The 72,089-nt window shown below is 40.5% G+C and overlaps 1 long non-coding RNA gene across 1 annotated transcript; it reads right to left on the bottom strand.

Annotated features, from left to right (window-relative positions):
- Window positions 1-33,555: 33,555 nt before the first annotated feature.
- On the bottom strand, window positions 33,556-55,459 carry LOC137182278 (uncharacterized). Its single transcript, XR_010928294.1, has 3 exons — window positions 55,145-55,459; window positions 34,211-36,617; window positions 33,556-33,668 (listed from the first exon to the last, which is right to left on the bottom strand). It is a non-coding gene; the product is annotated as an uncharacterized lncRNA (long non-coding RNA).
- Between the last annotated feature and the right edge of the window lie 16,630 nt (window positions 55,460-72,089).

The following is a 72,089-nucleotide window of genomic DNA, read 5'->3' as shown; positions in this document are numbered from 1 at the left end:
TCCAACAGTTATGATGAGACCTCCAACTCATGCAAATGTGTGAGCTGCTCTTCATCTCTTTGTCTGGTTCTGCAGAACCAATAGTAAACACATTTACAGATGGCGACAAGTTCGCACACAAACACGCACATACACATATGCACACACATGCAAGGCCAGTGCAGACCGCGGACTTCACACAGAATGGGGCCTTGGCAAGCACAGAGAAAAACATGCACAACAATAAGTCTTCAGCCTGAAAAAATATGGAAAGATATTTTATCGGCGATAAGGTGAGAGAGGCAGAGGTAGCTAGTGGCACAGGTGAAAAAAAAAGGACATATTTGAGGGAACAAAACATACAAAATAACAACGGACAATATATACTCAGTACAGGAAAGAGAAGTGAACACAGTGGAGACTAAATGAAAATCAGAATTTACAAGACAAAGATAAATGACGTTCACATGTGTTTAGCCTAGATTGCAGCCTGTTTTCAGAAACTTGCTGCACCTGAATAAAGGCCTGCAGGGTTTACCTGGTTCTCCCACAAAACCACAAGCACATGCTTATGAAACAAATTGTAGAGTGTCTGAATAGACCGCCACATTGGCAGTGGTTTATATGTGAGTCTGCGTTTGTGTTTGTGTGTGTGTGTGTGTGTGTGTGTGTGTGTGTGTGTGTGTGTGTGCGTGTGCGTGTGTGTATAGAGGAAGTGTGTCTGCCATAACAAGGTTGAGTAATCAGTCATATGCTGGGCCAGATAAGGCCCCCGATAGACACTTTGTAACATAGGGTAAAAGCCTGTGGAATGGAGGCTGTGTGTTTGTGTGTGTGTGTGTGTGTGCGCGTACTTGCGTATGTGTTTCTGTGTGAGGAAAGTATATTTAAAGATAAGGTGAAAACAAAAGTTGAAAGAAATTAATTGGTCCAGTAAGAATTCATCTTGTTTTCTCAAGCTCTGACTTTCCTACTTCCTCTCTCACCGTCTCTCCTCACCTCCTTCTGTCGTCCCATAACAAAACCTCGCTTTTACCCTCACTCGCCCCCACTTTTCTTTCATCCCCAACTGTCTTCCCTCTCTCTCTCTCTCTCTCTCTTTCTCTGCCCACTGCTGAGTGTGCCCCTTAAATCACACAGTCCCTAAACTGCCCCATAAAAGATGGCAGGTTCTCCCCTGCCTCCCTGCTCCTCTCCCCCTCTCTTCCCCTCTGTCTCCACACATTACTGCTTTAATTAAGGTAATTACTTTCAGAGTAGTACTAATCGGATCCTCTTCTCTCCTGGCGCACGTGCACGCTCATGCACACACACAAGCGAGCACACTATTTACTCATGCACACTTTCCTCTCTTGGCTTTTGTATACACTTCCATAGCTGGCGATGCCTGTGTAAACTGATCCCTGACCTAGTTTTAAAATCCAGAGCTGGACCATAACTAACTAGAGGAGATGCATGCCTCTACACCTGTGATGAGCAGACACAGAGACACACATCAATCATATTAGACTGATGTACCATTGTAGATGAAAACCAGCAGATATGCATCACATCTGCTGACAAACTACACTCTTTCTTAACTATGAATGGCAGAGTGGTCATCGGAAGATGTTTCCCAGTGGGTCACTACACAAACTGGGCTAATAGCTCAGTGAAGGAAAAAGAAATGACCAGAGAGAGAGAGAGAGAGAGCTGTGTTGTGCTGTGGTGATTGGTTTTACAGCATAAGTGGTACTGCAGACAGAAGACATCAGTCTGGGTTTAGTTAAGAAGGATAACATTATTTAGCTTTGTTTTCTGATTTGGTTTTATTAGAAATTCTAATATGTTATAAATACTTGTTGTGTCTGTGTGATGAGCTCAGACCATACAGAACACAGAAGAATGTTTCAATGAAGGAGGAAAAGCGACTAAAATTAAAACATGTACAGGTATGATGGTGTATTTACTTACTTGTATTTGGTATACAGTAGAGGGAGGGGAACGTGAAAAATAAAACATGCACAATGGAATACAGTGCAAACAGAACTGTAATAAATACCATCTTACTTATCAAAGTTCACTTTTTGTTGGTACTATTTGAATTTCATTGTATAATGACAATTAAAAGGAACCTTGAACTTCGTGTGTCAGTTATACTTTACAGTATATGGTAGTTTTTGAGTACGTACTTTGTTGTTGTATTTTTAGTGGTATGTCTGACATTACAAAATCATAAAAATATATTGTAATTATAATTATATAACACTGCAGAGGGGTTTCTAGTGTGACATGATGTGTCTCCAGGTGGGTTTTAATGGGCCGGTCCAAGTCAAAAGTCCCAGGTTGATTTTTAGTCCCACTCCACCCCTGTTAAATAATATCAATTATTAAACTAAACCTATTAGCTGCTTCATACTGTATGTATAATTACACATATCCTACTAGACCATTCCTTTAACATAAGATAATATGACTTGTGCTTTAAGAGCTCTTGTTTCCTGCTCTGTCTCTTTTCAACCATCAAACACTGTCACTGCAACAGTACAGTCTTGTCTTGTAATTTGTGTCTTGTGAGGTTTACAACAGATTTTTATTTGAATTATTATAAACTTCAACATTTGGAACAAGCTGAAATCTGGTAATGTAATCATGCAGAACAAAAACACTGAATCAAAAAGCTGCTCATTCTGACAAAAAAAAAAAAAACATTCAAAGGGAAATTTGAGAAACAGTGACTGTGTCAGCAGACCTTGTTTGATAACTGGTGTTTTGACAGCTTTATAAAGCTTTAAAAGAGAGAATGAAAAGATGGGTCTGTAGCCGTTTGCAGTTTAGATTATTTGTGTTTATCGCTATGTCAACAACAGGCATGAAAAATGATTTCTCAGGATACTGAGGTTTCATTCATGATCAGGCTGTTGCAAAATGAGCAGTGTAAGCTGAAGGGAAGTAGCTGTTGTCCAGGATTGGCAAAGAGGAACTGAGATTAATGAATTTTCTAATGATTGCACAATTCAAGGGATTATAATGCACTTGATCTAACTGGTCACATTTAGGATGGGGCGAATGGCTGATAGGAGAGGATGGCCACTACATTAGCATTGTACATGCACAGATTCATAGATCCATGTTTTGCTCCAGGCATTGTTTTTTCACTGATGGAAGGGGTGAATTAGTTGCTGCTAAGTTTAATTCAGTCAGATCTGTGGATGTACAACTGGCCTGTCACAGGAAACTCTGAAGTCCTCTCTTTCTGTCACCATCCCCCTCTCTGTTTTCCCCCAAAGGCACCTTGACTGATAATGAGAGAGAGAATGCAGGTACGGCTCAGACTCAGGGGGGTTTCAATTAACGCCCTGCAGATTAATAAAGAGTAATAAGGTGCACTGCGTTTATGTGTGCGTGTGCGCATGTGTTTTTCGCATGTGTTCATGTGTATGTGTGTCCACGTGTGCTGAAAAGACCCCTGTCGCTCAGCGTGATGGAGAGAACAGAAAGGAAAGGGGCTGTGAAAAAGCAGTGGCGGACTGTAGAGTGGAAGACCCTCAGAGCACAGCTGTGATTGGGTATTTGCCCCAGGATTTTTAATTGGTCATCTGCTTCGTGTCACCACAGTATGATTAACAGCAGGAGATCTTGGGGTCATTTTAACTCTGTGCACAAAGACACATGCAGATCCATACCTAAAACAGAAGCCAAACAGAACTGAAATTTTCAGAAATTGTAGAAAAACAAATCTAATTGTATATATATTAAAGTTAAAGTCCTTGAATTGTTCAGGAAATCAAACTCAATTTTTGATACAATTCATAGTCAGCATTTTTCAGCAATAGCCATTGAACGTAATCACACTCTGCAATTACTTCTCTATATAGTCGATTTCATTGTTATTGGCCATTCCCGCGCTGGATTCAGATTGCTTACCTATGTATGTACAAGGGGTTCACAGGAAACGATGCATGTAATCCAGCATTACTGTTTTTAATTTTATCTCATTTCAGCCTGCGTGTTTACTGTTCACTCTTCCATAGCCATATCAGAGCTGTACTGGGTTACTGCTAATGCAAACCGAACATTTCCTACTGCCGCTGCTTCACATTAAACGCATTCTACTGGCAAAATACAAGGAGGCTTGTCTTGTGAGGCACTTTCTTCTGCTGTACATCTGACAAAGTAGCTGCTCCCCAAATGTTTGCTGCCCAGGATTCTGGGATCTGTAGTATTAAGCCATGCTCGCTATTAACATACAGACATCCAAATCACACCATATGTGTATGTACACAGTTTTGGTTCATTTCCTAAAATTCCAAGATCTCTACCACTGAGACCTCTGTCACCACCCCAGTTCAATTATGCTGAATAAAATTTTGTTTGTGTTGCTCAAAGTATTTAAACATTACATTAGGGAAACTCAACAGCAACGAGGAAAACCCACAAACCTCACTGTAAACAGGTAGGAACAATTGAGAACCAAATTCTTCCAAAAACACACAAAACTGTTCCCATCAGGGTCTGTGTAATCTATCCAGTAATGGACAATAGTTGTTTTGGGAAAGTCTCAGTGCTGCTGACATTTTCAAATCGTACAATGCATTGAGCACCACAAATGAAATCCCAGTCATCTCCATTGTATTGGGGTAGCAGGTAGCAGGTATTTCAAAACTACAGCAAATAAAAGCAAGATTACCTGCATGAATCAACACTATTAATGCAAAGCAGGAAAGTATGTTTTGTTTTATCTTATAATTAGAGCAAACTGACCCTTTAAATAGAGTGCTGTATGAGAGCTTGGTTACTATGTGTTTTGTCTGGTGACTCCCTGTTGCATTTCCCATGGTGCCTCATGGAACCTAAATAAACAGACACACAAACAGACCCACACACACCTTGGTGCCTGTCACTAAACAATGTTTGTTTTACAGAGTTGATTTATCTGCGCAGTTTCACACTGGCCCCAGCCTCTCCTTACCTTGTTCTCTCTCTCTCTCTCTCTCTCTCTCTCTCTCTCTCTCTCTCTCTCATTGCAATACAGTAAAGGAATGCACCTACAGCTATCTCCATCTAAATTAACCTTTCCATCTTGGATACATGACTTACAAAGGGTGAAAGTTAAGACACATTTTCAGCATTTTCGTAATCCCAGATTGCGTTCATGCTTTTTGCAACGGACAAGTTTCATTCATTCAACCTAGATTAAATATGCACTGTCAAACCTGGAAGCTTTTGTCTGAACCACGTAGCTTGCCCTACATATCTCAAGCATGCAGGATAAATATTTACATTAGCAAGGACTGGATGTGAGGTTTGTTGTTATTGGTAGATGAGAAAGCATTTATTGTATTTTCTGTGTGTGTCTGGGTGTGAGCGTTTTTCTGTGAATGTCTGTGTGTGTGTGTGTGTGTAGTTCAGAGAAACTATACACAATGTACAGTCCTGCAGATCTGAAACGCAGATAAAACCTGACATGTGTGGCGTGTGCGTGAGAAGGGCCTGCCTGCGTATGACTTTGGCGTGTTCTAACCTTGATTTATGGTGTAGTGTGTTTTTTGCACTGCTGTACGTCTGTGAGCGGGTGTTTAGGGGTGAAAAGGACGCTCTCAGGTACCCTGCGGCTTGTACATGTATGTGAAAGCAAAGTCCCGGGCCCCTGGGACAAGCAGCTGCAAGAATGATTGAGTGACATATGGCTCCACCCTGCTGCATTTCACACTGGCACATATAGGAATAAGGAATGTATCCAGGACTGTTTAAATGTCAACAAATGCCATAAAGCCTTTGAACAAGAAAAGCTAGGATGATGATTAAAACAACAACACATGGTGTGGTGCAGTAGAGCAAGGGCGTAAGTTTGGTTTTAACTTTGGTAGGGACATTTTTTGTCAGGCGGCCAAAATAGTTGTGTATGTGTACTTGCTCTCTATCACACTTTTCTTCTTCCTCTTCTTTCATAAACATATTCATGCTCACACATACACACGTACAGTGCAAAATGTTTACTGAATTTGTTGACTTGCCTGAAACTGGACTTGTATCATTTTTTCTCAGATTTTTACATTTTATTTTATTTTATTGATTACTTAGACTACTTAACTATAAATCTGAGATCAAAATTAATATTTAAAAGTAACTCATAGACTGTCATAATAAATATTAGAATAAAATAAATGTATAGAAACCTGTAGGTAATGTGCTGCTCTGTAACTCACTGCTGGAAGGTTTTCAACCCTCACCTGAGATTCTGTCCTTCTTTCAGTTTGGGCGACAGAACTCAAGAGTTTCATGACAGAGTCACAGTGATGCTCAAACTTATCTTTAAATCATCTCAAAAACCTCTATTTGTGTTATTTTTCATTCAACTCCTGAACTTATGGCTGGATCTTTCACTGTGACATCAGAGCTCACCTGAGAGGCTGCAGCTCACCTGTTCCTGTGTATTTTACAGTACTGATTGCTTGGAGGAAAGAAAACAGTAGTTTGCATTGCATTTTGGGAACACAAACAACAGTAGAGAGTTAGCACATGTCTGCCTGGACAGTGGAGGATGATTGTTCACTCTTTTTGCTTTGCTTGGTATCACAGGCAAAATACATTAGCTACATGTCCAATCAGTTTGAATTGTACTATATATTCTTACTACTGTCATGATAATGATTTGGTACTTTACCATCTGATTACAACATACAACAAAATTGGCATTAAAGAACAATGTTTGAGGATAATGTTATCAAAGAATCAAAAATGTAATTTGTCCATACTATTTTACTGGTATATATTATATATTTGTCAATACTATTTTACTAGTATATGTTTTTTTCGTTAAGCCTGAGATCTATTCTTTGACTTATTAACTGACCTTGATATTTTGGAGTTTTTGCTCAAATTGTTTTCTTGAAGTGAATTTTATTCCGAATTTTATTCCGGTCCAGCACTGGACTTGAATTCACTTTTGAAATCAGAGTCTTGCTAACGAGCTACATCTGTACTGCTGCTAAATTATCTCTTGCTTAAGTGGCAGGTCAACATTTCAGAGAGTGGAGCTGGACTTGTGATTCTGATGCTCCAAATTACACAGTGAGTGAGAATTCACTTTGTTTTATAATATATATACTTTTATTTAGATAATGCATTGCTGCCTGTTTAGTAGTGTGTACCACTTAACTGATGAAATTGTTTTCTTTCATGCCTCAGTACTAGTGGATTTAGTACTATAGAGGCCTATATGAAACACATCAGCAATATACAGCATCCCTGGATTGAAACTACATTGAAGGACAATAACAACTATGATCATTTTTTACACCCTCTCTGATCACACTTTTTTGTTTTTCAGGCGGTTCGGGATTAAACTCTGAGAGGGGCACCCCGGCAGGACGGGACTAAGTCCTGTCACAGACGACAGAGAAAGTCACCCAGAAAAAGATGACATCATTCAACCCTTGTGTATCGAGTCTACTAAAGAAACTAATGAACCTTTGAGTGGGACTTCGTGTAAGTCAGTGAACCCACTCACCCACCCACACAATCAGTCTCTTAGTCACACTTTTCATTTACTTACTGAGTCATTCTCACTCACTGATATTCACTAACCAACTCACTCAGTCATGCACTCATAATGACTGTCATTCACTCAGTCACTTTCTCACTCACTCACTCACTCTTGGCTATAAATACACACTCAACTTGGACAGTTACAGCTTACATCAGAGGAGCATGTACATATAATGTTTTATGTCTTTATCTGTGTACAATGTTCAGACAGACTGCACTACTTGTTTAAGCAAAGACCTTTTTTGATGGAAAAATCTTTTAGACAGACAGGTGCATACAGAGACATTCAAACAGAGGCCAGATTACTGAAAGCATGAGACCTCGCCTCTGCTTTCATAACGTCTAGATCATCACGCTCACAAAAACAGAGGACGATACAATAAAGAAGAAAATAGAGACAGTCGTGAAGAGGAAAAAAAGATGAGCAATGCCAACAAAAGATGTGACAACAAGGAGGACAAAGCATGATAGGCCAGAGTGTGGAGGAGAGAGAATCAATCAGTCTTCAAGGGCCTGTTGATTAGACATTCTATAGCCTTCTCCATCTTCGTTAGGCTTTAATTAATTCATAATACTGAAACAAATTACCTTTGCATGGATGAAAATTACACCTAAATGTGGCGTGGCAGTTTGGCATTTGGTGATTAAATTATCTCTGGAGATTGTGGGAGTTTGATAGAGCAGCGTTGTCTTGATGGAGTCGTGTAACATTATTAAGTTTGAAATAACAATCCTCTCATTTCCTACGTGGGGCCATTTGTAACAGAGAGTGCAGAGGAGAGGAGAGGAGAGGAGAGGAGAGGAGAGGAGAGGAGAGGAGAGGAGAGGAGAGGAGAGGAGAGGAGTCTGTACACAGGCCTGCCCTTCAAAACAACACACAGAGAACGTATTGTGTCTATTGAGTTTTACCATAAGTCTGTTACATTTGAACTTGTTGGCTTTAGATAATAAGGAAAACCTTTTATGTTACTTTTTAAAGACTTTATGGTATTTGGCCTTTATTCTGCTGTCTGCAACTTCGTGAGACTGAATAGATTGTGGCATATACAGTTTCTTTAAATCCACTTTTGACTGAAGACTGACTTATCACACAGAAAGGGCAGATAGTGCCCCATAAAATTCAAAATGTGTCTTTATCAAACACACCTCATTGGCTTTGTTCAGCAGACCACCAGTGCAGGAGAATTCTCCACAGACAATGAAATATAATAATAAAAAAAATACATACAATAAGAATACTTCCTCGTCGACAATACAATAAAACAGACTTGGAGCAGGTGAGAAAGCAGGAGAGCTCAGCTTTGAAGAATGATAACAGAGTTAAGGCATAGAATGGCCAGGAGTCTTTTCTCTTCTTTTTATAGGTTATAGATTATGGTAAGCAGATAGCCGCACAGCTTTATCTTTGTCTGAGCTACTCTGTTGCTACTCGAGTTGGGAGCTTAAAAGAAGAAACGCAACAGCTCCTGTATAGTCTCATCCTGCCTTTGTCTAGGCCTGGATACTAAAAAGAAGGGAAAAAAAGCAAAGATACTTATTATGTGTAGATGCAGGCCAAGCAACGTTACAGCTCTGCTGTCAAGAAGCAGTGACCAAGGGTGACCTAGTGCACATTTGCTATGAATACAGTTTAGATATACATAAGAATGTACTGTTTGTGCAACAGTGGCATAATTAGTGCCAAGTGAATTTCTCATACACAAAGGTGTTTGCAATCTTCTCAGCTTCTATTTCATTTGTTTTGTTATCTTATATTATTTGGCTTTTCTTAACGTATCTTGTTTCTTGCCTCGCTCTTTTGTTTCTATGTCGCTGCTGTAACACTGCAATTTCCCATTAGAACTGAAAAAGTGTATGTTTAAAATCTATTATCTATCTAAATAATCAAGCAAGAAAGATCAAAATGTTTAAAAAAAAAAAAAAAAAGCTCACTAACTTGGATGTTTGGCATCAGTTTCATTTTCAAGGCGTAAAGCATTAAAGTAAAGCAACCAGTGTAAATCACACTATACAACACACAAACAGAACAGTAAGCTCTTTGCAAACATACTCTGTGCGCGCACATGAATGTACTGTACATGTGTTTGTGAGTGTGTGTGTGTGTGTGTGTGTGTGTGTGTGTGTGTGTACAATGTCTTGTTTGCGCTCTCACTAAAGGCACTGTAGAGAAAAACCTCCTCCGCAGGCAATAGGAGCCTCCGTGTCAATTATCCTGCCCTGAACCTGCGATCTCTTCTCTTTTCCCCCTCTCTCCTCCCTGCCTCCCATCATCCTCAGCTCCTCTAATAGGCCCTCTCTCAGGATGATGAGAGGACATGCTCTCCTCTGATGGCAGCGCAGCACAGCTCACAATGCTCTGTGTCAGGGCAAGATTAAGACAGGGCAGAGGGAAAAAACATTCCCATCAGATGTGGAGGGTTCTGTATGTGTGTGTGTGTGTGTGTGTGTGTGTACTGACAGGCATTAGAGTATCAGGTATTGTTGCCTCCTCAAAGGGAACATGCCAAACACGGGGGTGAGATACTAATAAACACAGACGTGAATACAAGCCTCTTTACTACAAAGTGAAAAAGGCACACACGGGAAGGATGAGCATAGGAAGCAAGGGAACGTAGGGGAGAGAGAGAGAGAGAGAGAGAGAGAGAGAGACATAGAAAAAAGGAAAGGGAAAGAAGGAGAGAGATGTATAAACTGTCAACACTGTCATGGAAAATGGCCCTCAAATTAAGCCGAGCGTATGGTTCTACAAGGGACTCTGGGAAATTGCCTTTTATCGCTTCCCAAACAATGGGCCGCCTGACAGCGTTGCGTATGATAACACACACACACACACACACACACACATACACACACGCATGCACACACGTCTGACAGTGTTATGCCCGATAACTCAGCCAGCCGCTATTTACATTATTCCTCCACCGAGCCTCCCTCTCTCGCACCCTCCCTCTGTCTTCTTCAGCGACTTTTACTGTCCTCGGCAGCGACACGCTTTCATGTGGTTAATATCATGCAAAATAACAGCTTCTTATTTTCCTGCTAACACCCACCCACCCACCCCTCCGCATCCCATCTTTAATGGGGGCTAAGCGCTGTAAGCTGGCTGAGCGCGAGGGCCTCTTATACACACACTACTGTGGTTATCTCTCCTCTCTGTTTATCATTGTTATTATTATTAATGCTCTGCTGTAACCGCAGAGCCCAAGACGAGAGCAGCAGAGAGGAGGGAAGGAGAGAGGGATGAAGGGAAGGAAGAAGAAGAGACGGGGCGGCGGAGGGTGAAAGCGCTCCTGTGATGATGCTTGTTAAATAAACTGCTATTTACCACCGTGACAGAGAGATTATTTACAAACACGCGCCATTACGCCACCCCCTCCTCCCCGTCCCGTGCTCCCTCATCTTCCTCTTCTCCTCTGTTTCCGAGTGATCTGTTTGATGCTCCATGGGGGCCATGCTGGTCGGAGGATTATGACTGGTGACAGTGTGATGAAATGCTCTTCTGCCGTACTGTATAAGGATGATAGAGGCCTGCAACATGTTGTTATCTGAAGGGATTTGTAATGCACTGAAGTTAGGGATAATGAGGGAAGTGCTCATCAGAGCCAAAAAGCCACTGTAAACTGTAATCTCATACATGCACCATTCCTATAAAGCAATTTCTTGATGCAGTCCTCTTGATTTCTCAATAAAATTGCTCACTTAGCCAGTTGGCCAGACATAAAGCCCAGTGAAGCCTGATCAGCTTTTCAAAGGACCCTGATTTTTTCTAATGACATATAAATAGATTTCTTTTCTATAAAAATATAAATGAACCACTGAATAATCTTAGACCGGTTTAATGGTTAAATGGGCAGCTTGACACAATAGTCAATTAGAGGGAATGAAAAGTAAAGTATATAAAGCAAAGCTCTAGCTTTTTGAGGAACAGCAGAACCAATGTATGGCAGCATATTGGTGCCACAACAGATGTGTTTGCAACCACCTTTTTTTATTCACATTTTCAATTTTGCAAAAAAGTTTTTACACTTTACAAAGAGGAAAAATTAGGTGCATCGATGAAAGCAAAATGCAACAAGTGCAATAGAGCCAGATTTAGCAATTAAATCATGATGTACATGAACATGTGACTTAAATGTCCACTTATGTTTCCGCTCCACCATAGAGACAGACAAATAGCAACGAGCAAATGCATCAGATCTGTGCAGAGTGATAAGACTGTAACGCTTCTCAGATTGGTACATGATGTCATGAAATGTCATATTTCCATTATGTTTTCTATGTTGTTTTTCCACTGTTTGAAGTTTGACTGGTGTTCTTTTAATTACGTCATCTTGTTGTTTCTGCTTCTTCTGAAACAGTTTAATGGCCCTGACTGGAAAAATTGCATCACTAGCTTTTTATCTTGATGAACCAACTCCAAATATTCACAGTGGATGGAAATATGCATAATTTGGATTTTCTTCTGCCAATATTCTGGAAATTCGGTTAAAATTCACATTCAATTTGGATAGAAACCAAAACAAAAACTAATTTGGGATTTTGGTTATCAAAAGAAAATGTATGAGTGAGTGCGTTTGGTTCAAAGTTGCTCTGTATTCTACTATTGATGTTTTTCAACTTTAACATCTGTTAATGGAATAAACAGAACAGTAAAAGGTTTTTTGGAGCCTTGGTGGGAGGCACATTGTAATGGATCGTATGATCACTGTTCAGAGTTACTCTGGAGTGAATTCTATTTCTATCACAATACTGAGATGTTTGAGAATGTCACTGTTGATATGGGCTTGAGTTGTGGAAAATGTTTGTTGTATTTATTCAACTGTATAACATTTTCAGTAAACAGTCAGGTTTCTCTAACCACCAGATCACTGTAGTTCATGACATAGAAGACTTGAAGGAGAAAATCCCATTGACTGTGTATGACAATTGCCAGGAAAACAGTAAAATTACAACATTTACATTACAAAGTAGTCTACCAGGAATGTGCACATTTTGCAACATTTTTAACCCTGTGTTTTTCTATCACAGCCCTCTGCATCTAAAATCCCCCAACTGGGGCAGCATAGTGGCTGCAATGAAATGAATGACGGGGATTTCACACAGTGCTGTTGTCTGAAAACAGCCTTAGCCTGCCAGCAGAAATAGAAAATAATTCAGAAAACAGTTCTATTGTTGTGCAGTTGTCTGACAAAACAAAACACAAGGACATGTCAATGGCAACACCTGTGCCATGTCATATGCTATATCGAAACACAAAATAAATGATCAGGGAGCCAGAGACGACAGCTAATCTATACACTGCAGGAGAACATCAGCTAGATGTGAGACAAAAAGGTGTGTTTTATAGAGACACCACACATTTTCTATCCGTTATCTGATATACATATTATCTAAGTCTTCTCTCCTCAGTTAAAAAATCCTTCTGAAACTTTTCTCTGCTTTAGTTTATCTGCATCTCAATTATTTTGAGCAGTATAGATTTATTAAGAGAGAGGCAAAGAGAGGCAAAGGCATACTGATGTTTATCTGGATTCACCTGTTCAATCTACTTTATAAAAGTGTCCCAAATATACTTATGTCTCCTCTGAAAACAATATAACTCCATGAACCCTGTGGTTGCCACACATATGCAAATACACACTTATATGTCATTGCCACATTTTGGCATGAAATGATGATTAAAAATGAAGTTCGTTGTTGTTTTGCCACAGCCATTATACAATTTGAGAGGACATTCTGTGATACTATTGCAATATAGACATTAGGGATGTGTAGAGGGCCCAGTATTTGTATTTGTATCTGTACTTGCAAAACAATTTGTATTTGTATTTACATTCGAATAAAAGTGGAAAGAGGCTTAAAAATCCTGTTTTTGTTTTTATTACGCTTTTAATTTTAGAAAATTAAAGTGTTACAATAAGTGTTCATAAATAAACAACCTTATGAAGAAGGTCCCCACACCAGGTCTTGAACTGGAGTCTCTCAGATCATAGACGACTGTGCTGACTGCTGAGCTAAAACTTTACTCATTGTCTCACTGTAGACAGACCTCTACCTATTTGTACACCCATAACAGAGAGACAGTACACCGCGTAACACGTAGGGAAGAACTTCAAAGGTGATTAGTGTCACCTTTGAGTCATTTATTGCCTATTTTTTATAACCTAACTTTGTGGAAAGTAGAAGGGAAACAACAGGTTATGAAGAGTCCCTTGGGAGCACTTTGTGTGTGTCAGTAGCTCAGCTTTATCTCTCGGGAACACCCCCACCTCCGAGAGTGATGTCCAAATTAGGAAATGTGCGTCATGAAGCAGGTGGATGAAACTCTCCTCGTTGAGACCTGCTGATAGACCTAACAGCGGAGCAGAGGAGAGAGACTGAGATAGCGATGTTACCGACCTGTGCGCTGGTATTTAACATGTTTTTTTTTCTTCCCGAAAACAAATCATTTTTAAAATATTTGTATGAAACAGATATTGGTAAAAGCCCCACTATTTGTGCTTTGCCAAATAACGTATTTGTATTTGGGCACACCCCTAATAGACATAAAGTAACTTGAATGAATACTCAAACACCCAGCATTACTTTCAAAACAGGATTAAAGAGAAGGGAATATTTGGATCAATATTCATGTGTGTAACATAAATTTTCGGAGGTTGTTGCTACAAGTTTGCAGTTAGTTTCTGTCATAATTCACTTCACACATCAAAATACATCAAAAATAACTACATTCAAATCTCATAAATAAAGTACTTAGTAGTTTTTCAAAACTAAATTAAAGTAAAAACATGATACTACTATATATTACTCATTTTTATCTTACAGGGATAATTTACTTGTCTTTCTCTCAGTATCTTGACAAGCAGTAGCTTACAAATGCCTTCGCCTGCCTCTGTGATCATGTGACCCTTGTCTTGCATGTCATAGTGATCCCTCAAGCCTCCTGGGGAAGAGGAAAGATGGGTGTCGGCCATTAGACCTCACTTAAAATTCATCACCCCCTTCACTCACACCCATCCGCCCATTCAGGAGACGGAAAGAGGTTCTATTGAGATGTTTCTGTTTGAAAACTCCACCCCTTACAATATGCCTCCCATCCCTTCCAACTGCTCTGATGGTCTTCTGCCTTTAGGGGTCCTTTAGAAAGGATGTGTGTGTGTGTGTCTGCGTGTGTGCATGTGTTTTACCTAGAGAGAGAGTGCAATACAGTCTCAAGGGCCTTTTCTTGACACTGGAGGGGATGAAATGAAGAGAATGAAAGAAAGAGAGTGGAAAGGAGTGAAGGGAGGGGGTAAAGGGCAGTATGAAAAAAACTGGGTGATTGGATGATGCTGACAGTTTTATGTGACCTCCTGGGTCTGTGTAGCGCACACACACACATGCACGCACGCTCACGCATACACACATATTATTACTATGATACACATAAAAGCATCAGATATGATCCAGAGCACTTGCTGCTCGGAAATCTTTTGTTTTTTCCCCCGAAAAAAGTCAAAAAGTGTGTGTATTTGTATCTGCGCTTGTGTGTATAATATGATTCCTGTGCTTAGAGGACTATTCATATGGCCAGTGGCTTGTAACCTACACCTTGTGTGTAACCTGACCTTCAAGGAGTAAGTTGAAAGAGGAGAAGTCTGATCTAAAAATCACTACACCCAGACTTTTGTAAAAGACACACACGCGTATACACACACACACACACAATGGCTCATTATCTTATACGTGTGTCACTGTGGTTTTATGAGCTCCATAGAGGTCGTATTCAGAGTACTGAAAGGAAAGCCTGAAGCAGACTGGTGTACAGTTCTTTACACTTCTTCTCTACCCTCCCTTCCTTCCCTCCCTCCCCTGCTGAGTCCATTAAAGACCTGCAAGTTTATCAGACCTAATGTAGCTTTAGCATATACAGCTTTTGCCTGTACCACACTCTATTCTCCCTATCTCTACCACTCACTGTGCATAAACCTCACTAATACTATCTCTGCCATTCACAGCGGATGGGCCCCGCTAACGATGCTAATTAGCAAGCGAACACAATGCACGCTTCATCTCCCCTCCCACCTGTCAGAAGTACATGCGGCACAGCCTCAAAAACCAGAGAAAATAACTTCCCTCTCTTCTCTCCTCCTCCTCCTCCTCCTTACCACCCTCACTCTTTTACGTTAGTGCCGTTTTATGTTTTGTTTGGTTTTGCTGTGAAAACTCCAGGAGAAACTTTGCTACCTGTGCTCGTGTGTGTGTGTGTGTGTGTATGTGTGTTCTCCCCTCAGTGCAATTTTGTTTGATAAGAAAATGGGGAGGGGGAGGAGGAGGGTAGAGGGGAGAAACAGGAGAGACCAAACAAAACAGGGACATGACAGACACGAGGAGAGGGGAAATGGAGAATATGAAAAGAGCCCCTACTGTTTACAGTTGTAACCTCTGTTCTCTGCCTGACAGAGGATGGAAACATTTACTGTAGAAAAGAGGAAAGAGAAATGGGGCGAGCGAGAAAGACAGCACCAAAGTGAGAATATGTTGGCCACCTAAACCCGACACCACACACCCCTGTAACCATCTTCATCCCTCGGTCCACACCTTGAGGGCATTCCTCAGTTCACCTCTCAGATGAAAAGAGTGAATGTAGCCTTTCTGATGCTAAATAGAGTGGTGTGTTTCTGCTCCCCAGAGGATGCAGAATCCTGTTTCATCAATTCAGCCAGCTGCCCACACACACAAGTGCTTGTTGAGTGTATGTGCGTGGGCTACTGTGTGTGTGTGTGTGTGTGTGTGTGTGTGTGAGCAGAACGTATTGTGTAAGTGGTAGTTAGAATGCGACAGCAAAAGCTGCTCTCTAAAATGGTACTCATATTCTGAAGGGCCTACAGGGTTTTAGTGGCGTTTGCTAACGAGGCATTCATACTGATCCATTACAGAGTACCACACGCACACACACACACAAACACACACACACACACACACACACAATATTAAACCCATCCATAAATGATGTTCTTACAGCAATACCAAGGCAAAAACTTAGTCTAATGTGCGGCAAATTTAAACAATGCCATATGCTGCCATAGCTGTCACTCTACACCATTCTACACCTACACCATAAAGCAATTTGAAACATTAATGTATAATAGATTTTAAAAATATATAACTGAAAATGAGAATTGAAAGCCACATACACAAAATATTAGCATAAATCTGCCATTTTTAGATGCAAAACACATTATCTGTCAAGCGAGTAAAAGGCTTAAAATCTTTTTTTTTTTTTTAAATTCACTCCTTCACTAACAGCCACTCTGCCCCTTGTGGCCAATAGGAGGCATTGTAATGTCTGCACACATCACACTGAATACCAAACATGTGCCTGTGTCTTCTCCGTAATACTGCTGAACTATGTTTGCTTCTTATTCTTGAATCAATAAAAGGAAAAACTCACAGGTTAGCATAGCAACTTCTGGTGACTTTACACCAATGTTCTTTCTCCAGTGAAATGCACTATTAAGCCAGGAGGTAAGTGGATTATTTAAAAAGTCATCAGTAGACTCAACAGGTAAAAGACGAAGGAAGCACTTTTTTCACATTTTGCTGCTGTACTGTACCACCATACTGGAGCTTAGTATTATAGCTCTTTATGCATCTCTCCTATTCTAAAGCTGTCAGTGCACATGTGACATTAGCAGCTGCCCTCACCAAGAATCTATCCTATAGGTGAATTTCTAAGAATGTTTTTAGAGTGAGAATCAAACCCTAAAATTACATCAAAGGTGACCACAAAGCATCTTATCTTTCAGAGAGCTTGTAAGTTGAAGAGCTGTTAAGAGTAAGAAGGAGGACCTTTATTTATTCTGTCTCTAAAGATGCAGATTAGTTTAGACTCAACTTGTTTGTGGATGATCTTGATCACAGAGATGTTTCTCACACAGTGAATTAATGCCATTTAATTGCCTCAGTTACTTTCAGTCGTCCTGAACCCCTCAAACAACAGCATTAATGGATGCAGCAGGCTGCCTGAGATGATCCACTGCCATTCTAACAGGTGTGTGTGTGTGTCCAATGGGTCAGTGCAAAAAACGTCTCCCTTGTGGCTCTTTAAACTTCTTTGTTATCTTTTGCGCCAGGTCTATTTTTGCCATAGTAGCTTGCATCTCTGAAGAGTGAAATTCACTTGTATTGTATATCTGTATTTATTGGCAATTGAATTGAAATTGATTTTTAATTATACATTACATTTGTTTGACTTGGTTTTCACACATACAGTACCCAGAAAAACTGTTTTTCTGTTGGTAGTTAGTGAGAGAGAGACACTGTAGTTGTTTTTATTTCAATATTTTTCTGTTTCTGTTGTTAGATAATGGAAACAATATGAAATTTGATTGCAACTCATAAATAACCTGTTGATCAGCAGTCCAACTGAGTACCAACTGAGCTGCAGATCAAATTATTAGGCCCATTTTATAATCACATCAACTGACAAAATAAACAAAAATATGGATTAATGATAGCAGCTATGCTGTGAGATTGGCTGTACTGATATTTACATTACATGAGTGCAGAGAAAGTTAGAAGCGACAAAGGGTTATTATATTCAGGTATAACAAGTTACCAAATCGAAATCAACTGGACTGACCAACCAGCCGACACTGCCATCCATTGGGGACAATGCGACCTGTCCATTTTTGAGTTTCTAGATGCAGCACTGCAAAATTGTTCAATTTCTTTCATCACAAGGTCAAGAACTTTAAATACAAACAATGGCTACAGCCTCACAGCAAACTCATAAAGTAGGGCTGTGCACAGATTCTCTCTCTTTGTACTTCGTTATGGCAGCATGTGTGTGAGACTGTGCTCTTTGTGTCTCTATATTCGTGTCTCCCTCTATCCTTTTACATTGATTTCTCCTTACGACGGACAGAAGGTTCTAAAAGGGGACAAAGATGGAGTGATGAATGGCTGCTGTCCTCAAGAGGGATGCTTGTTTTCTCGTCTCTCTTTGATGAGGTCACAGACAAGACACTGGGTCACAGGTCGTGGAGCCGTATAGATTGACATCAGAAAAACACAAAAAACTCACTTTACCTTGTTCAATAGGTCTTCAGCTGCAATTACCTATAAATTGTTGCCACCAACCATGTCAACCTTAACATAAACTCTAATTTACTCACATATGTGGTCGAACACACTTGCATACAGGCATCTATACAGAGACATGCAGACACTTACAGCACATACTGCTAGCATGTACACACACAGAAGTAGCTATAAGGAACAAAATGCTGGCATTGAGCCTAGTTTCACAGCACAATGTCCTGTCTGACAGTGCATAATGTTGTATACTGTATCTTAGAAATCCCCGCATATTAATGTCTGTGTGTATGTGTTTGTGTGCATGCATCTAGGGGTCAGAGGTCACTGAGCGAGGGGCTGGGGAGTGTTCATGGAGCACACAACCAAATTCCAGCTAAACAAAGTGCCATCTGTACATTCTGCAATACAAAGGCTTTGGGACACACTGAAAGGTGAAAACACTGGCCTCTGTCTATGTGACTGCATGTCGGATGCATGTTCCTCTCTCTCTCTTTCTCTTGACTTCTCTTTTCCTTTACAGTAAGAAATGTTTCTTGGCATACTGTTGTTCCAAAAACAGTTTTTTCCTCCCCTCTTTCACTGGAGAGATTTAACCTTCCACTTCAGTTCTCTGTCTGTGTACCTGCCTGTGGTAGGGTGTTTATGAGCTGGGATGCTGTTTGCGTATGTGTGCGTATGTGCATGCGTGCATCTGAATGCACACACATTTTTGCCTCTGCATGCACTCGTATGTATGGGTGTTTCTGTGTGTGTTTGGGTCCATGTGTGTGTGGCCTTACTGTGGTGCCGGGCTGTGGAACGCAGAGGTCAAGAGGAGCTGACCTCCCCTGAGGTCTGAATCTGGTGAGAAGGGGGAGAAGAGAGGTGAGATTCTTAGACACACATATAAACAAACACGCAAACACATACTCAAGTATTAGAGGGGTTTTGTTTTCTACAACTTGGATCTTATTTTTGTAGTTTAGACCATCATTACTACTGGTTATGACAACATTTTACTGAGATAATAAGTGAAGTTACAGGGAACAGCAACTCTTCTGGATGCTGACAGGCTCAAGTTTAACCAAGTTATCTATCCATTTATTTTCACTTCATAAAATCATCAGCCAAACTGTCCACTGTATATGTGTATTGACTGCATTTTGCAGAACTACATCCGTTTTCAACTGTGACCTACAGTGTCAGTACACATAATTTTACAATGTAACAGACAATTATAAAAAACATTTTGTGCATGATCATCTTTATTCTTCTTTATTTACAAGTATTGTATGTGCATACAGAGCCTGATGTATGTTATTGTAAGTTCATTGAGAAATTTACAATATAGTACAAAGTCAAGAGGTTGTGATATGTAGCACAACAAGCTAGCGAAGCTCTGTAAATGGAACTGCGTTTTCACGCATTAGCAGTGGTGTTTGCCGTACACGGAACTACTCTCCAGAGACTGAAAATGTGTTTGCATTATTAGTCTTTGGAGATGTTTCTAAACAAATTACCATGCCCAAACTCTTTGGGGCCAAGGAACATGTCGCCCAATGCAACGGCGTGGCTCACTGATGTGTTTTCAATTGTTCTTGGACAATAACTGAGGTCTTTAGCACAGAGGACTACAGTATATCAGGCTTTGGATACACAAACAATACTTGTAAGTAGGATTAATGTTAACGTTGGTTTGGCTCTGCACATGAGATTTGTTGAAAATAAGGAAAATATAGAAAATTGTCAGACTTATCCTTTAATTTCCAAATGAGTTTTTCAGTCAAAATAGGAAATTGTTTAAAATAGCTGACTGTCTGACCTGTCCCTTGCTCTAATGAAGTCATTTGTAAAAGTTATCACTGCATCTTCAGATCTTAGCAATGAAAAAGGGAAGTTATCATAACTGATAGGTGTGATGACCAGACTGCTCAAATAAGACAAAAACAACTCTCTAAACATACAGCCTTCACAGATAATGTATGTCATGCAGGCACAAACACACTCACACATATACATTCACACCTGCTCTCCCCCTTCCTCTCATCTATTATTAAACTGCTTTTATTCTCTTGGCCTTACATTTTTTCTGCCCCCTCTGCTCCCCTACACTCTTGTCTTTCAGACTAAACAAATGTAACTTGGCTGGGAAACAGCTCTGGATCCAGATGCTGTCTCTCTCTCACTCCCTCATCCTTCACTACCCGTCCCGCACACCCTTCTACCTCCCTCCTTTTCCTGACCTTTGCCCCGCCGCCCTCCCACCCTCTCTGTGTCTGGCAGACTAGGAGAGTAGCAGCACCTCTCCCCTCTCTCATTCAACAGCACTCATTCATCCCCCCATGGAAGTTGAGAGTTGCTCTTCTTCTCTGTTCAATACACTCTTCTCTTTAAGGGGCTGGTCATTGCTTAACCACTGCACAATTTTGATAACTCTGTTGTCACTCTGTTTTTACAAAACCTCTGTGAAAGAAAGCAGGACAATGAATTAGGGAGTAACTTAAGCTAAGAGGGACCCTGTCAGGCTGGCACACCTCTCCCATCCTTCTGCCTTTAATCACTTCAATGAAATGCTTTATGTCACTTGAGAATGCAAAGAAGCCTTTGTATGTTTTTAAAATATCTTCAGGAGTCAGACACTGATAACAAGACTCACATAAATATTACCTAAGTAATTTTGGATCACATACCGACAAATCATGCTAGACAGACATATTCTAGTATGAAAAGGCCACACATAAATACTGCACGCACACATGCAGGATTAGTGATGACAGGGCCCACCATGAGGGTAGATGTGAGGGATCTAACTTTCTTTTCGGACCAAGAACTGTGGCTTTTCAAACAGGAGTGGGGCCACCACAGGACAGAGAGAGAGAGAGACATACAGACAGACAGAGAGAGAGAGAACTTTTTAAGCCCTGTGGTTATATTTCCCTGGAGCCTACCCCAGCTTTACAACTCCATTAACTGCTCTAGTGCAGATTTTAGCCCGCTTCGGCCCGGATTTGTTCTGAAATAAATCAGAAATGGAGGAAAGGAAAGTCCAAAATGTGGGTCCCCGAGCACCTTTGGTATAATTCCTTCCACTGGCCGAGGGGAGGGAGCTAAATATTAGTACGACTGCATCCACAGCCCAAGCAGGGCCACCCCAAGACGCAGGGCTGCCCGACTGACCTTCTTCATTTAAGACCTTAACTTCTTCCTCATTTCAGCTGGTGTGTATGGTTTCTGTGTGTTCTGTGTGTGTGTGTGTGTGTGTGTGTGTGTGTGTGTGTGTGTAGGGGTCTCCAGTGATTCCCTGAACCCCACAGCCAGTCTCATTTCAGCGCTTTTCTAAACATCACCTCTCAAAGCTCATTCCCGAATAAAAGACAACATGGAAAGAAAAACAGGACAGCAGCAGAAAAAGGAGGAAATGTTATTTAAAAGGTACCAGACCGCAGCATTTTCCACTGATATTATATACTCCCTGCCCAATCCAAAATATATACGGGCCGCAGGCCAAGAATGTAAAAATAAAACACATAGACTCAACATCTGGAGCAAACTGAACAAAACCCTCATTTAATCTGCCCTGAATACTGCATTCTACCATTCTACCTCTGGCCTGTCTCACTCACTGACACACACATTCACTCAAATTCAAGCGCATTCACACACATTCTTTGTCATATAAGCACACCTACTGTATACAGAGCGGTAGACTGCAAATACATGCATGAATATGGAGTTTAAACTAGATCTCCTCCATGTCTGCACAGTTTTATAAAAGCACCCTAAGGGCAGCTGTGGCTCAGGAGGCAGAGCAGATCGTCGACTAATCAGAAGGTCGGTGGTCCGATCCTCGGCTCCTCCAGTCTGTAAGTCAAAGTGTCCTTGGGCAAGATATTGAACCCCAAATTGCTCCCAAAGGCTGTGCCATCGGTGAATGTGTGTGTGTGAATGAGCATTAGAACTCCTGATGAGCAAGTTGGCATGGCAGCCTCTGCCATCAGTGTGTGAATGTGTGTGTGAATGGGTGAATGTTGGCATGTACTGTAAAGCGCTTTGATTGGTCGGAAGACTAGAAAGGCGCTATTTAAATGCACCCATTTTACCATTTACCCTCTTTGATCATAATGCACTTGAATATTTAGAGTAAAAGACCTGAGGTATTTAGAAACAATATAGGGAGAGAGAGGGAAAGAAAAGTTAAAGTTTACATCCACCTGTTCAGACAAATATGTCAAAAATGTTTTTACACTTGGCTGAGGTGAAACAGTGGTGGATCCACAAAGAGAAGAAGAACATCTTTCAAATGAACAATATCTTCTTTACTTTCATCAGCAGCATCAGTGTATTGCTGCCACCCAACTTTATATTACTCTGCTCTAACAGAGAGCTCAAAAGATGAAAAATAGTGGCAGAGCAGACAAATTAATTCATGAAAATAACATAAATGGTGGAAAGCGGCAATGAAATGCCCTGACATACCAGAGGTACAGAAGAGCTTCTGGTGCTCTTTTAAGTATGTGCCCTTGTTATACCCTCTTGAGAATATTCAAATGGCACTAGTTGATAGACTTTTTGGAAATTCGTTCAAAATTTGCACATTTGGTTGGGAACATACCTATAAAGGAGAGAGGCCAGAGAGAAAAAGGAGAAACAGAGTGTATGTGTGCACGATGGTGCTTATTTTTCTTTACTTGAAAGTATCAAATGTCCTTACAGAGATTTTTTTTTTCCACATCTTATTAATGTAGGGTTAGGACTTTGGTTTAGAGTTAAGATAAAGATTAGTTTAGGTTTGGTTTATGAGGTGAATGCAATCATTAAAGGCATTCTTAAGTGTGTTTCTACATGTTTGTGTGTGGGTCATCATTCTCTGCTACTGTCGGCCAGGCTGGCAGTAGCTGTCTGAGCTGAAGAGCAGGCTAAGAGCTGTGTAAGTTGTGGGTTTGATTCATACCCAGGCCAGGTAGAGGGTGCCAGGCACAGCAAACCACTGGGTACTGCACTTCTGCCAAGACTGTGGACCATTCTCATAAAAACACATTAACCTCTTCAGCTCCACATGTCTTCCACTGGGTTCATCATTACAAATGCACGGTGTGCAGCCGAGCATTGTGTAAAACTATAGAACCTCATTATAAAATCTAGTCAAGATCCAAAAGTTTCTAAAGATACAGAGACACTGTCGGGGGTATAAAATGATGCAACAGGAAGAGAAAAGTTTATCATGCAGCTATAAAATCTGGCATATATATATATATATATACATATACACACACACACATATATATATGTATATATTATTTCAATGAAACAATTATAATATACAGTATATATGTGCATTGAACAGAGTGAAGCTGTATATTTATACAGTTTAGTGCTACATAAGAGGACAATTAAGAGTAACATCAGTGCGTGATGTGTTTACAGTAAAAGACGAAATCAGATATGTTCAAATGAGTAGAGGTCTGTGCAGTCACACCTTCTGATCTGTCTTTCAGTCAGACGTTATGCATCCTTTCCAGATCACAGGAGGCGGAGGAGAGAAAAATTAGCAAATAAATCGATCAAGAAGGCATCTGTAATGTGATATACCAGTACATACGGTTGCAACTTGATACAAAGTGGTTATAGTATAAGCAAATGGGACATCCATTAGAGTAAAATGAGGAGTAGGGAATGGGTTTGAGGTGAACAGGGTGCAGTCTTAAGACAGTTGTTAGATTAATGAAACATACATTTCCCCAAAAAATCGTGCTTGTATTTATTGCTAATTCTATGTTTAGAATAGCTTGGAAATGTAGCTAATAACATGAAACATAATTTTCAGTGTCATTGTTTCTTTGTCAGAAAAATCACATATTAAAAATTTCACATTTCCACTCTCCTTTAGGTGATAATGAATGAAACCTGTGAACCTTGAACTACACTTACATTCCATGACAGACCTGGAGGTGTGTTGTGGTTTTGTTTCTAATCCTTTTAACTTACACACTAATCATTTTCCCTCCTTTTTTGCCGCCTACAGGACTGTATGCAGTATAAAATAAAATGATGATCAATAAAGGCAAAAGTGATCATCTCAAGCTGCACAAATGCACACACAAATATTAAGGTACACAGGGAGAAAAAGAGAGAGAGAGAGAGAGAGATAGACAACAGAGAGTCTGCTTACACAGATAGGAACTGTCAAGCTTGGTCAGGTTTTCACTCACAAAAGAGATGTGTGTGTGTGTGTGTGTGTGTGTGTGTGTGTGTGTGTGTGTGTGTGTGTGTGTGTGTGTGTGTGTGTGTTTTGTCTCTGTGAGCATCTGATAACCTATAACCTGCAAACTCAATCCAGCTTTGTAGTGACAGTAGAACACAGAAGCACATCAAAACCAAAGCTCACTGACAGCTGTTTATATGCACCACAAGCCTCCAATCAGACACACACACACACACACACACACACACACACATGCACAGGATTAGAGAGAATATCAATAACCCTAACCAGAGGCCACACCATGAAGAACTAAAAGATGACATCTTGTATCAATGACTTACACTGAACCACTGCATTTATGTCAATAGAAGGTGATGCTTGGGGACATACATCAAATTATAGTCTTCAATTCAAATGTGCCTTCTGACTGTTTAAAGCTCGCCACTATAGTGGCAGATGTCAAGAAAAAACTCAACATCAATGACAAGAATGAAAATGAAACGCCAACGAACAGATTCGTTCTTAAGTGGCACGTACGAGTGATTTAAGGAAATTTGTGGCATTCTTCAATTTTCTCACGCTTCTCTTTCTTCATACTGAGAATTTTCTCTTAGTTATGAAAGAAATTTACAAATGGTCCAGACCGGTCACATAGATAGTCTGCTTTCCTTCTCATGGGGAAAAACTCTTGTTTGACTTCAGAATTATAATGTCTTAATCTGTATTGATTTTGAGTTTAAATGTGATACTTAAATCAACTAAAATAAAATATATAACCAATACAAACTTAATGCAAAATGTATATATTCTGTTCACAAAATTATCATCATCATGGTTTACCATTTTACTGAGAGGTGTTTTAGATTTTATTATTCTTATTGCTATATTTGCTGACAGCTGCCTAACTTCATATCAACCCATTCCCTCTTTATTTCTGTCTCAATATGATGATTTCCGAAAGCAGGGTTTGATTTTACGGTCGTCAATTATGCTAATTATCAAATCTCATGAACCTGCACCTCCTTAGGAACAGGTGGCGTTCATCAGGCTAAAACGAGCAATTTACACTGCACTCTCATGGGCAGATAAGAGAGTTGTAGTAATCCACGTAGGAACACTCGTTTAAACAAGCCTAACTGGAAAAAGAAAGAAGAGTTTAGGAAAAGAATATAAAAAAGTTTTTCAGATCATAAGATTAAGGAGCTTTAACCAGTCTGTGTGAATTTATTTAGACTTACTGATAAATGTGACTGTCCATAGAGTCACAAGTTCTACAAATCGTGTCACAATTTAATAAATGCGTCATTGCTTAACTTTGTATATTCAGCCTCTTTATGCAAGAAAAGTATTTGAACACGCACACACTGCAAAACTGTAAACAGTTTGCATAACAGTAGATTGTTAGACTGTGGGCTTAGGTTTTGAATTTGAGATCACTTTTTGTTCAATTGTAAGCATAGTTTAACAAACCTGAAAAAATAAATCTATCTACTGACTTTTACTTTTCCATTCAGTGGCCTTGAGGGGCTTTGTGGTAAATGTTTCTATGTGCACAATTTTAGTTACGCCACTTCCATCCTAGGTGAGCAGAGCACCATCTGTGAGTGGACAGCATGTACTGTATCACTGTATCCATTCCTTTGTCATTTAACACATTTTCACATGATTTGTATGAAAGTACCTACAAGCAATTAAGCAACAATGCCAGCGAGAAGAAGAAATCTTTTAATCCGTCATGGAGGAGTAGCAAATGTTTGCATTACCAATTAATATTTTTGTTTTCATTTTGTCAACCATTTATTAGCCATACGTATAAAATGACAAACATCCATTACACCTTACTGTGGTACCAAATGAAATCAATGGCCAGTCTGATCAGTCTGAGTCATTCAGTTTTATCAATAAATGAAACCAAAAAGCAAGTAAATATCAGCATTTATGAGGCTGCTATTTGAAATCATTGTATTTTGCATGGCTAAAACAATATCACTGATAATAAAAACAATTTTGTAATTAATGTAATCAAGTAACAGTTACTGTCATCAATGCAGGGGTTAGGTATACATCACATTAGTTCATACATTTAACTTGCAGCATGACTAACATATGCAATGGGGGAAGAAGAAAGGAGAGTCCTGCTGTTGGCAACAGTGTACTGATCTTTTCTTGTTGATATTTTTCATCTCTATCTGTTTTATCTCTTTGAAATTGTTGGCCCTGCTAACTCCTAACTTGAACAAATCTGTCCTATTTAGGTTTCCTTTTCATGATAGTGTCTGTTTCCCTTTAACCATAACAACAAATTGAATGAAAAAACACAATGATATAACTGCATTATTCACAAATAATCTCCCATGTGTTATAGCTAACTATAACCAACACTCTGCTTGGCCTTCACTTGTTTTAAAACACTGCCTATCTTACTGTTTTACACCCTGCTGCTTTACCTCTTCCTCTTCCTACATATTTATTTTAAGCTGAATCTTCACCATCTCTTTCTGTGTGTGTCTCTCGATCCTTCACTCTCTCTCCTGTTCACCCCTCCTCCTCCGGCTTCAGTTAATTCATGAACAGCATCATGATTGAATATTAATAATTCACATCAGCTCTCCCTGATGACTCATTACAACCCTTCAAATGGAGAAGGAGGGAGAGGGAGACAGGCATACACACAAGACAATATGAAAGCACACACACACTCACACACACACACACAAACACACATTCATGAAGGTATTATCCAGACAAAAGTTTTCTTTTTTTTAACTTCCATTTAAAAGTTTGATATTGAGCCACAGACAAACATGAACACACGTGTAAATTCACACATAATAATTACTTATTTGAACTAGTTAAGGTTGGGGTGTTGGTGTGAGGGCTGTGGCACAGTGAAATGGAGAGAAATTATAAATTGACTGGAGCAGAATTATTAAATGCCTTTGAAGGAATCTTTTCACAAAAGTGGAAGTAGAGTGCTTAAAATTTAACCTTCCCCTCTGGAGTGAAAACAAAAAAATAAGAAACTGACTTCATTGTATCAGTGAGAGCAGGTTTGTATGTGCGCATGTAATGTATGAGGGTGACATCTTGAGAGTGTCAAGGTAAACTCATTGAGTATTGGTTGTATATGTGTGCCTGTCCACACTGACGCACATCACCTAATGACAATGACAATAAGAACAAAACTAAAATGTTCCTTTATTTTCCTTTAATAAAGACGTTATTTTACTAGATCATGCTCCCTAAAAAGAAAAGCTATGCAGGGCAGGCCATGCTTTTTTGTTACATATGGGCATGTTATCGTGTACACTCTCCCCACTAAACTTTTGAAAGAGATAATGGATGCCATCACACCTCATCTGCTCACTATTATAAACAGTTCCCTTTCCTCTGGATGTGTGCCTGACCTCTTTAAGATGGCATGTGTTGAGCCGCTTCTGAAAGGGCCCATATTGGATACGGCTGACATGCAAAACTTTCGGACAATTTCTAAGTTTCCATTTATTTCAAAAACATAGGAGAAAGTAGCTTTGACACAACTTCTGGAGGCACTAAGGAACAATAAAAATAACATCTTTGAAAAGTTCCAGAGCGGTTTTCAGAAGCTACACAGTACGGAAACAGCTCTCCTTTGTGTGACAAATGACTGGCTGCAGACTCTGGACACTGCTCTGTCCTACTGCTGCTGGACCTAAGTGTAGCCTTTGACACCACAGAGTACATAATTCTTATTGAGAGACTGAGGAAATGGGCAGGAATCACTGGAGTGGTTCTCCTCTTACCTGGAAAACGGGAAGTTTTTTGTCTCCATCCAGAATTTTAAATCATCAACAGCTAACATCACCTGTGGACTGCCCCAAGGACCTATTCTGGGACCAATTTTATTTGCACTGTACATGTTACCCCTTGGACATATCATTCAACAACACATCTCTTTTCACTATTACGCTGATGATTATACCTCTCATTTAAACCGCATGAACTGAACAATCTAACCATACTGCATTCCTGTTTATCCAACGTCAAGGACTGGATGGCAGCTAACTTCCTATAATTTCATAGCAATAAAACAGAGGTTTTGATCTTCGATCCAGAACATCACAAACTACAGATACAGTCCTCCCTTGGTTCACTTACTACCAATGTTAAGCCCATGGCAAAGAACCTTGGGGTCACTTTTGATAGCCATTTATCCTTTAAGCAGCATATGTCATCCAAGCTGGTTTTTATCAATTAAGAAACATCTCCAAGATAATACACATGCTTAATTTTAATGCCAAAGAAAAAGTCATACATACTTTTATATCATCATGCCTGGACTACTGTAATTCTTTTTTTACCTGTTTAAACTCCCACTCAGTCTCACAACTGCAATTTATCCAGAACTCAGCTAACTTGAACTGAAGACACACTGAAATAGTGAAATAGCGAGTTCCCTGTGACGGCACCTGCCTGTCACTCAAAGCAACCTATGCCCTATGCATAACTTTAAGCCTTAATAGAATTTAAACAAGTGAGTTATATAAAAAGTTGTCATTAACAGGGAAATTAGCTATAGAGACCAAAACCTTTGTTTGTACTAGGATGTAAACATGTTTATTTCTGCTGTAAAGTTGGACATTTTAACATGGAGGTCTATAGGGACTGACCAAGCGGCAACCTCTGGGGCTGTAAAATGAAGCCAATGCGGGAGTGCCAAAAACTGCAGTTCCTTGAATGGCCACTTGAGGCTGGCCATTCAGTCAATCCCCATAGACCCCCATGTTAAAATGCCCAACTTTACAGCAGAAATAAACTAATTTCTCCTTTCATGACAGCTGTATGGGGGGGGGGGGGGGGGGGGGGGGGGGGGATGGGGTGAATTTTCACCTGTTTAAATTTTATTAAGCCGTAAAGTTATGCATAATGAAGGACATGGCTGCTTTGAGTGACAGGTCCGCCAGCCGCTAGGTGGCTTGTGGCAGCCATTCGGCCCACCTCTTTGCCCATTTTTGATTGGCTGGGAGCAGTGGTGGCTGGTGACTCAAAAAATTGGGGAGGACAGGGGGAAAACCAACATGGAATCTTACAACAAACCGCATAACTAATCGGAGGGGTGGGGGTAATGTTGTATGCCAATAAAACAATTTGCTTTTAAAAACAAAAACCCCTGAGTGGTGAGACAGCTGCTTCTTTAAATACATTCAGCATATACATATTGTTTCTAAACAAAGTGCTCATTTTAGCCGTGGAGTGGTTCAGGATGTGTGATTTTACCAACAAAGTGAAATTCAAATTTATAGTATTTTTCTATTGTGACAACAGATTTATGTTCACATCAAAAACAAACAAGATATCACATGATTTACACGTGTTTCCTATGTATTTTCTTAGTATACAGAAATATATAAAGTACCACAGAGCTTATAATCTGATACAGGTTCAGATCAGTGCTGAATACTAGAGAGACTGAACACTAAAAACATTCACAGATCTAAAAGTGTAGGTTCACATCAGAAAGTATTAATGCATGTATCAAATACATGACTTACACACTCTTATCTATATGCACCACATACAAAATATAGTCCACAAAGCTGACATGTTAATACCTGTTATTCTAGTTACTTTAAGCTATTACTCAATATATGATTCAGCTTAAAAACCAACTGAAGAAACTGTCACAAGCAAGCAGCCAGACCTCCTGCACTCATTCACTAATCGCACAACATCAACAGGTGACTGAACAACCACTCAATTAAAAACTGGATCAATAACAAATGAATGAATGAGTCCAGAAACCTCACTGTAACTTCAACAAGCAAACGACCCACAGCACATTATATGATCTCTGCTTCATTCTTGTTAAGGAGATAAATTCACACAACAACCACAGAGACATTTTAACCATCAGAGAAAAAATTAGCGACCAAAGAGACAGAGAGAGAAGCTGTATCTGACTCGCGTTATTTGACGTCTTCTTCTTTCTGTCATAGAGATGAAGTATTCATGTCATAACATCCATTTCTGGCTGTTGGTCATCTTGTTTGTTAGTTAACAGAACTTTGTGGCTGCTGGTTAAACAGTCTGATATCATTAGCAACAATGACAAACAAGCTAACTCTCCTGGTTGATTCTCCGGTTGCTTCTCTCTCCAGCCTCCCCGGCAACGTCCTGCTGTTGCTGCTGAACAGTCCAAATCTATTCTCCGGTTAGTTTAACAACAGTACTTAACAGTCCTTCCATGGATGTATAAAGAGTCCTTCAGGCTGCTACAACAAGGTAACTGTTGCATTGGCTAATGCAAGGAGCTATCTACTGCTCGTTATCTACTGCTGCTACTCTGCCTTACAGTGGAGAGAACTGAAGATGAAATCTGGAAACTATCATTGGACCAATGCAACGTCAATATTGCATTCTGGTTGTTGATTGGTTAGGGAGGACGTCCTCCCTTGGAGCGAAAACATTTTTTTTATAAATAATACTGAGATTTGGTAATGGTTTATTTCAACCAAATATTCTTTTTTATATTTTGATCTTCCTCTTGCCTCTCAAAAAATAGGGGAGGAGCAACTTCCTCTGCCTCTATGGACCAGCCTCCACTGGCTGGGAGTTAGGCAGCATCACGCACTGCCAAGATCTCGACGGCCGGAGCACCTTGCTTTGAGCTTTAATACCGCTCTTCACCCTTGGTTTTCAGTCTGGTCAGTAGAGTCTGCCGATCTCGGACTCCACTGCAGCTTTTAAGTGCCCCCTTAAAACTCACTTTTACAAGATGGCCTACACTTAATAATGTTTTCTTTTTCTATTATTGCATATCACATATTTCCTCTCTATATTACTATTTTATGGTGTTTTATTTAATTTATTTTTATTACTATTTTAACTGTGCTTGTTTTCATTATCATCATTTTAGTATTTTTATATGCACTTCCATATATTTTGCACTTTTATCTGTTTCATATTCAAGAGTTTGTTTTTTTATTGGCATTCTATCTGCTTTACAAGAGGTCATCACTTTTATTTACATACTTAGGTTTTGATCTTACTTATTTTATATATGTATGTGGTTATTTCTTTTACTTCAATTTCACTTGCTTTATATGAGCTCGTTTCTTTTATCTGTATTTTACTTATTTAAATATGAACTCATTTCTTTTATTTTGCACTTGTACTTTCATCTGTTTGTGTATAGGCTCAGTGCTGCTTGATATATGTGCTCTCATGTTCATGTTTATAATGAAATAATAACACACACAATAATAAATCACACACACACACACACACACACATACACCCACATTGTTTCAAAACCATTTAGCCCCATTAGTAGAAAGCAGAGTTGAACACCTTGCAGACTGCGAGGTGTGTGTCGATCGATGGAGGTTAAACCCAGGGTTCAAATATAAACAGCTGGATAAGTCACAATCAATAGCTCCTATCCCCTGGCAACTGGTCAATACCTCCACACCCCAACCCAGTCAAAGCAGAGAGAGAGGGAGACAGAGCCGGGTGGAGTTTCTCTGTGCCTGTTTTGCGATAAGGATGTTAATGAATATATACATAGTCACATACACACACACACTTTGCCCTGAGTTGATAACCTGTTAGCAGAGCTGTGGTAACTCAATAGAAAGCTGCTCTTATGAAAAAAACATGACCATTCCTATTGATTTTCCTGCCCTGCCAGAATACCTTCTGCTGCTAACATATTTTTACAAACTATTTTCACTCACACTACAAACAACACCGCATACACACGCATTAGCCTACGTCTAGGGTTACTCAATCAAGGCAATTCCTGCTTGTGAGATGAATTCCTGTAGTAAATACCTATAGTATTCCCTGTTTGTCATTTACATTTCTTGTATTTCTACCTATATATTGCACTGTTTTCTTGAAACAGGAACTTTTTTCTGTACCAAGCAAGAAACTTTACTTTTACAGTAGCACGCCTACTAGTGCTAGGAAGGAAATATTATTCCTTATGTGAGTGTGCACGTGTTGATGCTGTGTGTGTGTGTGTGTGTGTGTGTGTGTGTGTGTATGTTAGTCTCAGCGCTAAGCCATAGAGGAGATGGACTCCATATGCAGAGTGTTTTCACAGCCCTGAAGGAAATCATGACCATAGCAGAAAACCCACCAGATATTTCACTAAGGTCTCATTTGTCTGTGTCTTTGTGTGCGTGCATCTTGTGTGTGAGGGCATGATGTGTATGTGTGTGTGTGTGTGTGTGTGTGTGTGTGTGTGTGTGTGTGTGGGCATGTTATTTGTCTAAGCCTGTGTGTGTTCCTTGTGTAATTTTTGTTTCTATGTTGGCACGCACAGTGTATCACACCCACCTCTCTGTGACCAGCGCAAAATAAAAATATACCTTGCATGCCAGTCCAAGGGTTGGGATGTGTGTGCGTGTGCATATGTGTGTTTGTGCATGTGCTTCCATGGGTGATGAGTGGGCGCTGGCGGTGCGACATTGGTGTGTAACCGCTCAAAATGAGGGCTCTCCACTTCAGCAAAAGGCCATTGGGGGTGCTGTAGGATACAAATGTGTCCACAAATACAAGCACTGACACAAGGACAAACACACACACACATATTTTTAAGGGTAAATTATCAGTGATGGTGATTCTTAGAGTGAGTCTTAGATGACATTTATTTCAACCATTGGGCTATAAATCACTCATAAATCAGACTAAGAGGGAGAAGAAAACGTACAAGAGGGATTTTGATCACTTACTGATGAAGAATGTGTTTAATTTTGACCATCTAACCATACCAGACAGGCAGCATCTCTCACCTTCTCTCTCTTCTCCATCATTTTGTCCTGGTTATCGAAAGCCGGCATCGTGGGAGAGCATCCTCGTTCAGTTCTCAGTCTTGTCTCAGCGTAGAGAAGCCGTCTACCGCCGTTCCCACCTAGACACAAGACCAGAGGAGATTGGTTGATTGTTTCTCATGCAGGCTCTAGCAGGGCTTTATCACTGCGATAAAGTTGGGAGCCGGGAGCTATCAGTGATGGCAGGCCAGCTAATACAGCTCAGCCTGAGCCAGTCTAATCATTTACAGCAGCGGTCGAACCCGGACACACGGCTCTATTAGCCCACTAGCATCATAAGCCTGATTATGGAGCACTTCCTCGTTTGTCGCCTCTCTGTCTGTTTGCTTGTCTGTCTATCTGTGCACAATGAGGCTTTTGGAAGGAAGGCTTCTGAGGGATGCATAAAGGGGAAAGTGTGAGAAATCAGCAGCAGAAGCCAAGAATCAAGAGTGGATGAGGGATTGAGCGTGAGGAAGATGAGACATGAGGTAAAGAGGAGATGAGTCCGAGTGTCAGTGTTGAGTAAAAGTAAGCAAGTGTGCTGAGTTTGAAAAGTGCCATGGGATGGATGTAGAGGACAGGTGTAAGATATGAACTTGTCTGAGTGCCAGAAGGAAAAAAAAAAGGCATCAGTGATTACCTAAAGAGCCATGGACTCAGGAGACAGCCGGCCTTTATGAAGGGATCAATAACCATTCATGGTTGGCTGCTCTGGAACCAGCAGTTTTTCCTCTAACGCACACAGATCAATACAGGTGATTATCAGGGTTAACCCTTCAGTCTCCGACTCTGATCTTTTTTCTCCAGACAGCAAGACATTTAGCTCGATATCCTTAGATAACAAGCTGAAGATTAAAACACATACAGGTTAGCAAAAAGTATTGACATTACAGCTAAAAGATGTTGGTTTGATACTGTACTCATGAGGAGTGGAATGATGGAAACAAATTGAAAATACTTTTCCAACTGAGACAAAGTCCCACAATGACCCTCTCTGAAATTGATTTCAGTTCAGTGCTGCTGCACTTTTATGGTAAGAATCTGGCATAATGTCATTGTCAGCAGAGAAAGTAATGAAATAATGAGTTATTCCTCACCTTTTGGGCCCTCCTCCGCAACATTTGAGTGTGGTATTGTGTGTTTTGTATGATGATGCCCCTCTTGCCCCAGGTTGACTCTATGTCTAAGGTCAACCCCTCTCTCTCATTAGTTCTGACCCTCTGCAACCTCCTCTCATCTCCGGTGACACGTGGGTCAAACCAAACACACTAATTATGGGAATTCGAGGTGGAGAGTGTCAATGTTTATAAGCTAAAAAGAGGCAAATAATAATTAAAGCTGGGGTAAACAGTGGGTTATGACACTGTCTCATAATTCAGTTTTTCTCACCTACTCTTTACCATAATGTTGGATGCTATGAGAGACTCTATCAGGAAGTAAAGACACTCTGGATTATTTGGCTACCTGACAACAGGTAGCCAAAACTTTGATTGTCTTTATTCACATGAAGAACACCAAATGGACATTCATGGCACTCTTGTACACATCTGTACACACAGACACACACACACACATGCATGCACTGCCAAAATTCAAATTCCCCATGCAAACTGTTTGCCCTGTGTCAGCCTTATGGACATTTATATGGCCAGACTCACACAAAGAGTCCAACAGCGCACATCAGAAAACATCTGATTCTCTTTATCACCGCTGCTTCTATTTCACACTGATCCAAAATAGACATACTTGCAGACTCACACAGGCACACACACACGATCTACCTCTGATCCAAAATACCTCTAGAACAAATAGAAAACAATTCCAGGCATTTTTTTCTGTCAGCCGCCAGCCAGAAGCGCGTGGAGAAATGGTTTACATGCTAGCATGGAGAGAAAGTAACAGCAATAGGCCTAACGATTTATTACAACCACACTGAACACACACACAGAAGCACACGTACACCACTTACACACTGCATGTGCACACACAAATATGGACATTCATGCCTATTCAATAAGCTTCCTAAACCCCTGATGGCATACTATTGAGTGACATGCAGAGAAACAGAAATATGAGGGGAAAAAAAATAATCGAGAGTGACAGAAGTGTTTTGCAATTCAAAGTCACTCAAAAAAACAATGTATATTCCGAAACAGTATGGTGCCGCTAAACAAAAGCGTATGGTTGGCGGCAGAAAGAGAAAAAGAGGTAAAGAGAGAGAGAGGAAGACAGAGAGGGGCTAAGATAACGAACCATTAAACTTGGCACCGCTGTCCAAAATCCTGAGGAGAGAGAGATAGAGCATCTTTAAACACTGTCATTTGACTTTGAACAAAGTGACTTTTGAAGTGAAAGAAGCCGTTTCCCCCTTTTTCCTTTTTTCCCTTCCCTCCACATTTTAATGCTCCCTGCTCTATCATGTAAATCCCCATTCAAATTAGTTGGGCATTAGAGCCCTCAGCAGTAATGTCAGAGAGACTGAATGAGATGGGGGACTTAAGCACCTAACGAACAATGAAATTCCCAAGCCTTGGGACAGGACAATTAAGAAGCAGGCTTAGCCAATGATGAAAATTTATTGCTATCTAATACATATTTCTATTTTCTGAACACTAACCAATTTGAATGTGATTAAGGGGGGTGGGGCGCTTCATTAAAGAGACGCTGGCTCTCAGAGGTCGCTGGGAGAGAAGCCTTTTGATGTTAAATTACAAATACGGAGGAGAAAGGCACTGCCATTGTCTTTTTGGGGTCCAAGTATTGTTTTCTGCGGTTCCCCTTAAACGGGTTAGTTAACCCCTCACTGTCCAGGAGAGATGCTAATATGAAGGGGCCTGGGGGAGCGAGAGGGGAGGAGGGCAGGAATGGAGAGGGCTTTTTAGTGGGATAATAGACAAAATAAATGCCTTAGCGTTTATTCCTTTCATCAGAATGAAAGCATCCATCCATTCATTGTTTCCTCCTTTTTCCTTGTGCGTCAGTCTGTCTGTTGGCCCTGCTCTCAGTGGGTGTCTTTAGCGCTGTTGGAGCCAGTTGCACAGGAAGCTCTGGTGAAGGGAAAAAGCACAGAAGGAGTAAAGCTAACAAGCCTGTTTGAAAACAAGACAATTCGTAGCAGATTCACACTTCATGCTGCCAATACATTTTGCCAAAATGTGATTTTATTCCACAACCACAGTAAGATGCAGTGATATATAGTGATTTCTTTTTTTTTTTTTGCCCTAACTCATCATGTGAAGTCTAAACGACACATTTAGCAGTCCCATTGTTAGGTTAAGGTTTTGTATATTGGTACTACAGTTCTGACACCTGTCCATTCTCTGGTGATAAAATAGAAGAGGCTCTGGTCCGCACAGTGTTTTCTGTGCAAATCAGTGAAAGGAAGGCGCTGGTGGTCCGTGTATGGGCCAGCAGGAGTAAGAGGAGAACCCCAGGGCAGAAACCTCCAAGCTGAGAGCCAAGGCATCAGCGTCACGTTGTTTTCAGCCAGATATGAAGCTCTGGGAATGGCTTACCAGAATACTCAGAAAGAGGAGAACAACGCTTCTTTTGTTATTTAACTGTCCTGCTCTGAGAGAAGGACCATAATTCGGGTCGGAGAGGAGAGCAGCAAACTGTGCATATATCTTCTCCCCTGCAACACGCACCAGGGCCAGATTAATTTGCGTTAATAGATGCGTTCTCAGGCCTAGTTTGGAGGGGATAAAGGACATTTTCATTAACTTTCTTTATATTTAATGTTCAATTAGTTGCGGGTATAACCGGACCATAATCAGATGGAAATATGGGCAGGAATTAATGCCCCGGCAGGAAGAAAGAAAGACCAAGGGATTGGTATGCACCCAATGCAAGACGTGTAGATGTGTGTGTCTGCATGAGGTTATGTGTGTGTGCTTGTCTTCATGAGAGTGTAAAACCTGATGCTCAGCATGCATAATATTACAGTACAAAGGTATTAAATCTCATAAATATATTTATAGAGATTAGATGAGATATTTACATGAATACACAAATATGTGCTGTTGTGTCAGGAGCAATGCCGGTGGGGGAAAGAGAGAGAGAATGGAGGAAGTTTACGACAGCATAAAGAGAAAATGAATGACACGGAAAATAGAAAAATCAAACGCTTTATTGTGTGGGTGAGGCATGCTTTTATCATCCTGATAGGCAGTGTTTAGTGTCGTGTGTGTGTGTGTCTGTGACTGATGCGGCGTGTTGTGTTGCATGTCACGCCGAATGATAGGATTACTCATTTTCCCCTTAGCAGAACACAAATCACTCTTTTATCCGCCATCATTGAATCTTTCCAGGGTTAAGTGTTTATGTTCACAGCTTCTCACCACGCTCTGCATGTGTGCATGTGTGTCTCTTTTGTGCATTTTGTTTGTGTGTTCAGCAGAATATTCCTTCAACCTTCAACAGCAAAGTGAAATGGCAGAAACTAAATGACTGCTAAAAAAACAGTGACGTCTTGTCTCTCGTCTCTACAGAGCCCTGAAGTGTGTGTGAGTGCATGCATTTTAATGTGTCTTTCCATCGCACACTAAGCAGTTTACTGACTGAGATGTTGAAACAGAGGGCTTGAAGAAGAAATGAAAAGACACAAGTTTCACTAACCAGCAGAAAACTGACTTAAAATGAAGCATTGCTTATGTGTGTGGGTGGTGTCACTATTTGTGTGTGTGTGTGCGTGTGTGTGTGTGTTTGAGGGTTGGGGGGGTTAGATATGAGGTCACTGTCTGGGGATTCATGGCCCGCAGTCTTGCATAGCACACACAATGAAGACGATGACAACAACTCATTCTTTGCCTGAGAAGATCGTGTAAAGCATCATGCCACTTCCTGTGAAGCCCGCTGGTGGCGATATAGCAAAGTCTTAACAAGCAGATTTTCATTCCACCTTGTCCGCTCTAACACTCTAATTCCTTTCTAGAGGTGGTTTAAGTGGAGGTTAAGACGTCACCTTTCTGATACACCTCGTGTCCTGTGCTGCCCCTCTCAATCCGCTTTGCAGCTTTTTTGACATTCTCTGCCTCTGTTCCTCTCCTTCTTTCTATCACACTGACACAAATATAATCACGAACACAGAAAAGCTGCTGCAGTAGTTCTGCGTGGGTAAGTAAGTTATGAGGATGTCAAACTGAATAGTAAATTCAGACATTATGCATCACCACAGAATGTACAACACATGAGCATATCGTAGATTTGGGTATGGACGGTAGGGACATATCTCTACCAATATAAAGGTGTTGTCAGGTGATCTAAAACAATCTAGCCGCTTTAACTCCACGTAATGTTAATGCTAAGATCTCTGTGTGTTTTCTGCAAAAAATTTATGCTATTATGATAAAGAGTGAAAGAGCAGGATATGGGGGATACTCAACCTGATGATCTGGCAACCCTCAACTTCAAGCTGACTAGCAGCAGCTCGGCAGCAGCAGAAGTAGTAGTTGGTATTTATTAGCAGCAGTTACTATTTATAGTTTAAATGTTCCAAACGTCACAGAATTGAAAACGACTCCACTGACAAAACTCAGATCATTTGATAGTATATTTAATTTCAGGTATTAGGTGTTGTTAGCTAATTTGTGATTGTCACTCAGACATGCAGTTTAATTAAACAACTTTATTACTGTTGGTGAAAATTCCTCCCAAAAGCAAGTTAAGACATCTGGTCTGTTTTAAAGTGGAACCAAAATGTCAGTAACAGTTGAGCTTAGTTAATAAGAACGCTCTGTAATCAATCCAAACATTCATCTTTGAAATTAGTGGGAGAAATATTTACTATTCAATACTATATCTCTGCTTTTCTATGAGTGGATCAGGAACAGAGTTATTACTGCATATCAGTCATTAAGATATGAACATTATTTATATGCTAAATTAGCCACAGCTTGTCCAACTGTTTTGTTTGTGACAGTCAGGCTTTTTTTTTTTTATGATAATCCTGTCAGCAGCAGCCTGAGCAGCACACAGACACACAGACAGGTGAGCTGCAGCCTCTCAGGTGAACTCTGATGTCATAGTGAAAGATCCAGCCATGAGGTCAGGAGTTGAATGAAAAATAATACAAATAGAGGTTTTTGAGATGATTTAAAGGTAAGTTTGAGCATCACTGTGGCTCTGTCATGAAACTCTTGAGTTGTGTCGCCTAAATACACAAACTGAAAGAAGGACAGAATCTCACATGAGGTTTGAAAACCTTCCAGCAGTGAGTTACAGAGCAGCACATTATAGGTTTCTATGCATTTATTTTATTATGACAGTCTATGTTATTTTTGAATATCAATTTTGGTCTCAGATTTATAGTGAATTAGTTTATCAATAAAATAAAATATAAAAATCAGAGAAAAAAATCATGACACAAGTCCAGTTTCAGGCATGTCAGCAAATGCATATTCAGTAAACTATTTTGCAGAGTCAGGCTCTTTATGTGTGTATGCGTGTGCGCACATCTGTGCCTATGAAAGAGAAAAGAGTGGTAGAGAGCGAGTATACATACGCAATTATTTTAGCCGTGCAACAAAAACTGTCCTTACCAAAGTTAAAACCAAACCTACACCCTTGGTACGATAATTGTGAGCCTTCATACATAGTGAAGGAGGATGAAAAGAAAAAGTTAAATACTGTGTGTTCAGAAGGGTCACAAGGACAACGAGGGATCATCTGTCAAGGTTATGCTTCATCTTTTTTTCCTATTAGATCTAAGATATATAAATGTGTATTCTGTAATGAATAATAAAAGCCAAGATGAGAATCATTTGAGGACTCTGTCTGCCATGTTCTCAGAATTTCATATTCAAAAACACACTGCTTCAAGACATCAACCACACTCTATTAATTTATTTTCAAACCCCTTTCAGTGACTGGAATACTTTCTAGTTTGACAAGGACAGCTGTGGGATGACTTAACTTAGAGAAAGAGAGAGGAAGACACAGAGAATCTGCACCCGCAAAATGCTAACTGCTTGTATGCAATGTCCTCCACTTTTGAATTAATTTAATCAACATGCTATAATAAAAAAGTCTGATAACACTATGTGCATTTCATTAGTCCTTCATGTCTGTGCCATAATAAACTAGTGATAGATGAAAATAATCTTTAATCATAGTCAGTGAAATTTCTAGTCATTGGGAATGAATAGCAGATTTACAAATCCAATGTCCCCTCTGCTTGTATTGGCTTCAGTGTTTATGCACTCCATCCAAGTGAATTCCTTTCCTACTTTCAAACAATTTCATGCTCCAATTCCAAAGCCTACTGCTTCAAAGATAACAAGGAAACATGGAGGAAATTCTGATCATTTGGCTAAGATCCCCTCTGAGTTCATTAGCTGCCTGCATTAATTAAAAACAAACAGGATAAATTGACCACAAATGGAATTTTGGGTGAAATCTTGTCAGCAATCCAATAATGGTGTGAAAAAAATATCATTTCAATTACAGTGTAAGCTGTCTAAAGCTGGGGTCAGATCTGCTCCTCTCCATTGAACTTCAGGGCTTCCCAGGCTCTGTCTTGGTGAGAGTATCCAGGGACTTGAACACGGACGATTACTGAGGTAATTTGGCTGAAAGCCCACTTGAATTGGCCCAGACCCTCGATACTATCAGCTTCACAATTAACCAACAAAAACAGATAACCTCCAAATCTCTGCAAGCCGTTGCAGCTATAATAGCTCACCAGTCTTGCCCAACACACACACACACACACAAACACTGTACGTACACGCACACACATACTGTACATATACAGATACAGTACAGATGTACACACTTGCGAAATCACACACGAACGCTCGCACAAACCCAAATACACTGCAGGGATTTCAGTCCAATTAACATGCATGCAAAGCAATTTAGAACCCAACAAGATGTTTTTGTCTGACTGCTCCAGGGTAATTTAGCACTTCTGTTTCCACACAAGCCTGCCATGGAGGGAGGGGAGGAAGAAGCGAAGAGGGGTTAGAAAAGTGGAATGGATTTCTTGATTAAAACTGGCCTTTTTCCCCCTCTCTCTGCGTACAGAGGCGTGTGGCTGCGGCTACACACATGCAGCAAACATGCAGCGAATCCATATGCCCTAATACAGAGGCAGCATCATTGTTAATTTCCTTTGTTAGCTGTCTGCTCCCCTGGTCGATTTAATTTGTGGTGGTGTTTTAGTGAGCGGTGGTTAGGAATTGAATTAACAGACATTCGTTTGCTCGTGCATTCCTCTGTCTCCGTTCCGTTGTGTGTGTGTCAGGTCTACATACTCTTCAATAATTGGACTTAGATTACAGTTGATGTGAATGCATGATCACACTGATGCCTCTCTGCAACAGACGTCCGGAGATGGTTAGTTGCCTGACGTGATTTCTCTAACAGCTTGGCATTCATACCTAAATTATGACTGAGCAACAAGCAGAGAAACAGGACACTTGTAAATGTGCAAGGAATTTTTATGAAAACAAAGAGCACCTTTGGTTGATGCCTTGATCTTTTATTTGGCATCCCTGTGACTCAAACATCACTATCTGTCTCTCTATCTGACGCTCACATATCAGAGTTTTGTGTTGCTGACTTTTTCCACTGCGAGGTAATTGTTTGGCAGCGAAAGAGCGGTAAACAGATGGATGTGACAGGTGAGATGTGAAGATGCAAAGTAAGGAGACATTAAGGGGGAGACAGAAAAACACACCAGACAAATGCAGTGAAAAAGAACAACAGAGCACAAATCTGGGCCTCCCACCTTCGTAACTTCCTCCTCCTCATTCCTTCTTCACGTAATTAAACCTATAGTCACTTTCAATTAGCTAGCCTTTCTCCCCGTGCACGCCTTTATGCAAAAATTAATTAGTCAATTAGCCAATTAACATGTGAGCAGGTCTTTGTGTTAACGAGGCTTTTACAAGCTGTGGCAACCCTGCAGTAATGGCAGACAGGCAATAGATGCCATGGGACTAGTTTACACCACACATATTCTGCACAACCAGGCTGCTGGCACACCATCCTGGAACACAAGCACACACACAGACACACACACACACACACACTTTAAATTACTCTGCTGCAAACCCTTGACTCATACTCCACACAGCAGATGGACTTGCTTGCTTATTTTAGACCAGTGCAGTGATTAGATGTCTTTCATTAGGTGAATCAAGTATGTTGGGACTGGACTGGAGTGAAGCCAGCAGTCCCAGTAGACTCCTAATGTTGCCGCATTGAGGCCCACCGCTCTACACTGTTCCCGCTAAAAGTGCCGGCCCTTCCTCTATTAGGCCCAGACCACAAATCACAGCAGTTTATTTTTACTGTACATTGTACACAGACACACATCCCCCCCCCCCAGTCAAATTATATGTGTGCCCTCTCTTTCTTACTCTCACACACAAAGACAGAAACGTGCACACAGTCCAGTTGTATCGGCATGCGTCTGTTCTGTGTCTGTGTATAAATACAGCCAAGAGACAGCAGTAATGGCTCCTGCTTCAAATAAACAGAGAGCAGAGAAGCCTCCCATCCCTGCTTCCCTCTGACCTAAATCACGGCTGGACGGACACCCCACTTCCTCACGCTGGACGTTCTCAAGGAGACCAGGGCTCCGCTACCAGAGCTCTGTGTGTGTATGTGTGTGTGTGTGTGTGTGTGTGTATATGTGTATCTGTGAATAACTGGAAAGGGCGAGCAAGAAAGAGAGGCAGTGAGGGTTGAGGGTTGATATATTCCACATGTTGCTCACAACCCAGACACAACAACTCCTCGGCATTAGGAGGAGTGTTATGAAAAAGAGAGGAGGCTGGGAGAAGTTTCTGCTGGTGAGTAGAGGGAGTTATCGAGGGTATGAGCTGGTGGGGGTGGGGAAGGAACAACACCCAGGCTTTTAGGAGAGAAAAAAGGAGGAAAAAGTGTGAGCTGCGTAGGTTTTAAGTGTGTTGAGATGAGGAGGGGGGGTGGGAGGATGGGGGGGGGTGGAGGGTGTAAAGAGGAGGAAGGCGTAGAAGCAAATGAGGAAAGGTCGCGGAAGGTTCACGTAAAAAGCGCCCTCTGATCAGCAAAACTGTGACCAAAAAAAGAACCTGTCATTTCAGGCTCAACTCACACAAATACACACCTACGCACACGCACACATTTTATGCTGGTAGCGGAGATCTCTCTGTCAGTAAAGAGCACCGGCCTCCTTGAGAACGTTTATTTTCCCGTTCCGTCAATCTAAACAATCCCTTAAAAGGGATTGCAGATGTTTATAGGGCTTCACAGAACAAATGCTGCCTTTCTGACCTGCAGATACACACACACACACACACACTCTTACACACAAGCATGCAAATATACACACACACACTCCCCCCAGCGGAAGAAACAGATGCAAGCGCTTGTAATGAAGACACACGCCATGAAAGAGGAAGGCAGGCACAGAGGATGGGACCACAGCTTAGTGTCACTGACATAATAAACAGTTTTACTTAAACATACAGATGATGTACGTTGTATGATCAAATTTCATTAATTAATAGCCACTTGTCTAACTTTAACCTGATCAGATAAATTAGAGTGTGTAGAGGGTTCTTTTCACAGAAGAAATAAAAGAAGAGGAAAGGAAAGGCTGTGTGTGTTTGCCTGTTTTTTTTTAAAAGGCTTGTTAAAACGGCTGCCCGCTCTGCCTGGGCTCTAAAGCCACTCAGACAAGCAGTGTTTTAGTGTAAACACACACAGTGGTTTTCCCCTTACATGGCCATGTGCTGCCAAACTGTGTTTGTGTGTGTGTGTGTGTGTGTGTGTGTGTGTGTTGAGGATGGGTGATTATGGTCATTATTAACCTGCTCAGTGTTTGTGTGTGTGTACTGGAGGGAGCTCATGTTCAAGAACAATGTTGTTTATACAGTGCCAGGTATTTTATGTCATCGACACTGTACCCTTTTACAGGGCGTATCTCTCATCTCACACACACACACACACACACACACACACACACACTGCTGTAAGCGCTCTGCGGTTCGGGTTTATTCGCACCCAAAAAAAAATCCATTTGGCAAAAGCAGCGAAGAGTAAATGGTACGTTTAAGTGCAACAACTTCTGAGCTGCGGGGAGCTCGTCATTTTTGTGGGACAATATCTTCTGGCTCTCTCATACACTCTGCGCCAGTGGTCAAATAATTTTCAAAATTGGTGACTTTAAAAAACTTTATCCGGGATTCTTTTTGATTGCTCTGACACTTTCACCGTTAGTTCATTAGTTCTATCTGTGGCCATATATGGCAAATAAATGAAGTTTGAGTGTTTTTATAGCCTTAAGACAGTGCAGTCTCCTATCAGAGGATAATGTGTCTTTATGATAGTGACTATTATAACTTTGGGCAGTCAGACAGGGACACAGGGGAGTGTGAGGGGTTGGGAGCGGGAGGGGTTGGGGGGGGGTGGGGTGGATCCCCTAAGTCTTGGTAATGAAGCTCAATCCATCTCTCTTCCCTCACACACACACACACACACACATATGCACACACTCAAATTGGCTAACTCTTGAGGCTCCAAAGGCACCGAACATTGTGATTACGACCAGTTGGCCATGAAAAATTAACAGGTTTATCTCTTTCCCCTCTCTCTCTCTCTCTCTGTCTCTCTATACTCTGTGTCTCTCTGCCCCTCTCTTTATGGTAGTTACTCTTTGTACACCCCCATCCCCCTGTTCTGTCCATCTCCACCCGTCTCTACATCCAGCCCAGTGATACTTTTCCAATTTTCCTTCAGTGTCTCCCACTGAGCCCAGGGGAGGACTGGGGGAGAATGGAGCTGTGATTAAGTTGATACATTCTAGATAATAAAAGCAGAATGGCTATCATTCTCTTCTCTCTCTTGTACGCAAGAGAGCTTCAGCCCCTCCGCCCCACCCCGCACGCCCCCTTCTCTCTCTGCTGTGGGCAGTTTGGACACTGATAGACGAACCATATGTAAGGACAATGGATGGGAGACAGTGCAAAGATGAGAGGGAATCGCCTAGATATGTACAGACGGGTTCCTTCTCCTCTCTTTGCTTGATATCATGCATTACGTTTCCACTTGGCGGTGTCACACATGTTAGAGTCAGCAGGAGATACGCTCAAGTCCTCCTATCAGCCAAAGCGTCTGTCTGTCCTCCTGCCTTTTTTATTCTCTGCTTTTAGTCCCTATTCTGCACCACAAGCTGTCTGTGTAATGCATTTTTTTTTTGTCCATGTGAATTTCTCAATTCTCAAATTGATGCCACCGCTAACATGACTGTGTGCATTATTGACAGCAGCAGCGTTTATTCCAGCCCCTTGGGTGTAAATAAGTACCTTGTTGACACTGTGCTGACTGTGAACTCAAACAGGCTTTTAAGGGTGAAAAAAGGTGCCAATTAGGACAATAACACTTGTAACAGTGTCGCATGTGAAATTATAGAAACAACTCTCACATGAAGCTCCGTTCTGTCTCACATCATCCTGCTTTCATAACCTGAGTTGAGGAATATGTTTTTCTACAGAACACCTTTTTATTTAACTAAAAGAAGCCAGAGTTCTCAGATGTATTTTATTTGTTTCTCTTTGTTTTATTGAAGAACTTTGCCTGAATAAAATTGGCAAAAATATAATTTAAAACAGAAACTCTGATCAAAGAATGAGCAAAGAAGTGTGTACAAGACTACAAATCTGAGTAAGCTTTCAGGACTTCAGTTCTGTGCAACGGACACATTTTGATTGGAAACAAAAAAGTTTTGACAAGCAGTTCTTGGTATTAGTGTTATGCTGCAGTGAACACTGCTAAAAGAAGCCTCTGTATTTACCATATTAGATGAACATGAACACTTTGTAAAGTGGGTTTTATATAACAAATACAGACAACTGACTTCTGAGCATGAGGACCTCTTGAATTTCACTATTCACAAACCATAAAATATACAGTAATTCTCTTTCTGTCCCAACAATAGTTTTTTATTTCTCACTTCTTCTTCCTAGTAGGCACATACCTGTACCTATCTCTACACACACACACACACGCACACACACACACACACACACACATACACACATACTGAGCCCACAATTACAATGTAGTCAAAGAAGAACTGTCAGTCAGTGACCTTATCATTTATGATGGTTCCAGTCCAGTCTGCAAAGCCAGGAATCACAGCAATCTTTATGTTACTGTCTACCTTCATTCCACCCTCACTAAGTCTTAATATTACAGTAATATAAACTCACTGTCGGCAGGGGAAGATCCCCTAAATATTGAGATGCTTAGACTTTAATGGCACAAGAACTGGCCTTGACGCTGTCCCAAAATACACGCACACACACTCACACACACACACAAAAGGGTCCGGTAAAAACAGTCCAAGGGGAAACGGACATTCGAGTGCTCTTCTGCCAACGGAACACTTTGTTCCTCCAGAACGTAAACATACTGATTTATCTCAACAGCTCTCTTCAAACACGGCCGCCTCTCTTCCTCTCCTCCTCTTCTCCTCTCTTCTGCAACCTCTCTTTCTCTCCAGCTCAGTGCCCTGCTGCACCCCGCTGCCCTCTCTCACTTTGGGAACTTGTGATGTCTGTGTTAACGCTCACAAACACTGGCGGCCTCGTTCTCTTATTCTCTCTGTCTCTCTACCTCGCGTCAGTACTGTTCCCATGCTAAAAAAAAAAAAAAAAAGCTTGCCCTCTCACACACTCGAACCCCTCGCACCAGCCCCTGCACGAGGTGGAGAGATGCTGAGAGCAGCTTTGGAATAAAATGACGAATCAAGCCCTCCAAAACTAAGGATGACCACTCTCTGTACCTACCATGCACTCCAGCTGGCCTTTCCTTTTTTCCTACACCCTCATTCCTTTTACAGGCTAGCTAAATACATGCCACCCTCTGTTTCCCTTTCCTTTTCTCTTTCTCCTCTCTCCCAGGATACAAGTTTGATGGCTTGCACTGATTCCAACATCACAGCCAGACTGACAGTTGACATTCTCTCTTCTTTAAAAACCTGTCCTGCTCCTTTATTTCCCTCGCTCTTCTCAGATTGCCAGACTATTGTCAAAGGTATAGCACTGGGGTGGGGGGGGGAGCAGGAAGGGAAAGAGGGGGAGGAGGGAGTGGAGGGAGGGAGAGATAGCAGCTTCCATAGTCTTCTGATTGTGTGATTTCAGGGATTGGGGTGAGCAGAAAAGAAGGTAGAGCAAAAGTGAAAGCAGAAAGTGTATGGAAAGAATAAAAGAGACAAAAAGTATGTGAGAGAGGAGGTAGATAATACAATACTGGCGGTGTCACTTGCTTTCATTCATTCATTCATTCAAGACTTCTTCTTACAACACATATCTTACTAACAAATACAGATGCTGAATATCAGTGACAGTAAGAGTGCAAAAAAACCCCAAAATTGTTCTTTTCCCCCACCTGCTGTTAGCTTCTGTGTACATTGTTTACATCTCTCATGACTTCCTCTGCTCTTTTCTTTCTGTCTCCCACCTCTCTCATGGAAAGATTTCCACAACAAAAGACACAGCTCTTGTAATTGAGTTTGTCCATGTGGAAAAACAATACAAGCCAGAAAAATACTTAATGCCTGGTATTTTGTATACATGTCAGATCGCATGAGTGTAAGTTTAAATTGGGACCGTTAGTGCATTGTGTGTAAAAAAAAAAAAAAAAAAAAAAAAAAAAAGAGGTAGAAGAGCAGGGTAGAGAGGAAAGGAGAGGAAATGGAGAGGCACGGTGCTTACAGTAAATGCTCTACACATGGAAATGGAAAACTTCTTCAGTTTTATCAACAGTGAGTGTTGAAAAATGTGTTTGAGACTATGTATAAGCACCAAACCGAAGACTATCTGTGACTGTTTTATCTGTTTACTTTGCTATATTTATTGTCAGTTGATAATAAAAGATTCACTCTAAGTTTGTATTAGCTTTTACAGCAGGTCTTTGCCATGCAGGAAGTCATTTGTTTTATGCTTCTAATAGCAGCAGCAATTGAAATAAATAACAAGGAAACACTTACGCAGACACACTACACAGGGCCGCAACCCAAGATGTCACAACTCTCCAACACAAACTTAGTGCTTGTATTCCTCTTTATTCCTGTCTTTATTAAGACAGACAAGATCATAGCACAGTTGTGTGGGATGAGTGGAAATAAAAATATTTGTCCACCACAAATCTATTTTGTTTTTTCATTTGGTTGCTAATAAATGTTGACACTAATAAGTGGACATTGTAGGGTTACATTTCTGTCAATGAATATTATTTTTACTAAATAAAAACAAGCACAGTGGAGGTTGAAGGTTCAAGCCAGTGGCAGCAGAAAATCTTTTTTCTGTCTCCTTTTTTTTTTTTTTTCTGAAGAGGCGTCTCCCCTCTCAAGCCCTTACCCCCACTTTTCCTCTCTCTGCCACTCGTCCGTCTGTGTGATGTGTTTAAGCCAATCCCATAATAAAGGATGCGGCCATACATATTCATGATAGAAATCTAGTAATTAGTAACCCCCCCCCCCCCTTTCCATGCACACACATACACACACGCACACGGGCCTCATGCATATGTATGTCCTTGGCAAACAAAGGCAGTGGCAGCGTGGGGCATTCTCTATTAACACACACATCCACGTGTGATGGCACAGATAGCAGCCCTGCCACTCATACACACACGCACATGTGCAAACACATCTATGTGCATGTACACAGACACACACACTCTTATTCACACACACACACACACACACACACACTGAGAGATGGCAAGGTTGAGAGGGGAGGGGTTTCCCTCTCTCATCAATAGAGAACCTATAATTTCCTTTGGGTTGAAAAACAGCCTTAAACACAGACTCAGATCAGCGCTGACTCCCAACTACTCACTCATTCATTGTCTGACACACACACACACACACACACACACACACACACACATACATACACTGACAGCCCTGCATCACTATTGCATCACATTTAACAAAAGACAGTGAGGCATATTTAAGAATCCAAACCCTGGTGGGACGCTGCCTCCTCAACTCCCATCTCTCTGCAAACACTCCTACACACACATACACAATCACCCACTCCCTGAATGTTATCTCTCACTGAACAAAAACAGCTGAATGCAAGTGAGAATTGGAACAATCAATGTAAAATGATTGCGTCATGTGAAGCACGTCTGTTGCTTTGAACTGAAAGGGTTGGTGGGTTTAGCTTTTGTGGAACGGGGGTTTTATGCCATCTGACATCCTGAGCCTTCCAGCGGAGAAGTTTCGTTCCAGTTTTGCTGAATTAGATGATACAAAGACAAGGAAGACAGGTGAGGTGAGGAATGAGTTATAGGTGACAACAAGCTCAGGGGGGGAGGGAGGATTTGACAAACTAAGACAGAGAGAGTGGGGTGATACTTTATGCAACATTTCTCACCAAAAAAGCTATTTTGTTAGACTACTTCTTACTGTCTTATCTGTTTTTATCTGTTTGATTTCCTGTTATACTTGAGGATGCAAACAGGCACCTGCACTTGTGCACTTAACTGTACATGTCTAACTCTTATGGTCACACAAGACCAAGTGACTGACAGATTGTACAATACCTATAATTCTTCCTTTTATTTTCTTTCTTTCTGAAATCCAGTCAACTTTGGAAATAAGATGTCAGCGGCATGCAGAAGAGACAAAACATTCTACCTTAAGGAGAAAAGATGTAGTTAAACTTTAGAAATGTTACTCTTACAAGTACTTTAAACACATTGGCTTATCTGAGTCCAACAGGCAATTTATTTGGAGTGAAGATGTATTTATGGCTACCCACAACTTAAGTAAATACACCTGCACAATGTAACAAACACCCCCAGGAAGTTTGGTTCAGTTTTACCGACCTGGTGAAAGTGAGGCCATCGGGCAAAAACAATGCCAAACTTATTCCATCATTGCTGAAGAAAGAAGATGGCAGCAGGGAGCGGAAAAAGAAAAGGAAAGTAGGTCAGAAGGACTGCAGTGCTGCACACCAGAGACAAATGGATTATTTCTTCACTTTGCAAAGGAAAAAAGCCAGGACAGTGATGAATGAATTACAGTAAATTAATTAAAACATCTGGCATGGACTCTCCTCTAAATTTTAAAATGTGACAGAGACTGTTTTCTTTTTTTCTCTGTAGAGTACAAAGATGTTTCAGACACTCACTCCTTCTTTTAACTTCATGGAGGGCTGCATAGTACACATGGGATAAATGTAGAGCTAGATCCTGAAAATAGAAACCTCACTTAAGATTGTCGATCACTCATAATGCTCCTTTTATTGAATTTCTGTAGGTAAACAAAGCCAACACTGTTGACCTCACATATACTTTATATTATGGGTCAGCAATTAGGTTCAACCATGTGCCAGTTTTTTCAAGATTGTTCACTAGGGGGCTGTTAACTGGTGGAGTAGAAATGCCAGGCCTATGTGTTTTGTTTATTTCTTTTTCTATCAGGTCTCCGATAATGGCACGGTCGACACAAACAAATAAAGGCCGGCCCAAAAACAGGCTGAGGAAAAAACAAGGGGGGATCAACTCCTGGCTCCTGTTATATAATGTGCATGCCAGTTAAACAGTAGTTACCTGGATGTAACTCCAGTTCTATGAGTACATGCAGAGCCCTCTAATGTAGGCTACATTTCCACCGTTTTAATTTAATAAATTCAACATTGTACATTGTATTATTTTCACTCAAAGCCGACCATCACAGAGAGGGGAGGGGGATGGAGGAGACGTGATATCATGGAGCATACATTCATGAGCATGCTACCCGCATGTTACAGCTGAGTGGTGCATTGCCAAAACGTTCCGGGTGGAACTTAAGCACCAGAATTATTGTTCCGTAAGTCAGAGTAAGTAGATTACCGGTAATGCAATAACAAAAATTTAGAGCAAACAAAGCAGATCAGAAAACAAGGAGGCTTCATACTAAAATATGAGCAAATACTCTTATCAAACAAGGGGAAATTAGAAATAAAGGCCTCTCTCTAGTATAAGCATGCTTCCAATAAAGGCCTACTACCATCTGCAGTTGAGGTAAATAAAGGCCCTGGCCACTATTAGAGAAAATATGGTATTTTTCCAATTAGTGAGTGAGGGCTAACAGCTCATTTACTCATTTGGCTAAAATTACCCATAGGTGTATGAATTTTCTGTGTTGCACTTCGAGCCAAAAGGCTTTATTGGTTATCCATGCATGATCAACAGTGGCCTCCTTCATTTATGGTTGATTGAAAGTATTGGTATTGTTGCCTTAGAAAAAAATGGCCCCCACACACCATTTCTGCCAACCACTTGTGTTTGTGAAGAACAAATCTGTTCGCATGGTCGCATAGGCTTAAGTTTTGGAATAAAAACAGTGTTGGAATTTATGTATTAAAGTGTCATTTCTGGTAGGTTTATTAGACTTAATTTCAGCACCGTGCGCTGTTCAACCATAGTTTAGTTTTAATGGCTCTCCTGGTGTGGGGGCAGTATTAGATGTACTAAGGTTATATTACAATAATTTGGATTTATAGGAACCTTGTGTTTATTTTCTTATCTATAGTAGATTTGTGAAAAATTATGTAAAAGTTTTGATGTAAAACTATGAAAATCAAAACTTTCATCAGGCTGGATTTAGTTCATGGGCCGCTATTTGCCTCCCACTGCTTTATACATTTATAACTTTTAGCAAATTTAATTTCCTAATTCTGAAGGTCATACAATATGCTCTCCTCAGGAGGGACAAAGTTGTCAGAAAGATTATAAACCATAAAGGGCAAATTTGGGGGTTGCAGGGTTTTTGCCAGGGCACAGACAATAGAACTGTCTGTGCTCAGGTAGCCACAGTCCAGTGAAACTATTTGAACAGCACCGCCAGCTGAGAGTGCTCTCTTTCCTTATTATCACATCCTCAAATGTACGCACACGAACGGACACACACGTACACGCGTTCGCACACAGAGAACAGCCTAACGCTTTCTGAACAGGCTCATCTGAAGTTGTAATAGGTCAGGTATAAAGGGCTTTTTTGTGTGCATGTCAATCAGAGAAGTATGAAAGCCTATGAGCATGCAGAGAAAATGAGAGGTTTGCCACAAAGAAACATTCAGCCGCCTAAAATAATACCGCTCAACAGCCATTCAGAGACTCTCTCACTTTAGCATATGAATCATAGTGAATAATCAAGTCTCTACCGGGGGAAAGGCCTTTAAATGAGATGGCAGCAGCATTGCTAGGTGCAAAACAGAATAAATGAGTCACGATAAAGATCTGATGTTGCTGTGTTCAGGTATTTGCAAGGTTTTTATTATGTCCGGTGAAGTTTTGAGGCAGCAAGTTCGCTGCTTCGAAGTCGTTGATCTCAGACAAATTTAACAAATAGTCTTGAATATGGAACATGTTTCTTTCCGTAAGTAGAGAGGTCGGAAAGCCCCACTCCTCTCACTGGACATACAATGACACACCCCCACTGGGTTAAGTTTTTGGTTTGTGAGGTAAATAATGCCTGAAGAAGACAGAGGAGGAAAGAGAAAGAGATGTGAGAGAGGAGGAGGAGGAGGAGGAGGAGGAGCAGGAAATGAACTAAACTCTGGTAAACTGCACCTGCAGGGATCTCCTCCTGTGTATAATGAGAGTGTTTAATGAGTGCACACTGCTTAACGCCTCCATGTGTGAGCGTTTGTGTGTGTGTGTGTGTGTCTGCATGTATGTGTGCGTGCATGTGGCTGAGTGTGATAATTGAATAGAGACACAGTCTTCATTCCAGCCCCCAGCGCCCGCACAGGGAAAATAATTCATGAATACATTTCGTGTATCCGTCACACATTTCTGTTGTTCAAGTTGCTCTCTTCTGTTCCTGGCGATGGGTATATAGAGTGCCCATTGACAAACTGGGGGAATAATATTGCAGTTAAGTGGTCTAATAAAAATGAGAAATATGAATAATTAAAACATATTACTTAATATAAATGCAGGTGGAGTTTAGCTCTGTGGCATAAAGGCCTAAATAAGCCACTCTGGCTGAGTGAAAAAAAAAGCCAGCACGTTCTGGGAGTTTTACAGGGCTTCCTGTAGGCTTAAACACTCGACTGCATATGTGTGTGTGTGTGTGTGTGGGAACATGTGCTGATGTAAACAAAACAAGCGGTGAGACAGACGATGCAAAACAGGAAAGCAGGAAAACGACAAAGAACAAATACAATTAAAAGTGGGACAATGTAATGAGATGTTTATTGCGTGGAAAAGACCAGTGCATGAAAAAAAGGGAACGTGAGAGTGGGATAAACGATGAGAGGGGGAAAGAGAGAAAGAGGGAGGGAGGAGAGAGGTGGTGGAAGAGATGAGCAGCTCAATTTATCAAACCCCCTTTGCTGGGGGAGACTAATTAATTTGTTTGTGTGATTGCTGGTCCACACAGTTCACATATACACACACACATATACTGTGACACGCACGTAAATGCACACGCGCCACTGTCACCTAACCAACATGTTGGACCTCAGCACACACACCGACAAAGTGTACACCTCTCTCATTCCCTCGCTTTCATTCATGCCCTCCTTTATCTTTCAGTCTCTGTTTTAATATCTGGTTCTCTCTCACTATCTCAGTTTTCACTTTACATGATCTCTCTCTTTCTCTTGCTCTCCCTCTCTCCCTCTGTGCTCCACAGGTTTGTTAAGTAAACTTTATTGAGGTGATTTTTACTGTGCCTCGCAACAAAAGCAGAGTCGATCAAAACAGGAACCTTGAACAGTTCCGCCATATAATATCTGCTGAGACCGAAGATGCACGAAAAAGAAGACCATGACAACTGGGTCTTTTGTTTGGCTCCCTGCTGAACATGAATTTCACAAAATTAAATGAATAAATTGACTGACTGAGTAATTACATACATAAATATCACAGATAGAGACAGAAATCAGTGACACAGGTCAGTATTTAAAGTCACAAAAATAACTCAATTTCTGTGAATGTGCAGAAAACAAAATAGTTACCAATTTCTCCAGCAAACTTCAGTTAATTGTTTGATAAAGTTTATGTCCAAAAGAATGTGTAGAGGCCTACAGGCCAATAATGTTATACATTTACAGAACCCCTTGCAATATTAATTGTAACATGCCTTACAAAAGAGTTTTATTCATTGCAATGTAAAGTTTTTTTGAGTTTTTGTTTTGTGACTGAGTGTAAAATTTTGATGATATGATATTAAGGATATTTGGATAACATCATCCTGGCCACACATTCAGCAAAATTGATTCCACTCGTATGTTTTAGCGTCAAAATTCTACTTTCCCAAGCCCTTCTAAAAACTTTTCCCCATGTGACCTGATGTAGGTTTCTGCATGATGACATTTCTACGTATAAAACGATATAAACCCCTTAGCTCGCCTAGCCAGTAGCCAATGAGACAGACTGAGCAGTCACTGTTGCTGCTTCTCTGCTAAACGTGCTAACTGACACACAAACACACACACACACAGATGGAGTACTCACTGTTGGTGCTGCTCCGCTAAACATGCTAACAGACACACATACACAGACGGAGCACTCACTGTTGCTGCTGCTCTGCTTAACATGCTAACAGACACACATACACAGACGGAGCACTCACTGTTGCTGCTGCTCAAAGTTTCAAAAATAAACTCTGAGCTCTCTTCCTGCCAGTAAATGGCTCCGGATCAGAGTAGAGTCCGGTGTGACTCGCCAGTGTTATTTGTCCCTAAGCTTGGGCTCTGCTCCCAGCTCTCTCCTCCAGAGCTCCTGGTACTTAGCAGTGTGTGTGTGTGTGTGTGTGTATGTGTGTGTCTCTGTGTGTGTTGCGGCTGAGTGGGCTAGGTTATTAATTTAGGCTTGTATTAACTTCTGTGGTGTAAAACCTTAACCTCACACAAATAAAAATATTGCACCTTTGGTAGATCCTGGTAGTAACAAAATTAAGTTTTACTTGCTAATATTGCTCTTAAAGTTAGTTATAGTGATACAAATATAAAACCTAGATAATACCTTATAGCAAGCAGTTAACGAGCTAACTAACTTTTAACCAACATTAACCTAATGTTTGTGAGCTTTATTAGTTTATAGCTAACATTAAGCTAACATTTTTACGTTAGCAGTAGCTTAGCTAATTGTGTTTTTATTATATTATGTTTTTGTAAACATAAAAGTTGGTTTTGTTTTGGTTTTTTTTGGTAGTTGGCTTGCTTTTAAGCAACATTGATGTTTTCTGACTAACATCAAAATATGTATGGATGCACGCTCATTCTAGACTAGCATTCGCTAAATCATTAATTTAATGCCTGCTGCAGCTGCTGGCAGAGTGGCGGTAGTAGATTGGCTGGCCAGAATGTCAGATCAGCCTGAAAGCAGGTCATTTATCATACTTCAAACGTCTCTGGAGGCACACAAACACAGGAATTTGATTAATAGCAATGATTTGGGAGGGGGCATAGAGGGGCTATTTTGTTTTAAAACAGCACAGATAGCCTAATGATGCGCCTCATATCTATTAGTAGGCATTATGCACTACTGTGTAGAACTGCATTTTTGATTTCATATATTCCGTGCATCTTTTTGTAATGTACTAATTTAGTGTCACCTGTATTGTAGTATGACTACGAAACAAATAGGCCTATTGATGATTGTTTTTGTCCCCTTCAAGCTTGTTACAGCACTCAGGTGTAGCTTAGATCTGTACTCATACTATCCATTGTTGAGTATATTTGCCTTGTTTGTTGCTGTCACTGATTTTATTCACACTATAGTATCTTAGACTAAATCTATCAGTCTGAATTGTTTTTTATATGTACATTAGAGATAATAAAAAATAATAACATTGATACCAAAAAATGGCCCAAATCCATTTGCACAAAAGCTCAAAGTAAAATAGAACAGACGAATGACTCATTGAGCCTTAGTCATTGTTTGCCTGGTACAGCTACCTGTTGGCCTATTGCCCCACAAGATCCCATGCTGCCAGATTGTCATCATGACTACTTACACTTGTACTCATACAGTAGTTATATTCATGGATGTATAGTCCAATGTAATACAACAAATCTGTATCATAATGCTATGGTAGTATTTAAATACTGTTTATACAATGACCAGTACCACTGTAAAATTGAACTTCATATGGACACATAATGGTTGGTGGCTGCTGTGCCCTTAACAGTGTTTTCACCTTGGCCATAGGTATGTACCTTACTTGTGCAATGGCCAGTACAACGCTGATTGTATATGTCAAATTATACTGTATATGTCATGGCAAAAGTAATTTCAAAGAAAGAAGAAACCTGTTCCCAAGCAAGACAGCTTATGTGACAGTTGCAAAAAATGAAGTCTGACTTTAATCTATTTCTAATTACAATATCAAAGTGCATGTATACCTAAGTGTGCCCAATGCAATGTGTCTAATACTAAAATGAGGCACAGCTGAAGACAGCTGAAGATGATGTCTTTTAAAATATGAGCATATAACCAACTCGTCTGAGCACACAAGAGAGATCAACCAATATGTCAGCCAGGAGTTAGCCAGGTCAAGGTTTCAATAGGGACTTACTATGTAGGACGCTGAACACCCACCAGACTCTGAAACCACCCAACCACCCGCCAAGCACACAAACAACCATAACACACACAATAACCAACTACCCACCACCTCCACACCCCCTTAATCCTTTGCAGGTGACTGCTGTGTCTGCTGGGTAGGGAGGAAGAGCCTTAGGAAGGAAGCTTGTTTGAAACAAGAGAGGGTGAGAAAGTTTTGTAAAGGGAAACAGAATATGCAGAAGCTGACTGATTTTGTTGTTTCAAGAATGTTTCTAGTTTAGCTTAAAAATTATATGTATGCATCACTACATTTACACTACATTGTAAATGTAGTGTTTTGTTTCTCTGTCCAATTTACACTCACAAAATGTATAATTTCACTAAACACAATAGGTATTAGTATAGTTGCCCCGCAGTCTGTACAGTACAGTCTGATGGATACTGTAGCTCTTCACATCTCACAGCAGAAGACATCTTTACTCTTTGCTTTTTCTTGATCTCATCTTCATCTTCTCGGTAGCCCAATGTCTCTCTTATTTGTGACCAACTTGTAATTATTTTTTTGATTCATTTATTCCATTCACACAGAGCGACAGAAGCATAATACAATTAACTGACGGATATTTGCAGGAAAAAAAGAATACAGGAAAACAAATTTTTAAAAAGCAATTGTATTATTAAGTGACTATTATCTTTAACTGACTCTATTAAGGATGAGAAACTCATTTAAACAAGATTTGAACAGCTTACAAAATTTGTGGGTTCTGTAAAAATGTCAAATTAAGTCTCCGTTTTGAAGCAGTTGAGTTGGAAAAAGAAAGACATGAAGACAAGAAAACATGAATACAATCTGAGTACAATTTGTACTAAATGTGAAAATTGTGAATATATTAATATATGATTTATTCTTGAATAAGTTTGATGTCTAGAAAAGAGAGCAAAAAAGTAAACTCTTTTTATTTAGAATTCTTAAATCTCCATATATCTACAAGTGCATAGTTACTTAAGAAATTGATGAGTGCTGAGCAGGCCACTGCATTAGTAGATCTATCAGTATGAGGATTAAATAGAGCATTCATATCACCTCCAATAATTACATGATATTCAAACAATTTAGCCATTAAATCTGACAGAAATAGCAAAGAAAGCACATACTGTACACTAGATGCATTGCATGTGATCCTTGTAAGTATGCAATTCTGCCCTCATTACCTTTATTTATAATATCAAAGATTTATCAATTAAAATGACAACTCCTTTTGATTTGGTTTTGGCTGAGGAATGTGCAGCACCTTTATAATTGCTATTTTCAATGTAAAGAATATCTAACACCTAGTCTGTGTTCTTGGGTCTTCTTTTTAAATAGTTTCAGTTCTGGCAAAAGGCATCAAATTTATAAAACAGAAGGAAGAGACCTATAACCAAAAAATGAAGAGAAAAAAAGTGTACAAGAGGCAACAAATATGTATTCCCCTGCTGTATTGAAATCAAAGCAAAGCTACATGCAGTGTTGGTTGGTCTGTAACTCTTTACAACACTGTTTATACATGGCTGTATAGACTGTATGTTAACACACTTTTGGCAAGTCTGGGCAACATTGGAAACATTAAAAGACGGGGAGGAAAAACACAAATATGCACATATGCTTGCACCTGTCTGGACAACCCGAGTGGATTGATGTGCTTTGGCCTCTGGTCACAGTTTAATTAAAGCGCACATCACTATGTTGCACGCATGGTACAATACAGCAAAGAAAAAATGTGTTTCTCTCTAGTTATTTGTCTATCTCTCCTCTCTCTCTATAAAAAGGCCTTTATCGCTCTCACTCCTCTTTTTCTTCTTTACATTCACTAACTCCTTTTTTTCTCTGGCTTTATGTATTCTCTGGCTTTCTTTCTGTTATGTCGCTCTCTCTCTTACACACACACACGCACAGTAACATGCTAAATCATGCAACCTGAACTGCAAGGTGCTGAAGTTTCTCCTCCTCCTCTCCTCTTTCTCCAGTGTTATTAGGATTTCCTGTAGAGCAGAGCAGTGTGTCTTCCACTGCTGGGTTGGAACTGCAGGGTCACACTGGAAAGCTAAAGCCTCCAGCCTGCCTCCACTCCACTTTACTCTTTAGATGGGCTACTTTTTATCCTGACCTTCAGGATGCTCAGAGAGGGATAGGTCACAGCTCACAGAGGGCTGAGAACTAGTCAATTTGAAACAAGTCACTGTATGTATGTCTATTTACGATGCCAAAAACACAGTGCCAAGACCTCAGCACCCATCAGATGTGAAGAAGCGCAGTTTAATGAAAGCAGAGGCTTTATCTCACATCATACAAACATACACCCACAAGACTCACTATCTCTGAACTGGTCAGACAAGCAAAAAGGTGTCTGGATCACTTGGCTCAAAGCCACAAACAAACTGAGTGTTAACACACACATTGAACATTACACACCTCTGGTCACTGGTGCCTGGGTGAACCGGAGGGGCAATAATTGAAAGTTGGCTCGCTTCAGAGAGCATGACACAAAACCAAGAGGGGAACCAAGAGCATTTTCGCACTGTTTGTATGCGGGAGTTAGTTGGTACTTGGGATAGGTCAGAGGGGCTGTCTGGCCCTGTCCAGTGGCCAGGCTCAGGGGTGGGGTAAAGGCAGAGAGGGGGCAGGGAGAGGGTTAAGTCCTGGCTGCCATGGCTAATGCTTCAATCTTCTTGCCCCCCTCGCTACAACAACACGGGATCAACAAAGACAGGATCAACAAAGCTCCAGCCAAAATCCTCCGACGCACTGACACAGAAAATTCCCAGTCCTCCCCGGGCTGCACAGGGAACAGCAAACACACACACACACATACACATATCTCCGACTGCTTAGGGAACAACAAACAAAGGCGGTAAATACAGCTGCAGACGGCTGGGCAGATAACAGCCAATCCCTATCCCCAACTTGTTCCGTGGCTCAGTGGCTACTGACTGCCCTCTGCAGCTTGTTGCCTTGGCCATGCCTTCTACACAGCACAAACACCTGCTGCTTAATGCTTCAACTCACTCAACTATAGCATCCCTTGTCAAACACCAAAGTTTCCATTCTCCTGTCTTCTGAAACTTTTCTCCAATCGTGGCTTTTTCTATATTTTGTAGTTGTTGTTTTTTAAAATTTGTGTCCATGTTTTACAGTTGTATGTCATTGTCATTTATCCAGTTTGTGATAATGTCATGATGACATTTTCCTGACATGCAGCATAACCTAATACATATTCACATTGACAAGTACATGAATGTACATACAGAATATACAAACTCTTATACATTGACATAAAGATGTATACACGCACAGAACTCAGCACCAAGGGGGCAGAAAAAGGCCATACAGGCCTGTGTTTTAGTGGAGTAGACAGAGCCGGACATTGCTGTGTTTGTGCATGCGTCTGGATGGAAAGATGGAGAGATAGACTCCCTGCAGAGGAAGAGATAGAAAGAGAGAGCGATAGAGAGAGAAGGAGGAGGTGGGAGGTTCGGCAGCCCTGCTTGCAGAGGGGTGTTTGATGTAATCCAGGAAGTTAGTTCAGTAACTCCATCCCTCCGTCCCTCCGTCTTAGTAAAGGACAGGAGAAGGAGGGATGAAGGAGGCCCTTGTCTGGAGAGCCAGGGGTTTTCCACATCTGTCCTCCGCATTGTAGCCAGCCTCTCTAAACAGCCCAGGAGTCTGCTATGGCTGGGGGAGGCACACACACACACACACACACACACACACACACATACACACACACACACACAGCAGCTATGTCTGAGTGAGCCTTGTGGAACGCTTTAACACTGATTGCAGTTAAGCGTTAAATCATCCATACTAAAGTTACCAGCAGAGAAAACACATTGGGGCACAATTCATAGCTGGGCGATGTCTGTGTTTAGTGCGTGTGTGTGTGTGTGTGTGTGTGTGTGTGTGTGTGTGTGTGTGTGTGTGTGTGTGTGTGTGTTTATGAAACGCCAGTCACGCAACACTTCCCTGCCTTCTGAAGGGATCCTTGTCTCTCTTTTTTCTCTCTTCCCTGTTTTTTTTTTCCTCTGGAATGCTCTCTAACACGCACTCGCCTATTCTTTCTTCGGGATATTTGACAGGTTGCCCCTGCACACCACCCCACTCCACACCATACCAATACCTACCCACCCCCACTTCCAAAGCCCTTGAGCTATAACCTGGCAACTCTTTCATACTTTCAGTGGGTAGGTGCCAAATAAACAGAGATGGGCACATTCACTAACACATCCTCCAGTATAACTCATGCACTGCACTGGTTCTGGCTCTGCCCTCAGGCCCAAGGCATGAACTGCAGGGAAGGAAGACTTGTTCATATCTGCTCATTTGTGCCCCTTGTGGTTACAAAGCAGAACAGCTATAAATAATGTGTACTGAGAGGAAATGAGATTAAGTTCAGGTCAAGATATTCTCCAAATTCTCACAATTCAATGTCTTTAAAGAGGTGGCCAGTTTTCAGCCCAAAAATATAATCATACTATTAATAGTACCAACTCCAACTTTGGCAATTTCAAGACTAAGTTACAACTTACAAGTGAGCCTTATTTTAGGTTTTCATAACCAAAAGTTATTAAATGGTCAAGTACCTTGCCTGGAAATTTCTCTGTGTCACTTTCTTAGCAAAGCAGTCACTCAACATTATTTCTTTCATTCTCTCCATTTCAACCATTCTATGCTCATCTCAGCAGGCTGACATGTCATTGTAGTGGGCGTTTGACAGTCAAACACATTTCAATGTAATTGCCACCTCATAACGTCATAATTACCATAGACGCTACAGCACTCACTTCTGAGAGGCTTGACAATAATGGGAAAGCTGTAATGATAGGTGTGTATCATGGCGCGTGTGTACACTCACACACACGTAGACACACACATGCACAGGCCAAAACAGCATTGTTCCCACATGTCTACCCTGGCCCTGGCCCTGATTTTTTTTTTTTTGCCATTTCTCTTCATGTAGATATCTCCCATTTAATTCAATTAAAACTTTTAAACAACCTAATTGGAAACAACTGCCTGGAAAAATTAAATTACATAAACAAAACTATTCTGACAGATTACGTCTAATATTAGGCATCTGGGCTTTATTAGGCTCCAGTAATAACAGCGCCAGCACACAGGGAGGACAGGGGAGCAAGCCATTTTCTGCTGTATTAGCTTTGACTGGCCACGCAACCAGAAGGTAGGTTGTGTGTGTGTGTGTGTCTATAGGAACTGTGCACCCCACAACAGAGCAGTGTTTATTTATCCTCTATTAGAGCAGGAGCAGACGTTAAACCCAAACAGGCCCGGAGTAGTGCCTCCCCCCCGTCAATTCTTTCTTCCCTCCCTCTGGCCCGATTAAGAACATATGGAAATGGGGCAAACTAAAGGTGAAAGAGAGGGATTGCGAACGCCTGTGAAGTGTACGTATGTGAAGAAGTGTCAGCAACTATGTATAGGCCTTCCTTGAGGCTCTAAAGTAGAGCTTTGTGAATCTAAAAAAAATCTGTGTTTCTTCTCTCTTATAGCTGTCATGGAATGTATTCTCTAAAAGGCTAATGCACTTACATAGCACAAAGCCTGTATATCATCAGTTTTGTCTGCTCCCCTGCCATACAAGGTTTTTCTGTATGCTCACTTTCAGTAAGCAATGGGTGGGCTGAGAGCTTTACAGTGGCAGGTAGTGGCTTGTATGTTGAACCATCAGGGCTGTAGCTGCGGTCCAGTGCCGGCCCGCACTTTTATGAGCTGCTGCTGCAGCTGTTGTCAAGGTCAAGTCTCTCTCTTAAACCCTCTCTCTCAAACTTTCTCTCTGATCTCTACCTGACCCTCAAACTGCCTCTTGCTGTCTGCCTTTCTCTCCCTCTCCCACTCTCTCACTCCCCTGCTGTGGTTTCAGCCCATGTCATCACATCAGAGTCGACAGCTCTAATCACTGTGCAGAGCGGACGGGCTGTAAAACATGGCAGGGAATGACAGCAGGGCTCAACACACGCACCTTTCATCTTCCTTTACCAACACACAGGCTCTCACATACACGCTTCCACATACATACACTGTAGCACATATAAATACACATCGGCACACGCAAGCATATACACACAGTCTACTCATTTGTATGTGCACGTGCAAACACACGCAGTACACAAATTCAAGGAGACCTCATCTTTCAGCGGTCCCTCTTGGGTGTGTTGTAGTCACGGTTTCCCGCCTGTGTTCTCCCGTAACCCCAAACACGGTGTTGCTCGAGGAGGAGGCAGGAGGGGGAGGAGGAAAAAGGAGGATCTGTCAATCAATGTCTGATCCACCTAATCCTCAGGTAAGACAAGAGCTTTACAATGGAAGACTGTCGCAGGCCAGACAGAGTAAAACACACACACACACACACACACACGAGCATCTGACCCTACACAGCGACTCACATCTTTTTTTACAGTCTGAATTGATTTCATGTGTCAGTGACGATAGGTATAGTGGTTTGCAGCTATTCAAGGTTTCTGTCACATAGCAGCCAAACTAAATGTTACATGCAATACCGCAATACGTGAATTATAAAAGGTGCACAAAAATGCACATATACCGATAAAGAACAACAAAGACATCTACTGTATGTGTACAGAAGTCAGATATTGACTTTTTGTGTCCATTTTGAATGTTCAATAAAAGAGGATGCTGGGTTATTGTCAGTTTATTAGTGTGTGTATGTGCCTGTATACATGCACACACATCCACAATTTGAGTAATAAAAAGCAGTGAGTCCTTTGTCAGGTTGCACAATTGGTTTCTTCAAGGGGTTGGTTTAAACAGCTTCAATTGGCGCTGTAAAATAAGTCAAAGCTGAATTTTAAAAAAGCCTTTTCAATGTTTATCTTTAGAGACAAGGTTTTAAAGGAGCGCAATCAAAAATGTTTGGGTATTTATGAGTTTTGCCATTCAAAGCAAGCAAATTTGCAGAGTTATATAGGTATTCAAATTATTTTTTAAGCTCCGGGGAGGAGAAAGGACCAGTGCCTCTCAAGGTTAGTCTGATTGTAGTTGAAGTGGGTTGGTGTCCTTGCACTGTCCAGTCCTTGTATTCTCTCTAGTGTTTGTGAAGCTGTATGTGTGTGCGGGGGTGTGTGATGTTTCTGTGTGTGTGTGTGTGTGTGTGTGTGTGTGTGTGTGTGTGTGTGTGTGTGTGTACATGCCCATGCAAGTACTTTTATGCATGTACACATTAATAAAAAAAATATTTTTATTGACAGTCACTGTGCTCCCAATACAAAATAAGTCTGAATTCCAAGTCTGGAATTCATTAAGGACACTGTAGCATTCAGCAAGACAACAAGATCAAATACTTTATACAGGTTGCAGGCTTGAAAATTTTACAGTTTTACTCACGTAAACTCAGGTTATGCACAAAGTAAAATGTTCAAGCCAAGACAAATAACTCCTAATTAAAAGAGGCTGCCATTGTCTCACATCAAATGTCATGAGCACAAATTATCATTGCATACCGAGAACATTTCTGCAACATTATTCAAAAACATTTTTCACAAGCACAAAAGAAAACTGTTGACAAAGAATACAACTGGTAAAACATCTTAAATTGTTTGTCCTTGAGCATTATTGGAGTACAAAATAACATTCCCATGATACATTCCCTCAAAAATACAGCCATGAGTCTTTACCACAGGGGTGGATAACAGATGTTCAAGACAAAAGTATTTACAAAACAACAACACAAACACAAAGATGTTAAAACATAAAAAAGGGGTGAAGTGTGAGGGGGGGGGCACCAGTCATGATGGGCGGTGTTGAGCAAGCATATTGTGGGTTATTTTGAGTTGTCATACTGGGGTTGGGAAGATCTGAGTGAGTGAGGTGGTGTAGAGAGGAATCAGCTCTGGATGAACTGCAGGAAAGGAGACCAGGTGTTATGGAATGGGATCAGATTGTCCTTTAGGGTTGATGTGAGCGTTTCCAGGTTTAAGTGCTCTGTTAACAGATTGAGCCAATGGTTGATTGATAATTTCATCCTGTCTCTCCAGTTGAGTAATATGGTTTTCTTGGCCACAGTTAATGCTATTAAGATAAATGTTTGGAGATATTCTGAGATTGTAAGTGAGAAGAGATTGTCTAACAGAGAGATGGAAGGGGAGAGAGGGATGCTGAGGTTGAGGATCTCGGACAGTTTTGCCATGACCTCCAACCAAAACTGCCCAATTGGTGTGAAGAGTCAGAATGCATGGTTGTCAATTGCAGTGGGACATGAGTGCAGATGTTACTGTCTGTGAAGCCCATATGGTACATTTTGTGAGTGGTGATGTGTGCTCTGTGTATAAATTCAGCAAATTTTATTGAATTTGCTGAATTTCTGAGTTGTATGAGATGGAAAATGTGTTGTTTCATATGATTTGCCAGTTGATGTCTGATTGATGTATATTCAAGTCTGATGTCCATTTGTCTATTGCTATTGAAACAGTATTGTCATGGTGAGAAAGGGTTTGTAAATCTGTGATAGAAACATTTTGGGTTGAAAAATTTTAGTAGTACAGGAGGAATGAAGGGAGTAGTGGAAGTTATGGATATCAATTTTCTTTTTTATGGTCTCTTTCAACTGTATGTACTGGTAGTGACAGTGGTGGGGTAAGTTGTATGTTTGTTTAAGAAGGTCAAAGGTCAGAAGAGAGCTGCTACTGACAAGGTGCCCCAGGCTGCTTACTCCTCTCTGTTTCCATGCAGGGAAGTTGATGGGTTCCTTATTGATTTTAAACATAGAGTTTTGCCAGATAGTGGTGAGAGTAAAAAGAGATAGTTTGAGGTTAAGTATGTCATTTGCTTTCCATCAGGCAGTGAGAGTGGTATTTATGGTGTTAAATTTGAAGCAGCTGTGGGTTTTGACTGATTTATCTATGAATGCAATATGCTGAATGGGGAGATCCTTACAGATGGTCTTTTCAATATTAAGCCAGGCAGAATTGGAGTTGTTTGTCCAGTGTCAGATATACTGGTGGCAAAGCTGGTGGGAGAAAAAGTAGTGGCTAAACTTTGGTGCATCAAGCCCACCATATTGTTTTGGTTTTTGGAGAGTAGTTACTTTGATCCTGGGCCTTTTGCCTTTCCAGTAACATGTATTGACTGTTGAATTGAGGGAGGAGAACCAGTCCAGGGGTGGATTAACAGGGGTCATGGCAAATAGAATTTCAGGAGAATTTTCATGATGGTGGAAGTGCAGCCAATTAAAGAGAGAGAGAGTTTATTCCATCTATCCAGGTCTTTTTTGATGCTATGTAGTACTGTGGTAAAACTGAGTTTGAATATATCATTTGGGTTTGTTGAGACATGGATTCCGAGGTATTTAATGGGTTGAGTTGTGTGGTTAAAGGGTAGGTCCCCAACCTCCCAGTCAAAATGGCTTAGAAGCAGAATCTCAGACTTAGACCAGTTAATGGAGTACCCAGAAACCTTGCCAAAGCTGTTAATCAGATTGTGGACTGACAGGAGGAAAGTTGAGGGATTTGTTAGATATAACAAGATGTCATCAGCACATAGACTGATTTTATGATGTTGTAAATTGGTTTTAATGCCTGAAATGCCGTCATTCTGTCTTATGGCTAAGGCGAGTGGTTCTATGAAAAGTGCAAAAAGTAATGGTGATAATGGGTATCCCTGTCTAGTAGCTCTGTTTAGGTTGAATGATCTAGATATTTGTCCATCGGTGATAACAAATGCTGAAGGTGTGTTATATAGAATCTTAATCGAATTGATGAAGTGGGAACCAAAGCCAAAATGGTTCAAGGAGATGAAGAAAAAAGGTTTTGGTTTTATATAGATGAATTGTGTTTAATAATCTTTGAAAGTCTCATCCAGGTGCACAAGTGATGAAATTACAGATTCTAGTGTTAATGCCAAAGCTTTGCTTATAATTTTAACATAAGTGTTTATTAAAGATATAGGGCTGTTGTTGGAGCAGTGTGGATAAGCGTAATCAGGGCAGCATTCATATGATAGGGAATTTAAAAACTATGAAGGATTTTGGAGATCATTTTTTTTTAAAAATAAGGGTGAAAGAAGGGACCAGAAATGTTAACAAAATTCTACTAGGTATCCATAAACATGAGGACTTGTTGTTGGGCATGAGAAGTAGTGCTTTCCTCAGTTCATCTAGGGAGAGTGGTTTATCCATATTCTCTGTCCGGGTTGTGGAGAGTTTTGGGACGGAGACATTCCTTAAAAAGCATCAGCTTCTATAGACATGGTGTCATGATCAAGGTTGTATAGTTTGGAGTAGTACTGTCTGAATGTTTCATTTATTGCAATGTGGTCTTGTGTAGTGTTTCCAGAGATGTCTTTTATTAATGTAATGTTAGGTTTTTCTGTTTGTTGTTTCAATTAAAATGTTGTTGACATAGTCTATATATATTCTATATTATATTCTGTTTTTTGTTAAGAAGACTATTAAATTTGTGTTTGGTTTTAAATAATTATTTGCTGATTATGTCTGTAGGCATTTGAGAGGCCAGGGTGACCAGTCTCTTCACCTCCCTCTGTAGAAAATATTATCTTGCAGTTTCTTTGTTTTTTTGTGGGATATGCTACTATTTTACCTCTTAGAACTGCTTTTGCTGTTTCCCAGAGACTTTTTGGGGTGCTGTTGGTTTCTAGAAAGGATGCCCATTTTTGTTCAAAGTATTTGATAAAATCTAGGTCTTTCAGGAGTGCTATCTAAGTGGGTGATATGGGTGAATTTCTGATAGTAATTAGAGGGTGATAGGAGCATGGTCCAAAATAATAATACTGTGGATGTTGGATTCTATTGCTCTATGTGTGAGTGAGTTGGTAACCAGAAAATAGTGAATGCGGGAGTATGTTTTGTGGTATGAAGAGTAGTAGTAATATTCTCTATTGTCTGGGTTGTGTAGTCTTCAGATATCAGTCCACATTCTGACATATATTGTTTAATTGTAGATTATGAGTGAAAGGGCTTATGGGAGGTTGAAAAAGAGCAGCGATCAAGTTGTGGGTTCAATACAGACTCAAAATCATCTCCTAGAATAATATGGTAATCGGGAAAGTTGGCTAATTCTGAAAATAGGGAGCAAAAGAAAGTGGGGGGAGTCAGTGTTTGAGCCCTAGATATTAGCTATTGTTATACTGTCTTTCTCAATGTTGCCATTGATGATAATTAAACGTGCTTCCAGATCAGTTACAGTTGATTTATGGGAATATGGTGTGTTTCTGATAATCAGAATGGAAGCACCACATTTTTTGGAATTGTAAGTTGAGTGTTAGGTCTGGCCAATCCATCTGGGCTGTGAGATGGTTCAGTTACAGTTGATTTATGGGAATATGGTGTATTTTTGCTAATCAGAATGGAAGCACCACGTTTTTTGGAATTGTTAGTTGAGTGGTAGGTCTGGCCAATCCATCTGGGCTGTGAGATGGGTTTCTTGTACTAGACAGATGTCTTATTTCAGTTTGTGTAGATGGTTCAATACTTTGGTCCTTTTTGCAGGGGAGCTGATTCCTCTTATATTCAGTGGCAATGTCATGATGCTACTGGTAATGATTAGATTAGATTTTTTTTTAGATTAGATTGATTGATGAATTAGATGTTAAAATAACAAAATAAAATATATAGGCAGCAAAACAAAACAAAACAGAAAACAAAAATAACAGCAAACTTTCAGTAAGCAACACAAATAATAACCTTTCAATGTTCGAAAAGGGCGTAGGATGAAGTAAAGAACTTTTTTAACTCCTACCCCTTTTTTTATACTTTATTGATCAAATCAAAGCCAAAAAAACATTCAAAACAACACAACATTGATAATAACATTGATAATGAGAAAAAGGTTGTGCTGCACAATGTGCTTGTTCCAAGGTGGTGTGGATGGGACTGGGCAAGGTAGTATGGAGAAATCAGGACATATATATATATATATACATACATGAAGTGATTGTATTTGGCTGTTGGGGGCGGAGGGTAGAGTAATGGTTGAGGGTGGTGAAAGGTACAGTAATGGGTAGTTGTAATGTAAATGTTGGTAGAGGGAGGATGTTGGGAGATCCGCAAGTTCATGTTAGTGTGGGTGAAAGGGAGGCAGGCATGGAGTACACCATACATTTGGTTACAGTTAACAATTTATGTAGATATGTATATCAACCGTGATGCATAGGTCCTTTGATAAGGCAGGGCTAACCTAATAATGCAGAAGAAACAAAAGAAAAACAATTATTAAATAAGCACAACAATGACAACAACAACAACAACAAAAGGAAAAAGGAAAAAGAGGTACTGGGGATGAGGTTGGAGATGAGCTAAGATGGCACTGAAATGGGATCATTGGATGGATAAAGAGGGGGAAAGAGATTATAAATAATATAATATAAGTAATCTATTATAATATGATGATATAAAATAATATAATATAATAATACAATATAATGCAATATAATTTAATATAAAATTATACAATATATGAGTCTGTGCATGAGGAGGGTGAGGGGTTTAAGAGGAGGAGAGAGAGTAAGGGAAAAGGAAAGTTTTGGGAAAGTTAAGGGTAAGCAGAGGAAACTTTAGGACAGGGAATAGGGGGAATTGTGGTAGTATTCCTGTTGTTTGGTAGAATTATTAACATCTGACTTATTAAACTTCCCCGGTGTTATTATTATCAAAATGACTATTTTTATCATAGTAGTATCCTCATTATTGTCATTATAACTAATATTAATATTTGTATCATTATTGCATGTCAAAGAAAAAGTCACTGATAATACATCTAACCTCCTTTCAATGACCACAATGCTGACAGAGTGTCTGGTGCTCTGGAAGCAGAAGCAAAGCTATTTTTTAACAGTTTTAAATAACATAAAGTGACAAAATGTTTTACCTAACCAAGAGCGGTCATTATGCAATTAAAACCTATTGATTAGGAGGGAAAGATAATGGTGAAAGTGAGGTTTATATCTCTACTAAGAACTTTTAATATGGCAAAAAAAAAAAAAAAAACTGAACTGAACTACTCTCAGTGAGTCAGAACCATAACATCTCTCCTGTAATATAACGCACATAGGGGACAGTTTAAGTGATGCGCATATCCTTTTCAATGTCGCCCAAAGGGTTCAGTGGGTAAGAGGGAGTGAGAGGGTGGAGCTATGTGTGTGTGTGTGTGCGTGCATGTGTGTGTGAGTGTCAGGAAACAGGATGGCTTCAGAAGATTTATCACTGCTTGATCAGGTTGCGAGTGATTTACTGCTGTTACCCCCCCACACCCCCACCCTCCTCCCCCTCTGCCCAGGGGCCAGGGTGGTATATCAGCCTCTATATGACACATGCACACATGCACACACATACACATGCATGTGCACACACATAGCAGGGCAGTATATCAGTGTCTCCGTGACAGGCTCTGTGTGTGTCTCTCCCATCATCTGGCCATTAGACAGTAATGGCTGGGAGAGGAGAGTAGGGTTTCCCTGTGGGCTCAATACAACAGCATTTATTACACACAACAGAAGCACCATCCTGGCCCTGCCACTCACTGGAGAGACGGAGGAGGAGGGAGGGAGGGAGGGAAAACAGGCAGCGATAAAGGTGAGGAAGGACTGAGGATAGGTAGCATGTCAGGAGTTCAGGGGAACTTTGTGTGCCATCTTGTTTAGCCATTTATCTGTGTCTGGCTGCTGCTTGTGAGTTTAAAGCAAGACAATGTAACTTTTGACAGAAGAAATAACAACAAAAAGTTTATTCTTAAGCAATAAAATGTTCTCTTGCTCAAGAGCCTTTCTTTTTAATAGCACACATTTTTGACTTGTCACAGTAGTAAAAGCACAGGTGTTACTAATAACATTAACGATGGCTCTGTTCTATTCAGCTGTATTTTAGTAAGCCATGACAGTGTGACAGTGAGCCAGCATGCACAATAGGACCCTGAAACCAAAGTGTCTAAATGGAATTCAGCCATCATTCATTTTATTATTTACACCTATGTTTTTCCTGCTGTGTCTTGTCGAAATGTTTTCTGTGAAAAAGGCTTATTCAGTACACCTTACTTGCTGTGGTATGACCAGTATCTTACAGTGGCTAATGATAGCAAACATCAGATTGATGTTGCTGCCGAACTGACATTACCAAGTCTGTTTGCTGACTTTTTGAGTCTCCTCTATTTGTGCTACTGTTGCACTTTTAAGCATTTTGAATACATTTCAATGGCTTTATGACAAAAGTAAAAACAAAAAAACACAAAAAACAAAAAAAACTGAGGTAAACACAACATACCTCACCAGGAAACACATTTGTTATTTCCTTCTTGTGCTCCCATCCTACTTGCTCTCACTCAGGTCATCTAATAATGAAAAAAGGAATAGTTCAGCATTTTGGAAAATGTAGTAAAACAAGGGATTGATCCTGTCTGTGTGTTAAGTACGAAGCAGGGGGAGAACATGTTTAGCCTCCAGCCAATGGTCAGAGCCAATAAATCTAATTTGGGTTTTTTTTCATATACGCAATGTATCTTATTTGTCTGACCTGTCAACAAAGAAAACAAAAATATAAATGGATTTTTTTTTTTTTAAACATTTTTGGGAGGGACTTATGTGTTTCTTGCTGATGCACCATGCCCAGTATTTCTGAGCTCCATCTCCAGCTATAGCAAAGGTTGCCAGATAAAATCAGTTAGCACGATTTAGGATTTTGGTCCCCAGGCACTATAGTAAAAAACCTGCCAACCTGTGATGTCAAGATTTAGGGATGACTGCAGTCTTTATGCTAAACTTGGCTAAACATGTCCTGACTCCAACTTTTCTTTTCATCTCACTCTCAGAAAGAAAGTAAATAAGAACATTTCCCAAAATGTTGAATTATTCAGTTAAAGGACTGAGAATCTTGGAAAATGAAGGAAAATTGAAAATGCCATTTTCCTATGATTGCCACGCTTTTCAGAAAAGTTACAATGTCTAACAAGGGAGACTCAAGACTGAACTTCATAGAGATACAAACATTCAT

Source organism: Thunnus thynnus, chromosome 4 (genome assembly GCF_963924715.1).
Source record: "Thunnus thynnus chromosome 4, fThuThy2.1, whole genome shotgun sequence".
Lineage (NCBI taxonomy): Eukaryota > Metazoa > Chordata > Actinopteri > Scombriformes > Scombridae > Thunnus > Thunnus thynnus.
The sequence above is the reverse complement of the archived record's forward strand: the minus strand, read 5'-3'. Positions and strand labels throughout refer to the sequence as shown.